Here is a 72089-nt window from a genome sequence, read left to right on the forward strand (position 1 = left end):
GATGCAGAAGAAGCAATATTTGTAATGTGCTTGTGCCAAGGGAGATTAGAAGTCAGGGTAATCCCCAAAAGAGATATATCATTTTGCCGAAATCTGAGTGTCACTAAAGAAAAGCATAAGAGCAGAAGAATCATTTTTGCGAGATATAAGACAAGACTGAGTTTTAGAAGGGTTGATCTATTAGTTGAATTATTAGAATCAAAATCTATTATTTAATTTTAATTTAATCTATTATCAAATAGATTTTGAAAATGTAAGAGAATCAATAATGCAAGCCACTTCAAGGTCATTGCATAATCAACCTCGAAGCTCTCTCGAGAATACAGGCAGGACAAATGTGGCTATCACATCGCATAAATCAATGGTTTGGCTCCACCTTGAATACTGCAATAAAAATTTGGAAATTATTTTTTTTTTAGGAAACGGATCTGTTTGTAAGAATAAGCGAAGTGAAACAAGATTAATCAGGAGCACAAATGGGTTTTCTTGCCATGATAGAATGGTTGTATAAATTGCAACATCTGGACACTAGGCATCTACGAGGAGACCTGAGTGAAGTGTTTAAGGATTTAAACAATCTCTCTCTCTTTTGCATTCTAAAAACTTAATTTCATTTGTTTACTAACTAGATATTTGTAGGAAGGGCTTGAATGTGATTTTTTCCCTCCTTGTTTTTTTTTTTTTTTTTTCTAGTACATAAGTAATATTGCTAAGATCAAGGGAACCAAAACCTTACATATTAAACCAGAAATGGTTTAATGTTATCATTACAGTAGTGGTTATTAATAATCACCCTGTTTCTAACTATTGACAAAACCATTATCTAGTACACCAATGTTTCACTGCCCCAATTTATACATTTTTGAAATGTCAAAAGCTTCATTGAAATTTACACTGGTGTTCAAAGAAAGTGCATTAAAATTGTAATTGTCGCCTAACCCCTAAAATTGTAATTGTCGTCCGAATAATGTAAGTATACAGCAATATTTCTTACAGATTGCATCAGATAAGATTGACATGCATAGGTGATGATGTAATATTCCACTAGCTGTTACTTTCAGCTCTATAAGCCCACTCTGCAAGGGTTGCAGTCATTCCTTGCTTGTGTCAGGATGGTGAGTTATGTGCAGTTGACGCCACAAAGAAAGAGTGCTCTTATTGATTTAAGTGAGGAAGGATGTTCTTCCCGTCATATTGCTTAAAGAGTGTTTTGTAATCAGTCGACAGCGAGTAGATTTCATTCCAAACTCAAGAATACTGGTTCTGCTGATAGCAAAAAAGAACTGGGCATTTTTCATTTTTTATATGACATTAATATATAGTTTGACTATCTCTAACTTACTTTACATTTTGTATCACAGAGTAGGTCACCTGCAGTTTATAAAAGGGTCCGTAAATGCCAATGGATACCTGGCTATATTGAAAAGAAAATTGCTACCAACCGTTAGAGACCATTTCAACCTGCCAAGTAACCGCATCTATTTTAGGATGACTCTGCTCTTTGTCTTCGAGTGAAAAGTGTAAGTAAGTAGGCACTTCTGTAGTTACGTTAGCGTCATTTCTGCATTGGAGGTTCAACAGTAATGTTTTTACATTTGTTATTTGTTGCATCGGGTAGAATCTGCAGTTGCCAGAAAGAAACGAGGACTAGGCCCTTCGTGAACTTCCAAAAACCATACTTCGTGTTTGGAACCACGAACTATCAGTTGATTAACTTCAGAAATTGATCTTGTCAATGTGCACTTACAGAACTTTTCACTGTGTTTTTCTGATAACATTTAGGCCATAATAGTCATGTTTACCAAACCTGTAATATTACTTAGCTTTGCCTTAACTATTAATAATTATCTTTTGCAAACAAAGGGTGACGCACTTTCTTTGAACATACGACATTAACATATATATATAGTTTGACAATCCAATCCAATCCAATCCAATCCAATCCAATCCAATCCAATCCAATCCTTACCTTACCTTACCTTACCTTACCTTACCTTACCTTACCTTACCTTACCTTACCTTACCTTACCTTACCTTACCTTACCTTACCTTACCTTACCTTACCTTACCTTACCTTACCTTACCTTACCTTACCTTACCTTACCTTACCTTACCTTACCTTACCTTACCTTACCTTACCTTACCTTACCTTACCTTACCTTACCTTACCTTACCTTACCTTACCTTACCTTACCTTACCTTACCTTACCTTACCTTACCTTACCTTACCTTACCTTACCTTACCTTACCTTACCTTACCTTACCTTACCTTACCTTACCTTACCTTACCTTACCTTACCTTACCTTACCTTACCTTACCTTACCTTACCTTACCTTACCTTACCTTACCTTACCTTACCTTACCTTACCTTACCTTACCTTACCTTACCTTACCTTACCTTACCTTACCTTACCTTACCTTACCTTACCTTACCTTACCTTACCTTACCTTACCTTACCTTACCTTACCTTACCTTACCTTACCTTACCTTACCTTACCTTACCTTACAAAAAAAATCTGCAACACTTCAGCCGCTCTTCGTAACAGCAACCCCTTGTTCCATTCATTAATCTTGTTATCCTTCCAGACCTGTATACAGTACTCAATATGGCCTGTCCATTGCCTTATACAAGGAAATAATCACCTCTTTATCCCTGCTAGAAAAATTCCTCTATATCATTGACAAGACACCATGAGCAACTCTTGCAGACCATGTGCACTGCTTAGAAAACTTCATATCTGTCTGCACAATTAACCCCAGGTCCTTTTCATTCTCTACCACTGAGTTGATACGTTACTCTGGAATTACTGTTTCCCATAAATAGAACTTTACATTTGTCAATATTAAACTTCACTTGCCACCTCTCAGCCCATCTGCTCAACTTTTCTAGATCCTGTTGTACTGTCATTCGTTTCATTAAGAACCCTGCCAACCTTCGTATCGTCTGCAAACAGGTATTCGGACATTAAGTAAATGGTATATCGGACATTAAGCCCAATATACCATTATCAATATCATTCATAAATACAGAAAACAAAAATGGACCCAACACCGAACCCTGGGGGACTCCACTAATAACATTCGTACACGAAAAGCACTGTCCATTGATTACCACTCTCTGTCTTCTTCCTCCACTCAACCAAACCATCCCTTTATCCATAGCAGCAATTTGCCTCCAATGCCACACTGCTCCAATTTGTTCAGCAGTCTTCTATGTGCAACAGTATCAAAAGCCTTTCTAAGATCCAAATATATGATATCAAGTTAATCCCCGCATCCAGTTCCTTTGTGACCATATCATTGTATCCAATCAAATTGGTCAGGCAAGTCTTCCCCTTAACAAATCTATGCTGTGTCCGACCTATAACTGAAGTCTTGTCTAGATGAAACCATTGCCTCCATTAATTTCCATGGAACAGAAGTTAAACTAACAGGTCGATAATTACTTGTGCCACCCTTTGATCCTCCTTTGTGAATTTGGGTCAAATTTGCACATCGCCAGTCCATGGGTACTTCCTCTGAGTCTAAGGAATCTCTCATAATTATGGCTAAGGGTTTGCTTACTTCCTTATCCACCACCTGTAATATAACTGGATAGATCGCATCCACCCCGGGTGCCTTTTTTTTGTTTATATTCAACAATTTCTCCTCCACTTTCCTCTCAATTATTACACAATCATCTAGCTCACTGCCAGAGTTTAATTCACCTCTTGCATTCCCCACCCTGAATAACTCCTCATGTGTGAATGTAGATGCAAAATACTCATTGTTTGTTAGCCACCTGAGCAGGACCATCAACAGTAGAACCGTCAATATCCAGTTGACCAATCTGATTCATCCCCTTCCTTCTAGAGTTTACATACGTAAAGAACTCTTTGCTGTTTTACTTTGCATCCTTTGCCAAAGATTTCTCATAATATGTCTTTGCCTGCCTAACTTCCTTTGTGACTTGGCTACAGACCAGCTTATATCTATTGTAAGCTTCCATGTCGCCTATTAATTTATATGTATCCCATGCATTTTTCTTCTTTGCCACTTGTCTTAATAGTTCATTTTAAATCCATTTAGGCCTAAATCTTGGCCAATATATCTTAGTTGGTATGTAACGCCTAGTAGGTTCCAAGATTAATTCTTTGAATGCTTCCCATTTTGAACTTGCTGTTGGTAACATCATCAGTTGGTCAAACCGTACAGAATTTAAATAGTCTCAGACCTCCATAGTCGCCTTTATGAAAGCAAAACCCCTTCCCTTTACCCCTGATGGTAGTTACCTCTTTGAGTAAATCCCACTTCAGTGCACTGTGATCACTGCCACCTAGTGGTTCCTTTATCTCCAGATTCTTAATGCATGAAGAATCACTACTCACAATCACATCAAGAGTTTTACTCCCTCTAGTTGCCTCCCGAACATGCTGATGTAGAAAACAATTATCCAATAAATCCACAAAAGCCTTGCTAGTGTGTGAGTGACCAAACCACAAATTCCAATTAATATCCCCCATTAGAAGACTCTGATTTACTGGCTCACTCTGTTTCTCTGTACAGTTTTTTTTATCGTACTCATCAGAGTCATTAGGCCTATACACACTCCTACTCTCAATTTTCATTTCCCAGTGCTTATGCCACACCAAACTGACTCGACCCTGCACTGTCGACTGGTTGTACCTCCCTGGATTTTTTGTTTCTTAACTAATAACACAACCCCTCCTCCCTTCCTGTCCTCCTGTACTCATTGTACTCCCCAAATTCCAGTTCTGCTTTCCTTATATCTGTGTGACACCACGTCTCTGATATCCCAACAAAATCTGCCTTTGGTGCTTTGAGCAATACCTAAAAGTCATCAAATTTATTGACCAAACTCCTAGCATTGGTGTACACGCAAGTATACATGCACCATTCCCTATTCTTAGCTACCCTAACCCATGTGTTTACTTGTACCCCAATGACTCCCAGTAGTGTCTGAAATCCCCTGCATCTTGTTTTCCAGGTTGCTGCTCATTCCAATAGAAGCAGTGCAAGAATCACTTTCACCTCTGCCAGCGGCTACTGTTAACCTATTAGTCCTTGTATCCCCACAATCTAGCAGTTTTCCGATCCACCTAACACTGTCTCGATAGCATCAACAAATATTCTTGCACCCTTTCTATTTAAGTGTATCCCATCCCCGTAGAAGCAGTCTGCAGAAAACAAGCACAGACCAGGCTGAGAAAAATTCTACCCCTTGTGCCTTGCACAATCTCTCTAGGTCCAAATTGATTGAAAAGGCTCTCATCATATACTCCCTTTTCTCTCGTGTCTAGACAGAATTGCAGACACTTTCAAATTCAACCGTAATTCACGACTTGTTTTCATCAGTGACTTGTACTTGTTAAGTAATTCTGTTGGTCTCCTACTCTTAATATCATTAACGCCAACGTGTACAACAGTATCACCTTTTGTGCACTTAAAGAGATGATATCTGCTCTACAACCTCATCAACCTTTGCCCCTGGCAAACATACCCATGTTTCCACCTATCCATTTTACCCAATATGTTTCCTGTTTCCCTGATAATAGAATCACCGACAACTACTAGTTCCTGTGAGACCAGTGCATTGTGCCTTGGTGGTTGCCGCCATGTTGCGTGATGTTCTAGTGCAAACTCTGGCGTTGATGTGGGCAGCTGAGAGATTGATGGGCTCCTCAATTTAGATCCTTCGAGGGCATCCACTCTGTCCTTCAAGCTCTCATATAGACCCATAACAACATTGAGTTCTCGCCTGATTTTCTTACACTCCTTACATCACACAAAGACATTCCCCTTGGCAATATCATGTCCTGTACCTGATTGCTCTACAAACATCAAGCAAGCAGTGCATTTTAAAAGGCTGTGATTCAGAGGGCATCTGCCCCTCTCAGTTCTCCTATTAGCTTGAGCATTTTGCTTTGCTGCTCTGGTCTGAGTCAAGATTTCGATTCAATTTCAGTACAAAATTATAACCCTAAACTTATATCCCAATGCAGTTATAACACTATATATATGTATTTAGTGTTTAATAATATATATATGTATCATTATACCTCCCAAAATGTAACCACAGTGGTTTTCAACCTATAAATCAGAACTGTTCAAGTATGGAGGAAATTTTTTTAAAAGACAGGATATTAAATTTATTTAATAAATGTTGGGAACAATATAAAATACCAATAGAATGGAAGGTAGCAAAAATTATTTCAATAATTAAAAAAGGAAATAGAAATGATAGAAAGAATTATAGAGGGATTAGCATACTAAAACAGTACATAAAATGTATAGCAAAATAATAAATAATAGAATTAAAATAATCTCTGATGAAATATCAATAAAACAGGCAGGATTCAGAAAAGGAAGATCATGTACAGATAATACATTTATATTAAAACAAATAATAGACAAATGAAAAAAGTTTAATTTAGAAATGCATTTAGCATTTATAGATTATGAAAAAGCATTTGATCGAGTAAACAGACGAAAACTATGGGATATATTGAAATAATATATCAAAAATAATACAAATATCAAGGAACAAAAATAGTAATAGATTCAGGTAATAAATTAACAGAAGAAAGTATAATAAATCAAGGAGTTAGAAAGGGATGTAGCTTGTCACCAACGCTGTTTAACATATATATATATATTGAGGATATGATATGTAAATGGAAAGAAGAAATTAATACAGGTATATATTTAATACAAAGAATAGGATTAATACACTGCTATTAGCAGATAATCAAGTAATTATTCAAGATAGGGAAGATAATTTACAAAGAGCAGTATTTAAATTAAATTACAAAGAGCAGTAATTAAATTAAATACTGCTCTTTGTAAATATCAGAAGAATATAAAGTTAAAATATCAACCATGAAAACTAGAACAATAGCTTCTAAAGGAAAAAATATGGTGAGAATAAAAATAGTTATGGACAATAAAATATTAGAACAAGTAGAACATTTTAAATATCTAGGATGTGATATATATGATGTCGAAGAAGATATGAACGAAAAATTGGCAAAATTTCAAAATGTATGTGGAACAATAAAAAGAACTCTGGCTAAGAAAACAAGGAAAGAAACGCAATTGAAATTTTACAATGGCAATACCAACACTTCTTTATGGTTCTGAAACATGGAAACCGAAACAAAGAGACATTAATAGAATACAAGCTGCAGAAATGAAAATTTTAAGATATATTAAAGGATGTACATAATTAGATAAAATGCCAAACGTAAATATTAGAAAGGAATTAAAGATTTACTCAATTAATGAAAAAAATATAGAATATAGAAAAAGATGGAAAGAACATGTAGAAAGAATGGAAGATAATTGATTCCATAAATTAGCTTATACATATAGAGCAAAAGGAAAAAGAGACAGAGGAAGACCAAAGAAAAGATGGGGAGACCTCTTTGAGATCGGAAAAGGCGGTCGCCTAATCCATGAACGAAGATAAGATATATCTATTTTTTTTTTTTTTTTTTCAGTATCGAGTATTATCTCCGAGTTTCGTTATATAACTTCCATATCAAGTTATGTATTAATTAATAATGTTACGTTTGTAAAATCTAAGTTGTTATATGTATTTAGTTAAAAAGGTACAATTTAATTGATAAATGCTTGAGTGGCCTACCATTTCTGTTCTGGAAAATCTACTTGCTCTACATCTGATTTAGCAAAAGTTTATCCTTCCAACAATGCGGCCCTCGGTTCTATATGCAACTCAAGTTCCGGCCCTCGGTCCTATATGCAGTACTCAAGATCAAGATGAGACTTAACTATTACCTGATACAATGGGACAATTTCTACCATTTCTCTTCGGGCACAATTTCTGTACATCATTCACCCTACCTGCCATTCTCCCTACCATGTTAAAAACAATGCAAATAATTTCTAAAATAATGTATATTGTTATTCGTTGTCAACAATGATGATCAGTTACAAACAATGTAAACAATTTCTAAAATAATGTATATTGTTATTCACTGTCAGCAATGATGATCAGTTACAAATACAGTACATACAATAAAATTACACAAAAACTTAGTTTTTGTCAGCATAAGTATAATTTTACTTTACAAATTACCAGGTGTTGAAAGGTTTTCCATAATTAAAGTAAAACATAACAAAGCTCAGTATTTATTTATTTTTTATTGGAGAATTGGGCTAAAATTGTATTCATATTTACAAGAAAACATTTTGCCAAAGCTTGCTTCATCAAAAATAAGAAATTACGCATAAACAATATAAGAAGAAGAGGAAACAAAACATTGACTTAAAACTGAATCAAAGAGGAATAACATTTGTTAACAATATTAACTAATGCATTTTGGATATGTGTTCTTGCTGCATTCTTAAACGATGCTCTTTGAATAATATCAACCAGGATGTCCTTCCCTGAAGTAGCAACTTCTATGCTAATTAACTTCACAATAGGTTTTACATATGAAATCAAACAAGACACTATTCTCAATATACGGTATATTCTGCACCTTAATACCAAAACTGAATCATTGTCAGAAGAAATTCCTACAGCTATCCCATTGCTGCTGTTATACAACTGAAAAAAGAATCCAGATTTACTCATGATCGTTGTTTTCCGATTGATTTGGTCTGCATCAAAAACGCGCTTTATATAATCGCAAAATAGACAAAATACAAATTAAATAAAAATTGAATAATAATAAAATAAAAGTACAAATTGAATAAAAATTCATGTTTTGTATAAAATGGAATTGGTTTTCTTAAAAAAATGCATTTATTATATAAAAGGGTAATTCGTGATGGAGTTCACGAAAATTGAAGCCCGCTTTCTGGCTACGCATCCACAGTGATGCCGGACGCAAAATGCACATGGAGCTAAATGCAGAACATGCATCCAGTACTACATTTTTAGACAAAATAATCAAGTACTCTACCTCATTTCGCATATCTGTTCCACAATAAATGCAAATTCCGTTGTGAGTTAATCATTAACATTAAAATCACATACTTAACATGTTTAAGACATTCTCGTAATCCTATGCCCGGTATCCACTGTAAATATCACAGTAAAGCAGACCGACCGAGGTGTGCTCTCTACGAAGTCTACAATTAAAATGGCTCTCACCAAACCACTCCCATCCTGCGAGCACTTTTTCAGAAATAGCGTGTTATTTGAACTGAAATTTAACGATTGGTTGTTTAATACTAGGCAATTTCTGAAAACGCTGCTCGCAGGATGGGAGCGGCTTGGTGAGAGCCATTTTAATTGTAGACTTCGTAGAGAGCACATCTGGGTCGGTCTCCTTTACTGTGATATTTACAGTGGATATTGGTTATAGGATTATGAGAATATCTTAAATATGTTAAGTAAGCGATTTTAATGATTCGCATAAAAGTAATAAAGAGAAAGATGCTGGTTTTTTTCAATTGTAGATTTTGAATAAAGCGAAAATAATCTCCTCCAAGTCGCTTTCGAAGCGAGCGACTTCCAATTGATGAATTCAACTATTGGTAATTTAATTCTTCTCTATTTTTGGAGTAGATGGAACTTCGACTGTGCAATTTTCAAACTGCTCATTCAACGGTGTGAAATTAGAAGGGAACAGATCGGTAGGGCTCTGCTATACTAAACCTCTTCTTCGAATAATGTAGTAAGTTACGTTGTATGTGATAAATTCATGTTATATATATATAGAAATACACCTTTGTATTTCTATAAAATTATAGTTTTAAAGCACTTTTGATAATGATTACCAGAAGCGGACTGGACATATGACTTATCTGGAAAATCCCATTGGGCCTGAGGACAGTGTAATTTTGGCAAGGTTGTGTCAGGGGCTCTCTCTTTCTCTTGGTCTTTCTGTGTTTATTCCCCTCGACCTATGGCTGTATTACTTTTCTTATGACAATTGTTCTAAATGAGATGATCGTCGGGCTAGGACAAAATCCTCTCGGCTATTAAATGCTGTTCTAGCACCCAATCGCTGCAGCATCGAATTCGCGTTGTGTTTAAAAGATCGAGTGAACACAGGATGTCAACTCGATCCCCCGCAATGACCCCTCCTGGGTTCGAACTGGTGTATTTGATTACCGGCAGAGAGAATGAGACATTGTGTAACACATAACAATATTTATTATCACAAAAGAAAACATGCATAAAGATTTACATTCCATCTAGTGGGTTTGTGTAGAAGTTAAAATTATGTGTATATATAAGCTTCTAGGTTTCTGTTCAGAACAAGGATATGGTATTTGCTTACAACATACTGGATTCTGGAATCACTGGAACTATTCCTTCAATAGACTTATTATTTGGTTCTAGATTTACAAGCTACAACAATTCAATTCACAAAACACTTCAACATAGAACAAAAACGGTTGGAACAGGAGAACCTTGGCCAAAGTACTTTTGATGTGCTCATCACCTTTAGGCAGTCTTACCTGTTCTAATGTGAACAGGTTCATCCCCTCTTGGTTCTTATCTCCCCAGCACTTTGCTGTAAGATTCTGCGTACCAACTACTCTGGGAGAAATTCCCATTTTATTATCAAATTCACAAAGGTTAAATATTTAGGAAGGAAGTATTGAAATGGTATCTGTTTGTGTCATATTCTAAGCTTACATTTGCACAAATGAGATAAGGGCTTACCAGTTAAATCTCTTGCTTCAGGACAGCCGGTGGGACCTCCTCTCCTCCGGTAGAAACTAGGGTGTGGTCTTCTGAGCCATGCTTCCTTTTTGTCTTGATTTCTCCTCGGCCGTTCTTTAGGCTGGAGCGATACACGACTGCAGAACCTTCCCTTCACATCGTTTTGACCCCGGACTTTCAACGGCTAGACGTTCCACCCTCCTGCCAGTCTCTCTGTTGGAAAAGCTAAAAGGTCTCTCCTTCTCCCCTTTCTTGGTGCCTCCCATCTCTTATATGCTAACATTATCTCGTTCTACGTCACAGTGATAGAATCATCGTGGAATGTCCATTTCGCAGGGACAACTGAACGTCCCCCCCACGCTGCAGCAATAAATCCCCTTCTAGTACCATCATGGGCGTGAAAGCGGAGATGTTCTGGCTTTGCTGAACTAGGGCGATGGGGAAAAGCATTATTGGTCTGTACACTCACTCTCCTTTGAGAATAAGTTTCCGCTCTCTTATTGTATTAAAACATAGGTTTCGAATGAATATAGTTTTATGATCTTATCCCACAGATTCCCGAGATATAATTTGCAACAATTGAATGGTTTATTTTGGGTAGACCGAAGAGTTTTAAAGAGGCGTCGTTTTTAATAAAGTTTAAAATATCCCAAGACACTGCTTTAGCTATTTATCAGAGAATAGATTCCGCCTGATTATTAAGAGATCCTGAAACTCTCGGTCTAACAGTTGTTAATGACAATAATGGCAGTGTGTTACTGCAACAGGATCTATAGAAAATTTGGTTAGATGTGCTGAGAAGTGGCAACTGTAGTTTAACATTGAAAAATGCTAAAAAAGTACTGCATATGGGTAGAAGTAACCCCAGAGAAACGTATCAACTGTGTAGCACTACACTTAAGGAGGTAGAAAATGCAAAAGACCTGGTCAGATATGAAGTTTTCTGAGCAATGCAGACAGGCTGCCAGGGCAGATCATGGGGTATTAATGACCCCATGACCAAAAATTTTTGGTTAGAGGGGGCATATGCCCACACTAACCAAAAATTTCAAATTAAGGAAAAAGAACACAGGAGGCAGTCAAAAAAAAACAAACTCAAAAGCCTGGGCACAAGGCCCCTTCCCTTACGATAATACTTGGATATGCCACTGGCTGCTAGTAATGTTTTTTTATTTTAATTTTTTAATAATGTTCAGCTGAAGAAAGCTTTTCGGTTTGTTCAACCAAGTTTCTGCTTTGGATATAGATTTGTTGGGAAGTAAACTGGCACATAATCTATGCAATTTGGGGTATTTCATCTTAGGAATCATACACAAGTACTTGATATACCACAATTTGAACAAAACATTTTGGAGCATTTTCAACATCTTGACCAAAATATTTTGAAGTATTTCATGTAGCCACAATTGGAAAGAAAATACTTTGGGAACTGTCAGATGAACTAAGTTTAAATGCACCCTTTGTTTGAAGGATGTAAGGCAAGAATTAACAGCTAGATGGTTGTACATTAATTGTTACCTTTTTCAGGTCTGATGCAGTTAAGAAATTTAGTACTCCCAATACAGCCATTGCAGATGGATCAGAGTTTTGATATAGAAGTAGTGGCATGTGATGCAAGAAAGCAAGTGTAATGAGCTTATGCAGCATCAGCCAAAAAAAAAAAAATAATCACACCGTTCCCTCCTAATGCCTCTCCAGTTCCTCAGGCGCCTCCGTAGCCAGGTGGGAAGAAGCAGCAGTGTGTAGAACACGCTTCTTGATTAGACCAGGGTTCGAGCCCGTCAGCACCAAATACGGAGGATACGGAAAGATCAGAGAATGACCACCGCATATCCCCGAGCAATATGGCCTTAGTTGCTAATGCTCCTAAAAACCAAACAACTAACTCCAGTTCCTCCTTAAATTTATTTAACCTCTCAACTTACACAGCGACAGATGGAAGTTTGTTCCAGCAATTAACCACCTGGCTAGCTAAAAGCTAATTTCCGCACGTCTATTCTACATCTGTCTTTTCTTAATTTGAATTTATGCCCCCTTAGGTTCGTAATCTGAACAAGTGGAAGGATCCTATCAGAATTCAGCATGCTCAACCCGTTCAAGTCCTTATACACCTCAATCAGATAACACCGAGCAGGTGTGTAGTCTCCAGCCACTGCAATTAGCAGAACTTATGCCTCTCTTTGTAAGAGGATCCCTTCATTCCCCTCACCAATCTTGTTGCCCTTCTCTGTACACACTCAAGCAAATCTACATCCTTTCTAAAATCAGGCCTCCACACCCGTACACAGTACTCAAGGCGAGGCATGACCATTACCTTATACAGAGGAACAATCACCTCCTTTTCCCTGCTAGCAAAATTCCAATATATCATTGACAAAACCCCATGCCCTGGCAGCCTGTCTGCATTCCTCAGAAAACTTCATATCTGACTGCACAATTACTCCCAGGTCTTTTTCATTTTCTACCACCTTAAGTGTAGTACCACACAGTTGGTACGTTTCTCTGGGGTTACTTCTACCCATATGTAGTACCTTGCATTTGTCAAGGTTAAACTTCAGTTGCCACTTCTTAGCCCATCTGCCCAAATTATGTAGATCCTGTTGCAGTAGCACACTGCCATTACTGTCATTAACAACATGGCCAACCTTTGTACCATCTGCAAACTTTGACACTAAGCCTGATATACCTTCATCAATATCACTGATAAATAAACAAAACAACAGTGGACCCAACACCGAACCCTGTGGGACTCCACTAATAACATTAGTCCACGAAGAGTAGCACCCATTGATTACCACCCTCTGTCTTCTCCCACTTAACCATCCTTTTATCTATTGTAGCAACTTACCCTTAATACCATTCTGCTCCAATATGTACAATAGTCTTCCGTGTGCAACAGTGTCAAAAGCTTTCCTGAAATCCAAATATGTGATATCAAAATTATTTTTTGCATCCAGTTCCTTTGTAACCACATCATAATATCCTATCAGATTTGTCAGACAAGACTTTTCCTTAACATACCCATGCTGTGTCTGAATTATTGCTGCAATCTTGTCTAGATGATCCTGCAATGCATCTTAACCAGTGACTCCATTATATTACCCGCAACAGAAGTTAAACTAACTGGTCTGTAATTACTTGCGTCACCCTTTGATCCCCCTTTGTGAAATGAGGATACATTTGCACAACTCCAGTCCGTGGGGACCTCCCCTGAGTCCAAGGATGCTCTCATAATTACGGCTAATTCTGGGCAATTCTGCCCAGACACGATAGGAGGGAGTATATGATGAAAACCTTGTCAATCAATTCGGCCTTGGAAAGATTGTGCAAGGCTCAAGGGGTAGAATTTTTTTCAGCCTGTACAGTACTTGTTAACAGGAGAGACTGCTTCTACAGGGATGGGATACACTTAAATAGAAAGGGTGCAAGAATATTTGCTGATGCTATCGAGGCAGTGTTAGGTGGGTCGGGAAACTGCTAGCTTGGGGGGGATACACGGACTAATAGATTAACAGTATCCACTGGCAGAGGTGAAAGTGATTCTTGCACTGCTTCTATTGGAATGAGCAGAAGCCTGAAAAACAAGATGCAGGATATTTCAGAGACTGCTGGGAGTCATTGCGGTACAAGTAAACACATGGGTTGTGTTAGGGTAGCTAAGAATAGAAACAGGTGCATGTATACTTGCATGTACACCAATGATAGCAGTTTGGTAAATAAATCTGATGAATTTGAAGTATTGCTCAAAGCATCAAAGCGGATATTGTTGGAATATCAGAGACGTGGTGTCACACAGATATAAGGAATGCAGAACTGAAATTTGGGGACTACAACGTCTACAGATAGGAATGGAGGAGGGGTTATGCTATTAGTTAAGAAACACATAAAATCCAAGGAAGTGAAGCCAGTCGACATCGCTGGACAGTGCAGTGTCGAGTCAGTTTGGTGTGACATAAGCAATGGGAGATCAAAATTGAGAGTAGGAGTGTGCTGTAGGCCTAATGATTCTGATGAGTATAATAAGAAACTGTACAGGGAAATTAAGTGTGAGAGTACATCAGAGAGTCTTATAATGGGGGATTTTAATTTCCCAGATATTGACTGGAATTTGTGGGTTGGTCACTCACACACTAGCAGGGCTTTTGTGGATTTATTGGATGATTGTTTTCTACATCAGCATGTTTGGGAGGCAACTAGAAGGAGTAATACTCTTGATTTGATTATCAGTAGTGATTCTTCATGTATTAAGAATCTGCAGATAAAGCAACCACTAGGTGGCAGTGATCACAGTGTGCTGAAGTGGGATTTACTCAAAGAGGTAACTACCATCAGGGGTAAAGGGAAGGGTTATTGCTTTCGTAATGACGACTATGATGGTCTGAGACAGTATTTAAATTTTATACAGTGGGACCAACTGAAGATGTTACCAAGAGCAAATTCAAAATGGGAAGCATTCAAAGAACTTATCTTGGAAGCTACTAGGCTTTACATACCAACTAAGAAATATTGTTCAAGGTTTAGGCCTAAATGGATGTCAGATGAACTAATGAGACTTACGACAGAGAAGAAAAATGCATGGGATACATATATATTCACATGTGACACAGAAGCCTATGATAGATACAAGTTGATCTGTAACCAAGTTACAAAGGAGGTTAGGCAGGCAAAGGCAGATTACGAGAAATCTTTGGCAAGGGATGCAAAGAAAAACAGTAAAGAGTTCTTTACTTATGTAAACTCTAGAAGGAGGGGATTAATCAGATTGGTCCACTTGATATCGATGGGTCAACTGTTGATGACCTTCTCAGGTAGCTAACAAACTAAATGAATATTTTGCATCGACATTCACACATGAGGAGTTATTCAGCGTGGGGAATGCCAGGGGTGTATTCAACTCTGGCAGTAAGCTAGAGAATCTTGTAATAACTGAGAGTAAAGTGGAAGAGAAATTGTTGAAGATAAACACAAGAAAGGCACCTGGGGTAGTAGTAGTAGTAGTGGCATGTGATGCAAGAAAGCAAGTGTATGAGCTTATGCAGCATCAGCCAAAGAAAAAAAAAAAAAAAAAAAATCACACCATTCCCTCCAAATGCCTGTCCAGTTCCTCCTTAAATTTATTTAACCTGTCAACTTCCACAACGACAGATGGAAGTTTGTTCCAGCAATTAACCACCCGCTACCGAAAGGCAAATTTCCACACATCTATTCTACATCTGTCTTTTCTTAATTTGACTTTATGCCCCCTTAGGCTCGTAATCTGAACAAGTGGAAGGATCCCATCAGAATTCAGCGTGCTCAACCCGTTCAAGGCCTTATATACCTCAATCAGATTACCGTGCAGGTGCCTAGTCTCCAGCCACAGAAATTTGCAGAACTTAAGCCTCTCTTGGTAAGAGGATCCCTTCATTCCCCTCACCAATCTTGTTGCCCTTCTCTGTACACGCTCAAGTAAATCTACATCCTTCCTAAAATGAGGCCTCCAGACCTGTACGCAGTACTCAAGGCGTGGCCTGACCATTGCCTTATACAGAGGGACAATTACCTCCTTCTCCCTGCTAGGAAAATTCCTATATATCATTGACAAAACCCCATGACCTGACCTGGCAGCCTGTCTGCATTGCTCAGAAAACTTCATATCTGACTGCACAATTACTCCCAGGTCTTTTTCATTTTCTACCACCTTAAGTGTAGTACCACACAGTTGGTACGTTTCTCTGGGGTTACTTCTACCCATATGCAGTACTTTGCATTTGTCAAGGTTAAACTTCAGTTGCCACTTCTTAGCCCATCTGCCTAAATTATCTAGCTCCTGTTGCAGTAGCACACTGCCATTACTGTCATTAACAACCCTGCCAACTTTGTATCATCTGCAAACTTCGACATTAAGCCTGATATACCTTCATCAATATCATTGATAAATATACAAAACAACAGTGGACCAAACACCGAACCCTGTGGGACTCCACTAATAACATTAGTCCACGAAGAGCACCCATTGAATACCACCCTCTGTCTTCTCCCACTTAACCATCCTTTTATCCATTGTAGCAACTTACCCTTAATACCATTCTGCTCCAATTTGTACAATAGTCTTCCGTGTGCAACAGTGTCAAAAGCTTTCCTGAAATCCAAGTATATGATATCAAAATTATTTTTTGCATCCAGTTCCTTTGTAACCACATCATAATATCCTATCAAATTTGTTAGACAAGACTTTCCCTTAATAAACCCATGCTGTGTCTGAATTATTGCTGCAGTCTTGTCTAGATGATCCTGCAATGCATCTTTAACCAGTGACTCCATTATTTTACCCAGAACAGAAGTTAAACTAACTAGTCTGTAATTAGTCGTGTCACCCTTCGATCCCCCTTTGTGAATTGGGGATCCTTTTGCACATCTCAGGTCCATGGGGACCGCCCCTGATTCCAAGAATGCTCTCATAATTATGGCTAATGGTTTGCTTTGTTGCTTTGCTGCCTCCTTTAATATAACTGGATAGATCCCATCCACCTCAGGTGCTTTTCTTATGTTTAACTTCAACAATTTCTCCTCCACTTTGCTTTCAGTTATTACAAAATCATTAAGCATCCTACTACAATTTGATAACTTTCTGCCATTTTCAAACCTTAATAATTCCTCATGTGTGAATGTAGATGCAAAATACTCATTCAGTTTGTTTGCTATCTGAGCAGGATCATCAACAGTCGAACCATCGATGTCAAGTGGACCAATCAGATTCATCCCCTTCCTTTTAGAGTTTATATAAGTAAAGAAATCCTTGCTGTTTTTCTTAGCATCTTTTGCCAAGGATTTCTCGTAATCTGCCTTCGCCTACCCAACCTCCTTTGTGACCTGATTACAGACTAGCTTATATCTGCCATAGGCTTCTGAGTCGCTTGATAATTTATATGCTTCCCATGCATTTTTCTTCTCTTTTACGAGTCTCATTAGTTCATTAGATACCCATTTAGGCCTAAACCTTGAACAATATTTCTTAATAGGTATGAAACTTTTAGTAGCATACATGATTAATTCCTTGAATGCTTCCCACTTAGAATTTGCTGTGGGTAACATTGTCAGTTGATCCCACTATACAGAATTTAAAAACTGTCGGAGACCACTGTACTCACCTTTACGGACGCAAAAACCCTTTCGTTTACCCCTGATGGTAATGAAATCTTTAAGTAAATCCCACATCAGTACAATGTGATCACTGCCACCTAGTGGTTCCTTTACCTGCAAATTCTTAATACACGAATGATCACTGCTGATAACCAGATCAAGAGTATTACTTTCTCTGGTTGCCTCTCGAACATGCTGCTACAGAAAACAATCATCCACTAAATCCACAAAAGTCTGACTAGTGTGTGAGTGCCCAGCCCACAAGTTCCAGTCAATATCTGGGAAGTTAAAATCCCCCATTATAAGACATTCCAATTTACTAGCCCACTCTATTCCTCTGTACAATTGTTCATTGTACTCATTCGAGTCATTAGGCCTTTAACACACTCCTACCCTTATTTTTGCTTTCGCAGTGCTTATGTTACACCAAACTGACTCAACAGTGCACTGTTCATCTATATCAACTGGATGCACTTCTTTTGATTTTATGTTTTTCTTAATTAACAGCATAACACCGCCTCCCTTTCTATCCTGTCTATCCTTTCTGTAGACATTGTACTCCCCAAATTCCAGTTCAGCATTCCTTATATCTGTGTGGCACCACGTCTCTGCTATCCCAACAATATCCGCTTTTGATGTCTTGTTATAGCCTTAGTAGCTAATGCGCCAATAAAACCAAAACCAAACCAAACCAAACCTTTGATGTCTTGTCCAACACTTCAAATTCATCAAATTTATTTACTATTCTTCTAGCATTGGTATACATGCAAGCATACATGCTCCTACTACTATTCCTAGTTACCCTAACACATCCCATATACCCACCTATTTCAGGATGACTGCCATCCGTCCCTGAAACCCCCAACGCTCTAGGTTGCTACTTATTCTAATAGAAGTTGTGCAAGAATCACCTTCACCTCTGCCTACGGCTACTGTTAAACTATTAGTCCTTGTATCCCCCCAAGCTATCAGTTTTCCAACCCACCTAACACTGCCTCGATAGCATCAGCAAATATTCTTGCACCCTTTCTATTTAATTGTATCCCATCCCTATAGAAGCAGTCTCTACTGTTAACAAGTACAGTCCAGGCTGAAAAAAATTCTACCCCTTGAGCCTTGCACATTCTTTCCAGGGCCGAATTGATCGACAAGGCTCTCATCATATACTCCCTTCTATCATGTCTGGGCAGAATTGCAGACACTTTCAAATTCAACCCTAATTCTCAGCTTTTGTTCAACAGTGACCTGTACTTGTTAAGTAATTCTGCCAGTCTCCTACTCTTAATATCATTAGTGCCAACGTGTACAACTATATCACCTTTTGTGCCCTTAAAAGATGATATACGCTCTACAACGTCATCAACCTTTGCCCCTGGCTGACATACCCTGGTCCTGTTCCACCTATCCTTTTTACAAAGCATGTTTCCCGTTTCCCTGACAATAGAGTCACCAACAACTACTAGTTCCTGAGGGACAAGCGCATTCTGCTTTGGGGGTTGCCGCTGTGTTGCGTGATGACCAAGTCCGAGCTCTGCCGTTGATGTGGGCAGCTGAGAGCTTGATGGGCCCCTCAATTTAGATCTTTCAAGGGCATCCACCCTGTCCTTCAAACTCTCATATAGGCCCATAACAACACTGAGTTGTCGCCTGATTTCCTTACACTCCTTACATCGCTCACACACAAAGACATCCCCCATGGCAATATCATGTTCTGTTCCAGAGAGTTCGGCAAACATTTCACACGTCGCACATTTTTTTAGGCTCTGATGCGTTGGAGAATCGCCCCCCTCAGTTCTTCCCCGAGTCACAGCACTCCTGCCACTTTGTGCCCGTTGCTTTGCTGCTCTAGTTTGGGGCATGATATTTTAAATTAATAAAATCAATAAATTAAATTAATTAAATGTCAATACTACGCTATCTAATAGAAACAGTGAAGCGTATTACTCTATAAATTATACGTTAGAGCTACCTAACTACCTCAATTAAAAATTTGAATTCCCAACCACTATAAACAATGGCTGCAAGATTCGAACGAAATAATGGTTTTACGTATATTAAGTATTACGTATATCTACAAAAACTGTTCATCTAAATTAAAATAAAAATAACCAGCGTAACTATAAGACTACGTATTAAGTACAATATAAAATAACAATTATGTAAATAAAAAGGCAAACACTTGTCGTTTTTTCAGAGCCTGCAAGTCACAGCTGTAATTTTTAAAGGGTGGATGGGATCTATCCAGTTATATTAAAGGAGGTAGCAAAGGAAGTAAGCAAACCCTTAGCCATAATTATGAGAGCTTCCTTGGACTCAGGGGAGGTACCCACAGACTGGAGATGTGCAAATGTGACCCCAATTCAGAAAGGAAGATCGAAGGCCAACACAAGTAATTATAGACCTGTGAGTTTAACTTCTGTTCCAGGAAAATTAGCGGAGGCACTGGTTAAAGAAGCACTACAGGATCATCTAGACAAGACTTCAGTTATAGCTCGGACACAGCATGGTTTTGTTAAGGGGAAGTCTTGCCTGACCAATTTGATTGGATAAGGGTTTGATTAGTTGCTTTGCCGCCTCCTTTAATATAACTGGATAGATCCCATCCACCCCAGGTGCTTTTCTTATGTTTAACTTCAACAACTTCTCCTCCACTTTGATCTCAGTTATTACAAAATCATTAAGCACCCTGCTACAATTTGATAATCTTCTGCCATTTACAAACCTTAACAACTCGTCATGTCTGAATCTAGATGCAAAATACTCATTCAGTTTGTTTGCTATCTGAGCAGGATCCACAACAGTTGAACCATCGATATCAAGTGGACCAGTCAGATTTATCCTCTTCCTTTTATTGTTTATATAAGTAAAGAAATTCTTGCTGTTTTTCTTAGAATCCTTTGCCAAAGATTTCTCGTAATCTGCCTTTGTCTGCCTAACCTCCTTTGTGACCTGATTACAGACTAACTTATATCTGCCATAGGCTTCTGAGTGGCTTGATAATTTATATGCATCCCATGCATTTTTCTTCTCTGTCACGAGTCTCATTAGTTCATTTGATAACCATTTAGGCCTAAATCTTGAACAATATTTCTTAATACATATGAAACTTTTAGTAGCTTCCACGATTAATTCCTTGAATGCTTCCCACTTAGAATTTACTGTTGGTAACATCGTCAGTTGATCCCACCGTACAGAATTTAAAAACTGTCTGAGACCACTGTACTCTCCTTTACGAAAACAAAAAACCGTTTCCTTTACCCCCGATGGTAATTATATATTTTAATTAAATCCCACATCACTACACTGTGATCACTGCCACCTCCTATTGGTTCCTTTATCTTCAAATTCTTAATACACAAATGATCACTGCTGATAACCAGATCAAAAGTATAACCCTCTCTAACATGCTGCTGCAGTAAACAATCATCCAATAAATCCACAAAACGTTTACTAGTGTGTGAGTGACCAATCTACAAGTTCCAGTCAATATCTGGGAAGTTAAAATCCCCCATTATAAGACATTCTGATTTTATAGCCCACTATTTCTCTGTACAATTGTTCCTTGTACTCATTCGAGTCATTAGGCCTATAACACACTCCTATTCTTTTTTTTCTTTCGCAGTGCTTATGTCAAACCAAACTGACTCAACAGTGCAGTGTTCCTCTATATCAACTGGATGCTCTTCCTTTGATTTTGTTTTTCTTAGACAACAATGATAAAAAAAATGAACAATTTGTATGGTGTTATAATGACTGTGTGTCAAGCATGTATGGTAAGAATGAAGAGAACTTTTACATGATAAACTTTAGAGTAATTTAGAATTTGATATGTTAATGTAATTTGTAACATACAAGTAGTGGAATTGCATCATTTCTTACGAAGCCAACTATTTTAGTAATAAATTGGCATTTAGTAATAAATTGCCATGATATTGCAATAGCTCGAATAATAAAGTTTTACCCTAGGAAAAGGCTATTTACTTATTCTCAGCGGATATCATCACCCACACAGCACTGTTTCGGAGGTTATTGGCTCCTCATCAGTAGGTGTGCAGGTACCCTGGTGTTGCAATGATGACAACCCAGTTGTGAAGTATAACTCCAAACTGGGTTGTCATCATTGGAGTAATTTAGATTACAGAATTTATAACAATTTAAGTAGTTTGCTACGTACAGAAATGATGTAATTGCACTAACTTGTACTTTAGTTTAAGTCCCTACATAACCTGAAGCTTTAGCCCTAAACTATTCTGTAATTTGTAATTAAAAAATTAATTTGTAATCTATCAAAATGGTGTAAGCTTATAGGGTGTCAGCCATAAAGAAACAAAATTACCTGCTTCATTTGGTCATCTGTTTTAATTAGCTTGTCTAATTCTCTCTTAAATTTTTTTCAACCGAAACGCTATCTCGTTCTACGACACAAAGTGGAAATTTATTCCAATAGTTACTATCTGACTCAAAGCAAATTTTTTGCACATCTATTCTCTAATGCATTAGCATTACCAAATGCACATGATGCAAGAAATCAAGCTTATATAGCATCAGCCAAAAGAAAAAACCCTTATTTCACCCATCCACTCACTCCAAGTGTTTGTCAAGTTCTGCCTTGAATCTATTTATGCTATCAACTTCTACGACAGATGGAAGTTTGTTCCACCAATCAGCCGTAAAAACTTCACCTGTTCATTACATTTTTCCAATTTAAATTCAATCTAGTGTAGCATCAAAGAAAGAGTAAAGATGCCATCAGTATTTTTTTTACTCAATCCGTTTAAAGCCTTAAACACTTCAAACAGGTCTCCTCATAGATGCCTAGTTTCCAGACATTGCAATTCAAACAACCTAATCTATCTTGGCAAGGAAACCCTTTTGTGCTATTGATCAATCTTGTTTCACTTCTCTCATTCTTTCTAACAAATCAAAGTTTCCTAAAAAAAATTATTTTCCAAACCTGTATGTAGTATTCCAGATGGAGCCAAACCATTGCCTTATACAATGTGATAGCCACATTTATACTACTGTATTGCTGAGAGAGCTTCATGCTAGGCTGTGCAATTACTCTACAGTGCTTTATATTGAGTCTCGTACATTCTCAAAATCTATTATCTTGAGTTTACTGTTACCAAAATCAGTACCTTACATATTTCCATTTTTCAGCATTTCTGATTAGTTTATAAATTTATTGTTGAAGTGGCATATATTAATGTTATTAACCACTGTACCCACCTTTGTATCGACATAGCTTTAGATATTAAACTAGAGATGGTTTAAATGTTCATATCATTACTCCATGAAGTGTAATGGTGATTAATAACCACTTAATCAAACCATTATCTACTGCAGTAGTTTGACCCAATGGCCCACTGCTCCAATGAAATGTACGACATCAAAATTAAGTTTGACTATCTCAGGGTAGCAAGTTCGAAAAAATGTCCCCTTAACATGTGTGCTCTAATTATCATTGTAAATGCTTTTGTTCAAGATGATCTTGCATTACTCCTTTATTAGAAATGAGTAGTTAAGAATAACTTTAACCAGATATTATATGCTATGACATAGTAAAACTAAAACATAAGTTATGTCAGTGAAAATATAACACTATAATGCAGTGTATCAAAACTTTTGATCTATAGACAATGGCTATATTTCTTCAATGCAACAATTCATGTACAACCATCTATCTGTTATTTCTTCCCCTACCCCCTTCAAACAATAGTTGAATTTTAAACACAGTTAATCTCACAATTCCAAAACAGTTTTGGTTCCTATTGTGGCTATACAAAGTACTTCAAAATGTGTTGATCAAGATATTCAAAACGAAGTACATTGAAATGTTAGTCCAAAATGTTTTGGTTCCAGTTGTAACTACACAAAGTACTTGTGAATGATTCCTAAGAAATATACCAAACTACAGAGATCACATTAGTTTTCTTCCCAACAAATCTATACCAAGAGTAGAAATATTGGTAGAAATACACGAGTAGAAATGTTTTCTTTAGCTTGGTAGAGAAAATTGACTAAACCATTTATTACTAAAAAAAATTGCAATACACATTTATCGTTACTGCCAATCATTTTTAGTTGTCTGGATTACAAAGTAATTATAAAATGTTTTATAATCCGTTTTCAAATTTTAAGTAACCAACAAAATACTATTCACAGTGTTTCCATTTTATTGCTAATGTTGTCCCATTGATTGCTAATTAATGAATGACAATACATGTTCTACCTTCCAATTGTGAGCAACCCCAGTGGCTCACATCTGGTATGGGCTTGGCACACCCAGGGTCCTGAGCTGGATATTATTATTATCAATTAACTATTTTGCGCAAGGAAACCTGATGCTTTTGCTGCACCAGCTGGAAAAAAAAAATTCCCGAGTTATCCAGAGAGAGTCAGAAGTAGAAGGGAATCACCAAGGAAGAGAAGAATTTCATTATTATTATTAGCCGTATGGTGCAAGGAAGCCTGAGTCTTATGCTGCAGAGGCGCCTCCGTAGCCAGGTGGGAAGGAGCAGCAGTACGTAGCACACGCTTCTTGATTAGACCGGGGTTCGAGCCCGTCACCACCAAATACGGAGCATGCGGAAAGGTCAGGGAATGACCACCGCACCAGAGCAATATGGCCTTAGTTGCTAAGGCTACAAATAACAACAATCTTATGGTGCACCAGCCAAAAAAAAATTCCTGAGGCACCCTGAGAGAGGGGGAGAGAGAGAAAGAGAGGAATCACCAAGAAAGAGAAGAATGATGATATCCAGCTCAGGACACTGGGTGTGCCAAGCCCATACTCACCAGATGTGAGCCCCTGGGGTCATTCTTCTCTTTCTTGGTGATTTCCTTCTACACTCTCTCTCTCTCTGGGTAATTCAGAATACAGGCATACCTCGGTTAACGTTACCTCTGATAACGAAGCTTCGATATAACGAAGTCCGCAATTTCAAGCCCCATTTAACATAAAAAAAAAATATTCCAGTTTAATCACCTCAAATCTAAACAAACTGAAGAAATTACGGAAACCTTTGGGGCTTCTCGTGGTTGGTTCAAGAAATTTAAAAAACGGGCCAGGATTCATAGTGTAAAATTAACAGGAGAAGTTTCCAGAAAAACTAAAGGAAATAATTGAACATGAAAATTTTCCACCAAATTTGGTGTTCAATGTTGACGAAAGCGGTTTGTTCTGGAAACGGCTACCAACAGAAAGCTTCATTTCTATTGAAGAAAAATCAGCTGCTGGGTTCAAAGCAGCCAAAGACCGTTTAATGTTACTCTTTGGATCAAATGCCTCTGGCGATTATAAATTAAAATTGTTATGAGTTTACCATTCAGAAAATCCGAGGGCGTTAAAAGGTAACATAAAAATGAATTTACCTGTAATATGGAAAGCAAATAGAAAAGCGTGGGTTACCAAGGAGTTATTTACTGATTGGGTTGTTAACCACTTTTGTCCTGAAGTAAAACGGTATTGTCAAAAAAACAACTTTGAAGAAAAAGCTCTTTTGTTGTTAGACAATGCTCCGGGACATCCTACTGATCTTAACACGTTGGACACATGCATTCCTGTCAAAGTTGTGTTTCTTCCAGCAAACACAACTTCCCTGATTCAACCATTGGATCAGGGAGTAACAGCATCATTTAAAGCTTATTATCTGCGTCGAACTTAAGCAATTTAACTGAACTAGAGGATAAAGAGGAAATGACAGCTAAAACCTTTTGGAAAAACTACACCATTAAAAACGCAATTGAAAACATTGATAGTTCTTGGAAAGAAGTCACTAAGAAATGCTTAAATGGAGTTTGGCGAAAAAGATGGCCAGAAGTTGTACTAGAAGAAGAAAACATCCAAGAAATTAGAAATGAAGATATCCAGATGGCTCAATCAATAGGTTTCGAAAATGTCGATGAAGAGGATGTTAGAAATTTATTGAATGCAGAAGATGATGGTTTTTCAGTGGAAGATTTAGAAAACCTTGTTAGCAACGAAGACAAAGATAATGAAGACGAAGTTAAAGAAGTTCCTGCCGAAAAAGTGTTAACAACCAAAGATTTAAAAAGGTGATTAAATGACATTGAAAATGTTTTAAATTTTTTTAGTGAAAATGATCCTGATTTAGGAAGAAGTTTTATTGTTAAGCGATCAGTGTTAAATGCAATAACTCCGTATAGGCAATTGTTAAATGAAAGAGAAAAAAAGCATAAGCAATCAACTTTAGACTCATATTTTAAAATGTGATTTCACTTTGTATGTAAGTTGACTGTTTATTTAATAAAACTTTTCTTTGTTCGAAAAAAAAGCTTTTCATTTTCTTTATGTAGGAACGTATCCCTATTCTGGCCATAGTATTTTTACCTCTGAAAACGAAGTTTTGCTTAACGAAGTAATTTCGTGGAACGCATCCTATTCGTTATTCGAGGTATGCCTGTATATATATATTTTTTGTTGGTTTAGCATAAGCCTCAGGCTGATGGACTAAGAAAATAACCAAATGGTACATAAGAGGAGCTAGAAGAAAACCTGGAACACAACAGCGGAGATGGACAGATGAAATTCCTGAGTTTGTGGGTAGTAAATGGATCGCCGTTGCACAAAACAGAAAGAACTGGAAAGTTGCTGGAGAGGCCTTCATCCCGCAGTGGATTGAAAATGGCTGATGATGATGCCGCCGCAGACTTCCTTGCACCATATTGCTAATAATAAATAGAATATGTATATTGAGCAATGAACATTCCTCAGAACTCTTGCATTGATTAAAATATTCATTCCACTTTTTATGGATTAATACGTTTTCCCAATTATCATTTCGGTAAAAATGCATTGGGTGAAGCAACATAGCCACCAAAACCAGAAACTGCATGACGTACATCATGCAGTTTCTGGCGCATTACTTTTTTTTTTTTTTCGTATTATGTAGACGTGTGTGTATCGTATATTGTGTAGAAGACATGCGAATGTCAGTTCAACTCCACTTAAGTAAACTGTGTTTGATACAAAGCTCTGTAAAAGGCCAGAAATACACAATGTTTTGTTATGTTTGTGCAATGTATGTGTTGTTATGTTTGTGCAGTGTATGTGTTGTTAAGTTGTATCTGGCCGTTTTGTCACCAGGAAGGCGATCATCTGGAAAGCCTGCTCAGTGTCCGTCTACACCACGAGGAGGTAGGCCACAACTGCACGTGTACTATATCGACTAAAAGTTTTTTTTTTTTTTTTGAGTAAAAGAAAAATCTTTTCTCAACCAAAAATTCCTTAAAATTTTTAAGTTGGTCAAATATTCGGTAAATATTTAGAGACTGGTGTCCCTCCAAAATGGCGGTGTTCTGTTCGCTTAAATAACGTAAGATGTTCGGTGTTCTGTTCATCAAATAACTTGAGATGTACCATAAACGAATCTGGGTCAAACAGAATTAATAAAAACAATGCCTCTGTTACATTAAGTGCACTATATTATCCTCAAATTACACAAGTGGACTGTATCATCATCACATCTGACTAATTGAAAATCGATGATAGTAGAACATTTGGTACAGCTGGTCTCGACTACATAAGTTGTCTGTGGGTTGCTCCAAAATGGCGGCATTCTGTTTGCTTAAATAACTTGAGATGATCTGCATTCTATTCTGTTCGTTAAATAACTTGAGATGTACCGTAAACCAATCTGGGCCCAACAGAATTAATAAAAACAATGCACAATGCCTCTGTTGCATTAAGTCCACTTAATTATCCCCAAATTACACAAGTGGACTGTATCATCATCCTTTATCGAATTAAGAAATAATGATCGATGATAGTAGAACATTTCAGATTCAATTTTTTTTTTTTTAAATTTTATCAATTGTTAAAATAAAATATTTTTTTAAAAATTTCAATCTTTTTTTTAAAATAACGCATAAACAAGATGAAACATTATAACGACTTAACAATTACAATAACTCAGTCAATGCGGAAAAACATTCGTTGATAATATTAAATTACGCATTTTGAAAATGTGGCCTTACTGCGTCCCTAAATGATTATCCTTGAATGACATCAATTAGAACGCCCGATCCTGCTCAAACAATTTCTGTTAAAATTATTTTGAGAGCTGGCTTTGCAAATGAAATAAAATAATCAAAGTAAACATGCAATTGAGTCATTGGGCTTAGCTCTGATTTTGTCTCCATGGGGTTTGCCTTATATACCTCAGCTTGGTGATGTTTCAAGTATGACGACAGTTGCATGTCACATGACGTTGCCACCATCACAGAGTAGTAATACTACTCTGTGGCCACCGTAATAATAATGCCTTATCACTACGTAATCAGTGGGCTAATCTGTTGATCTAAGTATGCCGGGGGGTTAAGGTCAAGAACTACAGTAATTCTAGGAGATAGAGCTTAAGCCCCTTGAGCAGTGCTGTTTCATTTCATAAAAGAATTTTTGTTTGTTCGTATCTTGTGTATTTTATCTCATAAGAGTTCTTTGAAGTTTTTAATAATGCCTGGAAAATGTTATGTTCGTGGAAATTATAAAGGTGGTCCGAAAGTACACATCTTTGGATTTCTGTTGAAGGGTACTGTTTTAACTAACAAATGGTTGAAAGCTATACCAAGGAAAGATTTTGTGCCATCTGAACTTTCAAAGTAAGTTTGCTAAAATAATTTTGTGGTACGTTAATAGCAGTTATCTTAAATAGGAGTATTTTAACAATAATGGAACGATAATATATAAGAATATGAAACAGATATTTTTGTCAGAATATAGAAGTAAATTTCAGCTTTTGTGGTTTCATTTATATATAAAATATTCCTTTCATATATTGGATACACTGAAGAAAAGTGCATGCATGCTTGTGTAAGAAATCAAAAAATCTCAATATTTGTGCGATAATATTAATTTTATTTATTGAAACTTTTAGTGTAGATAAATACACGAAATGTAATTATGCAACCTTCAATAAACTATAGGCCTTTGCACGCGGACTGAGTTATCCTTAGTTGTATAAGCTAATAACAATTGTCTATGAGATGCTAATAATAAGTAAGTAAAGTGAAATTCGGAAGAGAGCATAACATTTTATTTATATATTTCATATTGTTACAGGTATGTCAGATTCATTTCAAGCCATCCCAAATAGTTAGATTGACATCTAAATTTGATTGGGGAAAAAAGGGGAATCGCTGTAGATTTCAAGCATCCAAAACTAATTCACGGAGCTGTTCCATCACATTTTCCGAACTGTCCAAGCTATTTGTCATCACAGTCATTTACAAGAGAGTCCCGAAAAGAAGAAGCGAAGATCAAAATGCCTGGCACCAGCATTCCATGCTCTGGCGACCCATCAGAATGCCTGAAAAAAAAATCAATATATATATAATAATAATAAAATTAAATAAATAATAAATTAAAAATAAATATATAAAATAAAGAAATTAATTACTATATAAGGAAAAGGATAATAATAATAACAAATAAAATTCCTCCTTTCTCTGTCTGTCTTGGTTATGCCAAGACAGGGAGAGAGAAGGGGAAAAAAAAAAAAAAAAAGGAAAGAAAGTGCACAGCATTTATGAACAAGTAACTATAGACAAACCTCTCCTTTTCCTAAACACTAGCCTAGCAAAATTTTTAAAGGCCTAAAAAACATCCTTATTATCTAAGCATTTACTCTCATGCCCTCTGAAAAGGTATGGTATAGCGAGCATTAAATTCCTCCTATAGTCATCATAAATGGGACAGTCTAAGGCAGTGAACATGTACAAGGTTGGTCTGCTAACCTAAAATAAAACAATTTTTGATTTAGTGACCCATGTCCAGTCATTAAAAATGATGTGTCCATATGTGGATAAAACCACTTAACTTTGAAATTATACTTCAATTTCACATTGGGAATAAAAGTTCTAGTAATATCTCCAGTAACACTTGTTTCCCATTGATGTTGCCACATTTCCAATAACTATGTAATAATCATTTCTTTTTCATTTTTAACGTTTTTTCCCAAAAACTAACCCTTTTCTTTTTCATCAAGAAATGACAAAATGCTCCATAAACAACTACTAGATCTAATGGCAGTACCACTCCTATAACCTGTAAAGCATTTGTTAACGCAGTCTTAAATGCTCTAATTGAAGTCAACATCATTACTCTCTGTAAAGACGATTTTTGTCTAAACTTAATACTGTTAATATGTCTAAACCATAAAGATGCTGCATATACTACTACAGGCAGAAATACCGCCTTATAATATAAACCTAATACCCTTTTCCCAAGGCCCCATTAAGTTTTGGTAACTCTAATACCTGCCGATGTAAATTTCTTAATCTTACTACTGATATAATCAAGGTACTGAAACAATGTTAGCTTATCATCAAGTAAAATACCTAAGTATTTCACTTGTGATTTTAAAGGAATTTGTTTACAATTAATTTAGGTGGCCTTCCATAATCCAATTTGCTTTTTAGCAATATCATGACTATCTTGGTATCCGAAATCTTAAGTTTGTTTAAATATACCCACTTATTTAAATCTTGTACTACCTCTCCCATCATTTGTTCTAATATGACCCTAGATTTACCCTCAACACATAACCAAATCATTTACAATGTGGAATCTCTATCTCCAACCACTGTTTCAGCACCATATTCCAGAAGATCCATATTTTAAATGTCGTGAGCAAACCTGAATTCTCCTTCTACTTAAGTAACTTCTTAGAGTTTTATACAATAAATGAGGGAAGTGTATTCTACTCAGTGAGCATAAAATGCTCTCATACCACACCTTGTCAAAAGCACCTTCAAAGTCTACAAATTATGCTAGTACATATTTACTTTCTGATTGTTTACCATAATCAACCAAAGAATTTATAGCATCTTCAGTTGAGAAGCATTTCCTAAATCCATATTGGCATGTAAATTCCAGTTTAAATTTAACAAGCAAATACTCTAACCTTAACAGCAACAGTCTCTTAAAAATCTTGCCTAAATTTGCTAATAGTGATGTGGGCCTATAGCCTCTTGGATCACTAACTGATTTTCCTGGTTTATGTAAAAGTTTTAAATGGGCTATTTTCCAAAACCCTGGAAAACACCCTTCCAATAAACACTTATTGTACATAAACACTAAATTCTCAGGGAAACGTTCAATCATTTTAATTATACAATTAATTTCTATCAAATCCATACCTGGAGTTTTATTTATATTTAATTTTGAACATATTATCTCAAATATAACAAGAATTTTGTAACCTAATTCACTTTTGCTCATCAATTTGTTTGTTGTTATTTTGGTTTTTAGGAGCATTAGCAGCTAAGGCCATATTGCTCCAGGGATATGCGGTAATCATTCCCTAACCTTTCTGCATCCTCCGTATTTGGTGGTCATGGGCTCAAACCCCGGTCTAATCGAGAAGCGTGTGCTATGCACTGGTGCTCCTGCCCACCTAGCTACGGAGGCACTTGCTCATCAGTATCACAAACAAACAACTCATCAGTGATTTTCTTAACAGTTGACAACCGATCAAGTTTCTCCACTATCTGTCTTAACTGTATTGATCACATTATTAATATGTAATTTGTCTCTAGACGATTTATATGGCCCCGGGTGGCAAGCGTTCCGTGGCCAAGCGATTATAGTGCGTTTCATAAAGCGATCTTTTCAAAGAGCTTTTGCCCTTTAGAGATTTGTTTTTGTTCTGATTACCATTTTCCTCATTTTCTATTCGAGTAGCTATTTGACACTACAGGAAGTAGGCAAAGGCTCAGAAAGGAAAAACACCTTTCTGTTTCTTTTTCATATCTCGCACTAACACAACTAACAGCCGCTTGGTCAATTCATGGTACCGCTCCTGCCTCCCTGTGGCAGGGCCGGTATCCTGGGTGGTAAAGACAAGCCCCCAGGGCCAAAAGGAGCCATCGTGGATAAAAATATTCTTATCCACCATTAGAGCCTACAAGCTCAAGACCTGAAACTTACACTGACTGACACCAATCATGATTTAGGTAATGATAAGCCAAAGAGACAGAAGATCAATCAGATGGAGCAACCCTGCCCATCATTTTTAATTTTCCACTCGCTCACTTGTCAGCCTATGAGCAAACTGTCTTCCTTCGTTATACAAAAACACCTGGAAGGTATTGCTGGATCTCCTAAGACTGTTAAAAGACTCTAATCGGGAGACTAAGTGGAAACAACGAACCACAGGCATTCAGAGAAGCTTTTACAGCTTACAAACTTTGCTGGCATTCCAGTAAAAATATCTCCTCATGCAACCCTAAATTCATGTAAGGGTGTCATAGGCACCTCCATGGGCAGGAGTGGCAGTGCCCGGTCTAATCAAGAAGCACACGCTTCTTGATTAGACCGGAGTTCGAGCCCGTGACTACCAAATACGGAGGATGCGGAAAGGTCAGGGAATGACCACCGCATGTCCTAGGAGCAATATGGTATTAGTTGCTAATGCTGCTAAAAACCAAATAACAACAACAACAACAACAAGGGTGTCATATCCAGTTGGGACCTTTTAAATGTCACCAAGGAGGAAATAATCCAAGAACTGCAGGGACAAAATGTAATTCAAGCAAAACGTATAATGACTAAAAAAGATAACCAACTTATACCAACCAGAAATATTCTCGCCGTTAATACACCCAACTTGCCCTCCTCTGTAAAAGCAGGTTCTTTGCCGCATCTGCCCCTACGTTCCTAATCCTTTACGATGCTACAAATGCCAAAAATATGGCCACTCACAAACTGTATGCAGAAGAGTTCCTATCTGCCCTAACTGTGATTCCTCAGATCACATACAAAGTGACTGTACGACTACAAAACTGACCTGCCCAAATTGCAAAGGAGATCATCCTGCATATTCCAAGACATGTGAAAAATGGAAAACTGAGAAAACAATAGTAAAATACAAGGTTGACAACAAAGTACGTTTACCAAGAAGCGAGAAAACTAGTTGTACCTCCTATAAACAAAAATGTAACCTATGCCAATGCCGTCAAAAAGTATCAAACAGTCTCCACTCAAACCGATGTCACCATTCCCACTAATAAATCAATTTCTGATTGGGCTAAAAATATCCTCTCTGAACAACAACCAAGTATACGTAAGCAACAACCCAAACTCTTAGATCGGGCAAATAATACTCCTCTGACAATACCAGCAGTATCTCCTCCTTCAAAGAGTGCTACTACATCCCATATTACAAACTTAAATGTAATGAAAAATATCCAGGACACAGATGGCACATCAATACAGAAAGATCCTGTTTTACAAATCTATGCTGAAGAAGAAATGGACACTGGCCGGCCAGTTTTCTCCAAAAAAGAAAAACAAAAACTGGAAAGCAATAAGCCAGTCACTTTCAAAAAGCAGTCAGATACAGCTCCATCAATTAGACACAAATAATGCCTTGGATTTTACAATGGAACTGTAGAGGTTTTCGTTGCAATACAGATGACATCCATGATCTAATTAACCGATATTCTCCAGTTGCTCTTTGTCTTCAGGAAACTTACCTAACTTTGCAAATTTCTCCTTAGAAAAAAAAACTATTGCCTTTATCGAAGAGATCGTAATACAGCTAATGCTGCCCATGGTGGTGTGGCAATCCTAATAAATTCAAAAATCCCGACTAAACATATTCAACTCCAAACTGAAATAGAAGCTGTTGCTACTCGTATAACTCTCCATATTGCAATAACAGTAGTTTCAATCTACTTACAACCAAACCATACTTACTGTTTAAAAGATCTCGAAGACCTCTTTATACAGATACCTCCACCTCTCTGTATATTAGGGGACTTCAATGGGCACAACTCCTTATGGGGCTCTTGTTAATTAGATATATGGGGTCGACTCATTGAAATCTTTTTAGAGGCGCTGAATCTTGTCTTACTCAATACTGGTGCACACACTCACATTCAGCTCCCAACTGGACAAACTTCAGCAATAGATCTCTCCATTTGTTCTCCAGTACTGGCCCCAACCATAGAATGGTATGTTGTTAATGGTCCTATGGGCAGTGATCACTTCCCAATTGTATGCAACATATTAACAGCACAGACTAACATTCCCTGCAGGAAATGGAAATTTGGCCGAGCAAAGTGGGCAAAATTCCAGTCATCAATATCCTTCAATGAGGAAAAAAATCCGTCTCTATTGATGATGTGACAGATTACATCATGTCGCATCTCCTAAATGTGGCCAAAACACAATACCACTATCCAATCCCCCTGGCCAAAATCATAATTATTGGTGGAATGAGGATTGCACAATAGCAAAACAATAGCCTGGAATCTGTTTCAGCAATATCCAACCACAACCAATCTCATAAATTATAAAAAATTAAGGGCAAAAGCACGTTTCATACAAAGGCAAACCAAGAAAGAATCCTGGACCCGCTTTGCGTCCAGCATCAACAGAAACACTGACAGCAAAATAATTTGGAAAAAAATTAGACAGCTATCTGGTAAGTTTCCAACCATACCATCTCCAATCCTCTCCTGGAATGGGCTAGATCTATCTAGTCCTTTGGATATAGCAAATGCTTTGGGAAATACCTTTGCTGAAATATCAGCAGCATCTGAATATACTACGTCCAGTGAATTAAAAACAATAAAGAACAGCATACTATTAACTTCCAAATTACTCGCAGTCTACCGTATAACAAACCTCTGCAATATTCTGAAATTTTACATGCCATTAAAACAGCCCACAATGTTGCTGCCGGACCAGATGGGATCTATTATGTCATGTTGCCAACATCTTGATGACAAAGCCTCCTGCTCTTTTACAACTGCATTTTTTTTTTTTTTTTTTAGAAAATGTTTATCCAGCTTCTTGGCATCATTCTATTGTTTTGGTGTTCCTAAAGCCTGGAAAATATCCATCCAACCCCCTTAGCTATAGACCAATATCTCTCTCAAGCTGCCTCAGCAAAACCCTTGAAAAAGTTGTCCACAGTAGACTCGTCTGGATCATTGACGAGTCATCACGTCAACACGGTTTTCGAAAAAACAGGTCCTGCTTGGATCTCATGGTCAAAGGTGAATTTTTCATTCAGAATGCTTTCGTTAAGCACGAACATCTAGTATTGGCTTCAATAGATATAAAGAAGGCATTTCACACCACATGGCAGCATGGCATACTTAGTGATCTTTACGCTCTTGGTCTACGGGGCTACCTTCCAAATTTGTTCAGAATTTGACATTTAGATCGTTCCAAGTGAGTTACCAACATGCCCTCTCTGCAACTTTCATTCAGGAAGAAGGTGTTCCACAGGGATCAGTACTGAGTGCTACTCTTTTTGCTCTTAGAATCAATTAAATCACTAAACAGCTTCCAAACACAATTGAAACTTACCTTTATGCAGATGACCTTTCCATCTCCTGCCAATGCCAAAACATGAGATCTATTGAAAGACAGCTTCAGATATCACTAAATAAAATACAACCATGGGCCAGCCTCAACGGCTACCGACTCAGCAGAAAACAGTTGCAATCCATTTTTGTAGACAACGAAAAGTTCAAATTTCCAATGTCTCCATCCCAGTCGCTACTAACATCAGATTTCTAGGATTAATCGTTGACAACAAATTAAATTTCTTAGACCATATTAAAAATGTACATACTTCCTGTATAAAAAAGTTAAATATACTTAGAACTTTATCCTCCCTAACATCGCATCTCCCTACTTCGGTTATTCAGGGCATTAATCAGATCACGTCTCGATTATGGTGCTCCTGTCTATGGTTCTATAGTAAATTTCGCTCAATCACCATGGAGTCCTGCTATCCTACCGACTTGTGACACTTACCTCTGCCGATTGGGAAAGAATATTCTACAAGCATCAAATACCAGACAACTTCATGCAATTTACACTCATAGATATATTGATTTTTCCGCAGTTTATACAGATGGCTCTAAATCCAACTCAAAACGTTGGAGCAGCAGCAGTGTTTCCAAACACCACTTTTTCAGCATCCCTTCCACTTGAATTCAGCATCTTCTCGGCAGAATTATATGCAATTAAACTAGCCTTAGAAAAGATCTGTTCTGATTCTTCATTAAAATTTGTTATTTACACTGATTCCCTCAGTTCAATTATGGCATTATGTAACTCCTCAGATAAAGTTCACCCTGTTCTAAATGAAGTTAGAAGATTATTACTGCAGATTGAACAGAGCCACCAACTGGTCACCTTCTGCTGGATTCCAAAATTTCTGGTAATGAATTGGCCGATAAAGCTGCAAAAAATCCAACTACCTTAAATTTAACAAATGTCCCTGTTCCAGCATCAGACTATCCACAAATCATTCATGGTGCATGTCTAACAGAATGGACAGCACTCTGGCATTCTCAAACAAAAAATAAACTTTTTCAATTTAAACAGGATCCTTAAATTTGGCATTCCAGTATCCGTACATCAAGAAGAGAAGAAATAGTCATTTCAAGAGCAAGAATAAGTCACACTCATTTAACTCACAGGAGATGATCCACCCCAGTGTCCACATTGTTCTGTAAATCTGACTGTTAAACACATTCTCATTGAATGCCCATACTATAAGAAAGAGACACAAATACAACCCTGCTATCACTGGTTAACCTTCGGAAACCAATAACTCTAGAGAATGATTCCTGAATTTTTTAACTTTCTGAAAAAAATTGGATTTTTTAGTCATTTCTGATTTCAGCATTTTCTAACGTTACAAGCATTTCTCATATGTTATTACAATAATTGAATAGGCACATTATAGCGAAAGCAGCTTATGCACCATCAAACCCCCACAACAACCGCAACAACAGTTAATATAAAAGTCCCCAAGGATCTTTATTCCCTGTTGCAAATACAAAATTCTTCTATGAAGCCAATTTATGATCATATATCTCTTCATGATATTGTCTCCTTTTAATTCTATATAATTCCTTAAAAATTAATGAGTGAGTAGAATCTCTACAATTTTGAAAATTTCTTCCTAAGGGAGAAAACCTCCCTTCTTGAAACCATCAAAGCACTGGACCACTAGGGGGGACACTTTTTAGTCTCTCTTTTTCTTTTTGATGCAGGCAGCATATTCTCATGCAAATCCAGCAACAGTCAATCTATAGTGAATAGTGATCAACAAGTTTCCACTACCAACAATTTATCTGACCAAAAATTGTCATCAAATGAAATTTTTAGAGAATTCTTGAATTTATTCCAATTTATTCTTTTATAACTAAATCTTACATGTTCAGTAGCATTCATCAGTATGGAGATCACTAAGCAATACATGAAACAAAATGGCTCTATGATCACTATTCACTCCACCAAGCACCACATCCCAATGACAAATGCTCCTACTTGAAGAACTACCATGTGTGTTATCAAATGTGGAGGGTTCCCCCTCAACATTAACAACACACAAATTGTAATTTAAAATAACATTTTCATTCCTCTATAATCCACTGTGGAACTATGCCACAATTGAGATTTGGCATTTGAATGAATAGTGATCAACAAGTTTCCACTACCAACAATTTCCATAACTAAATCTAAATGCTGTAAAGTAGAGTCAAAATCTTGGAAGGGGGAGACAGTAAACTGAGACTAAATAAAATGATATCTCCAAAGTTGATATATGCACACAAGTAACATTTTGTGTGCACATGCTTGAAATAACAGTGACATTAAGACTCTTATTAAAGATAATAATAGCTGTTTTAGGTTTTCATTAGATGCATGTACAAAGGGTACTAGGAAAGTTTTGCAATACAGCTTTGTTTATTTAATTTTTTCAAAGTAATTTCCTCTACATTCAATACACCTCTCCATCCTCCGAAACCAATCTTTAAACCAGTTCTGCCAAGTTTCACTAGGGAGTAAAGCACACTCGTTGTCCCAAGCCCATAGAAGGTCCTCATCACTGGAAAACCGCCTCCCTTTTAGCTTCATTTTCACATGCGGGAACAGTGCAAAGTCGCAGGGAGCAAGGTCTGGACTGTAGGGAGGGTGCTCGAGAAGTTTCAGTCCTGTCGTGGTCAAATATTCGGTGCAGGCTTTGGCTCGGTCAGCTGGAGCATTTTCGTGATGGAGGTACCAGGTGTCCATTCTTGACTTTGGCCGCAGGTTCTTCATAGATCCAATGACTTTAGGCAGGCATTGTTCAGTATACCACTTAGCTGTGACTGTCTTCTGCGTGTCCAAAACGACACGTTCCACAATTCCACTCGATTTGAAAAATACAGCTATCATTTTCTTCTTTACAGATCGGGATTTTCTGACAATTACGGGTGTGTCGTCATCATCAAAGACCCAAACTTTGTTTTGAGCCTTGGTCGGCAGATCGTAATAGTACAGCCAAGTCTCGTCACCTGTCACGATGTTGTTCACATACCGAGATTGTCCCTTATCAAACTTTTTTAACATCTCCCGGCACCAAGTCACACGTCGTGTCATCTGCTCTTCAGTCAGTTGATGCGGCACCCAGAGAGAACAAAGTTTCTTCACGTGCAAATGATCTTGCAGAATCGAACGAATTGCTGGTGCATTTAGGCCCAAAGTATCCTCTATCTGTTGGTAGGTCACTCGCCTGTTTTCGTCAAGCATTTTCCTCACAGCAGTAACGTTTTCCTCCGTAACTGACGTTCGTGGCCTTCCCGGCCTCTCAGAATCCTCCAGAGTGAAATTTCCCCTTTGGAATTCTCTATACCACCTGAATATCGTTGTACGATGTGGACAATCATCATCTAGTGCAAGAGTCATTTCTTCTAAGCACTGGTCTATGGTTAAACCACGCACGAAATTATACCGTCCTTATCTCATTTCGTGACCACGATGCCATCGCAAGCACTTTACACTCTCACTACTAATGAATAACTGAGCCCATCGACTTGGCGCGGCGGCTACTATGCACGTATGAACCTGTCTCAACATGCAGCAACAAGCAGCTTCCTGTGATTCATTGTTGCGTCATATTGCAAAACTTTCCTAGTACCTTTGTACTGTCTTAGCTGTAATGGGGAATCCAGTAACGTTCTATAACCCACCAAAACATCCAATGTATGAATCTTGTAAGCACACAATATCTAAATTCAACTCAAAAGCCTTAACTCTTACCTTATTCATTACTGACCTTTGTGCATTTAATTTCATAAAGCTTATAAAACTATCTTCACAATGATTTATAATTACTCCATACTGATCATAATAGACCCACTATCCATTATTTACCCTCATACTTGCTGATGCGCTATTAAATTTCCAATAACCAACCAACCAACCCTCATTCTTGCTATTTCTGAAGCTCTAATGTATTCTGGACAATTATTGTCCTGTCCTGAATGTTGTTGTTATTTGGTTTTTAGGAGCATTAAGAACTAAGGCCATATTGCTCCGAGGATATGCGGTGGTCATTCCCTGACATTTCCGCATCCTCCATATTTGGTGGTCGCGGACTCAAACCCTGGTCAAATCAAGAAGCGTGTGCTACGCACTGCTGCTCCAGCCCACCGAGGCGCCTGTACTGAATGATCACAGTTTTTACCTTTCCTCTTACAATTAACACACACTTAGGACTCTTGTCCTTATGAAAACGGTCAACAAACACATGTCCTCCTTGGGCACAATGGCCACATGAAACAGTTTTATGTGAGCAATAATTGGCAGAATGTCCATATTCTAAATATTTAAAGCATTTAGTTATCACTGTAAACTTTCTAAATTTATATGACGAATACCCTATAAATAACCTATCACCCTGAAACATACTCTGATACATCTGAGGAGCAACCCCAAATACCCAATTTGTCAACTTACTTTTATTCCCAGTTTTAAATCTAAATGTTATCCCCACTTTCACTTCCTCCTCAAAAAATCCATAGTCTCTCAAGTCCTTAAAATACAAATCATCCACAATTTTTTCTTGTGTCACCTCTTTCCGCACATCATATACTAACAAACTTGGATTAGTCACTTTAATTCTGTCTTGCGTGATCCCCCTCTCATTCAAAGCTTCTGCTTCAATTATTTTACTTAAATCTTCCTAAATATTACTTAAATATTATCTGTTGCAATCAATAATCCTTTGTTCTTAAATTCCTCATCTTTACTTCTTTTATATCCTGTTTTAAAGTGTTAACAACAACATCTTTTACATCCTGACTGGTTGCAAATTTAGCATCACTTTGAGCTCTCAAAATAACTATGTTACTTTGACTAGGGTTCTTACTTTTCATACCCCTATCCTCTCTCTGCAATTCCTTTATCACATTGGTTTCATCCTCATAATGGGTCAAAGCCTGAGTATCCTTATTCTATCTGCATAAAATGGGGAGGATATTAGTAGAGCTGGGAAAAAAAACTAAAGAAATACAAGTTTTCCTCATGCTGCCCTCTCCTGAGTCCGTTGTGAAAAAGGCCAATAAAAATTCCTCCCACATCGACGGGCCTAGAACTCGGGTCTTTTCCACCTGTTTTGGGGAGGATAACAATTCTACCAACCGAAACCCATGAGAGCAGCACTAGAGATGTGTTCCCTTCAAATTCTTGACAATGAACGACCAGGTTAAAAAATACCAGAGCAGAAGCTCCTCCAAATCTCTTATTGGTTTCTCACAGAATTTTTAATAGCCAATTTAATTCAAGAATTCGAACAGATCACTTCTCACTCTGCTTTACTGATATTTAGAGGAATACAGTAATTTACATAAATACATGTTAATTAATCAGTTTTAAAGTATATGTATCATATAAAATAGGCTCCGTAGCCGAGTGGTCGGGAGCGGGAGTGCAGTAGCACACACACTCCTTGAGTACACCAGGGTTCAAGCCCCTCACAGCTAAATACGGTCGATCTGCCAACCTGCACTGGACAAGGGTGGCAGGTTATGGTCCATTTCCCTCAACGTGAATTGTTTAGGAGGCTTCTATCCTGCAGTGGGTTGATAATGGCTGCAGTATACCATTTTTTTTTTTTTATCTCATATAAAATGAAAAGTAAAGTTGGAGATACAATTTTCTTAATCACTTGTAAATTTTTCTTAGAAGGGCAAAAATGAGTGCACCCTAGAAATGACAGTGGTCTAGTGAGCTTAAAAATAAATTCCTATTCTCAACAATTCAAGATGTCAGAAACTTGTTTTTGAAGTGAGTGTATCTTCCTAAATTTTCAGATATTAAACTAGCTCTTCTCTGCCAGTCCATTCTGAAGAAATCAGTCGACTTCTTGAACCCCAAAATTTGTTATTTCCTTACTTTCAGAAGTTTAAGTGAACTTGAACAAGCACACTTGGAGTGACAATAATGTGGGTAACTAGACATTAATATCACAGTAGACATGTTGATAAAAATGCAGAAGATGCAGATATTATTTCAAAAAAAAACCAGCTCAGCCATTTGTACCCTCCAAGAATTTGTCCAGTTTTAGGCCCCCTCGTGTGTAGTCTCAGCAAGAGGAAGAAAACCGTTAACATTCAATCTATTCAAGGCTTTAAACACCTCAATCAGATCTCCCTGCAGGCACCTAGTCTTGAGACACTGAAATTTGCAGAATTGAAGCCATTCTAGGCACCTGTTTCAGCAGATCTACATCTTTAAGTAGGTGGAGCTTCTGATCTGGTACAGTATTTTTAAAATTAGTTATTCAGTGTTAAAGATTCAAAGGGAACGCACTATAACCCAGTATAATATCACTTTCCTCTTCTACATTAAAGCTACACAAGTGTACAGATTAGTAGTGTCAATTCTCATACTTGCAAACTCTGTTCTATTGCTTTGCTAGTTTTTTCTCACTAAAAATTGTAATTAATTAAAAATTTTTTTAAATGGAAACATTTAAAACATTAAATACAAAACAGGTGGATATATCGGATGTGTTAGGGTAATTAAGAATAAGAACAGGTGCATGTATAACCAATGCTAGAATTATAGTAAATAAATTTGAAGTGTTGGTCAAGAGTCACAGACATTCTCTCAGATATGCCAGACAAGCTGTACTTGCTACCTGGGAGTCTAAAACGCTGATGGAACTGATATTCGGGTGACACTCAAGTCAAGTGGACCCAATTTCGGCGAAGTCTGGACGGTCTGTGACAGCCAAATCCTCTGCTTGCACCTTCACGATGGTGGCACTGTTAGTAATCCTGGGTATAACCTCCATGCACAAGTACATGGTGGGTGACCACCCAGGTGTGAACCAACGTAAGCAGGGGTCGAGGTGTGGCGCCCACACCACATGGAGGAACGCCGCCCCTCTATGTTACCAGGCAGTACTAGGTGGAAGATGACTCTCATCAACCGGTGAAATACCACCACTTTGCTTATTGGAGGCTTGAAGTGGTGGAACCCATGTTTAGTCTCTAGAGCCAAGTTCCGGTCAACCCTTCCCTATCTCTTCCATCATGCAGTATGATTGATGACTTTTGAGGTTATGATGAACGCCGTGGCGAGATCCAATATTCCTTACATTTCGAGGGTACAGCTCTAAAACGGTTTTCGCAGGCCGGCCGCTAGTTAGTACACCGGACCGGACCTATTGGTAACTCTCTAGGAGGCTTCCGGATCAGCTAGTGTATAATCTTGCTACCTCTACTCTGCCAGATAGTGACTGGAGGGAGTCCGAGTAGTGTGTATGCGGGGAGCATTGTCGAGGCCACGTTATGTCAAGGATCTGGGTATATTCTTACCACATGTATGCCATATCCAAAAATTTCATTACTTCATACAGCATGTCCCACCCACTTTTTCTTACTATTGAATACACCATGAATTGTCAAACTAATAGAGCAAGCTTATCTGCGAAAAGATCTAAACCTCCCAAGGACTTCCTAATTCATTTCACAAATATACGTGGTCTCAATTCTAATCTCAACGATGTCCATTTCCACTTGCAGTCTGCCAAACCTCATGTACCTTTTCTGACAGAATCTCAGTTATCGGTTGATTCAACTACTGCTCATCTCAGATGCCCAAATTATTCGCTGTATGATTCCTTTCGCCTCAAAGGTGGTACTTGTGCATATGTTCGTTCTGATATTCCCTGTCAGAGACTTGGCAATTTGGAATCTCCTCTCTTTGATCTTCTCTGGCTTAAAATCTCTCTACCTCATTGTGTCAAATTCATCTGTTGTCTCTACCGTTCTCCCAACTCGACTAATCACTTGGAGCTCTTTGACTTCCTCTCGTTGCAACTTGACTTTCTCCAGTCCAACTCTCCTAACAGTGAGGTAATTTTCCTTGGTGATTTTAATGTTCACAACCCCAGCTGGCTTCCGTTTTCTAGTCACACCGACCCAGCAGGTCAAGATGCTGAGGCTTTTGCAATTACTAATGACCTAGCACAGATTGTTCATTTACCTACAAGAATACCGGACAATCCTAATCATACAGCCAATACGCTTGATCTTTTTCTCACAAACAACCCTTCTAAGTACACGGTCGAAGTGAGAGCTCCTTTAGGCACTTCAGATCACAACTTGGTGATTGTCTCTTCTCCAATGGAACCTTTATCTCATGGCTATTCCCAACCTCATGTTGTTTGGCATTACAAGAATGCAAAATGGGATGACCTGCAAGACTTTTTTTCTTCTTTTCCTTGGTCAGATTACTGTTTCAAAACTTCTGATGTCAATGTTTGCTCAGATCGTGTCAGTGAAATTATTCTTGCAGGAATGGAATCCTTTATCCCACACTCCACTTTAAAATCTCGTCCTTTATCTAAACCTTGGTTTTCCAATAAATGTGCTAAGGCTGTCCAAGAGAAGAATGTTGCATATCGTAATTGGCTTGTTTCTAATTCTTCAGTTTCATTTTCTGCCTACACCAAAGCTCGCAACAATTGTAAAGCAGTTATTAATCAGTCCAAACTAGAGTTTGAACAGGCTAAGAGTAGAAAACTTGCTTCTTGCCCTAATGGTAGCCGAGCATTCTGGTCTCTTGCCAAAGCTATTGGCCGCAACTTTTGCCCATCTCTGCTCCCACCTCTGTCCAAACCAGATGGTTCTGTTGTCACTTCAGCCAAGGATAAAGCTGACCTGCTAGCATCCCATTTTTCTTCCAGCTCATGTATTTATGATCTTGGTAAAACACCTCCCACCATTCCCAACACACTCCATTCAATGCCTCCTGTGGTCTTCCGTCAAAAGGATATCAGAAGGATTTTGATGAATCTCGATGCTAAGAAAGCTCCAGGTCCTGATGGTATTTCTCCACTTGTTCTCAAAACCTGTGCTCCTGAACTTACTCCTATTCTTTGCCGACTTTTTTCACTTTCTTATTCTAAAGGTGTGTTTTTCCTTCTGCTTGGAAATTTGCTCATATCCAGCCAGTTCCTAAAAAGGGTGACAAATCCCTCCCATCCAATTATCGTCCCATTGCAATTACTTCTACTCTTTCTAAAGTAATGGAGAAATCAATTAACCGCCAACTCTTAAACTACCTAGAAACCTTCGTCTGATCAACGATCACCAGTATGGATTCCGTCAGTGTCGATCCACTGGTGATATTCTGGCTTATGTTACCCATTTATGGACTAATTCAATGGAATGGTTCGGTGAAACACAAGTAGTTGCTCTTGACATCTCAAAGGCTTTTGATCGTGTTTGGCATAAAGGTCTTCTAAACAAGCTTCCATCTTATGGTTTGCCAACTGTTTTTAGTAATTGGTTATCCAGTTTTCTCTCTGATCGCTCACTGAGGGTGATGGTTGATGGCTCTCTGTCTTCTAACTTCTCCACTAATGCCGGTGTCCCTCAAGGTTCAGTTCTTTCCCCCACTCTTTTCCTCTTGTATATCAATGACCTTCTTCCATTGACTGGAAATCCTATCCATAGTTTTGCCGATGATAGCACATTGCATTCAACTTTCCATTTTGAGAAACCTTGTCCTGCTCAATCAGCTTCAACTTCTCGAAAATCTGCTACCAATTCCTTAAATGCCGATCTTCAGGTAATTCTCCAGTGAGGCAAAGACAACTTAGTTGATTTCAACCCTTCTAAAACTCAGTCTTGTCTTATATCTCGCAAAAAGGATTCTTCTGCTCCTATGCTTATCTTTAGTGACACTCCAATTTCTAGGCAAAAGGATATATCTCTTTTGGGGATTACCCTGACTTCAAATCTCTCTTGGCACAGGCACATTACAAATATTGCTTCCTCTGCATCTAAAAAACTTGGTTTTCTCTTTCGCTCTCGGCGTTACTTTTCTTCCAAACAGCTGCTCACTCTGTATAAATCGCAAATCCGCCCTGCCATGGAATATTGTTCCCACATCTGGGGTGGTTCTCCCAAAACCTCTCTCAGGCTTCTTGATTCCATTCAGAAGAGGGCAGTTAGGTTAATTAATGATTCATCTCTAACAGAGTCTCTCCACTCGCTGTCTCATAGACGCACTGTTTCTGCTGCATGCCTCTTCTACAGATACTTCCATGGGCGCTGTTCTTCTGAATTAGCGTCTATAATTCCCGCTCTCTCTTTCAAAACAGTCCGAACACGTGCCGCCACCAGCCAACATCCATTTACCGTCCAACTTCAAACCCACAGAACCAACTTTTCATCTTCCTCATTTATTCATTCAACTGCCATTTTCTGGAACAACCTTCCTTCATACGTATTTCCTGAAAATTACAATCTACAGAAGTTCAAGTCCAATGTCAACAAATATCTTCTTTCGTCTTCTCAGTCTCCAACCCAAGCACGGTACTAAGTACTATAGGTTCTAATACCTCTCGTGTTTGGGGTTCACATAAAAAAAAAAAAAAAAAAAAAGATATTGTTGGGATATCAGAGACGTTGTGTCACACAGATATTAGGAATGCAGAATTGAAATTTGGGGAGTACAATGTGCACAGATAGGATAGGAAGGGAGGAGGGGTTATGCTGTTAATTAAGAAAAACAAACTCAAAAGAAGTGCATCCAGTTGATATAGATGGACAGTGCACTTTTGAATCAGTTTGGTGTGACATAAGCACTGCGAAAGCAAAAATAAGAGTAGGAGTGTGATATAGGCCTAATGACTCGAATGTCTTATAATGGAGGATTTTAACTTCCCATACTGGAATTTGTGGACTGGTCACTCGCACACTAGTAAGACTTTTGTGGATTTATTGGATGATTGTTTTCTGCAGCAGCATGTTTGAGATGCAACCAGGGAGAGTAATATAATACTCTTTATCTGGTTATCAGCAGTGATCATTTGTGTATTAGAATTTGCAGATAAAGGAGCCACTAGGTGGCAGTGACCACGGTGTACTGATGTGGAATTCACTTAAAGATATAATTACCATCAGGGGTAAAGGAAGGGGTTTTTGCTTCCATAAAGTTGACTACAGTGGTCTCAGACAGTTTTTAAATTCTGTACAGTGGTACCAACTGATGATGATGTTACCAACAGCGAATTCTAACTGGGAAACATTCAAGGAATTAATCGTGGAAGCTACTAAACATTTCACGCCTATTAAGAAATATTGTTCAAGGTTTAGGCCTAGTGGCAGAGAAGAAAAATGGTGGGATTCATATAAATTATCAGGCGACACAGAAGCCTAGGGCAGATATAAGCTAGTCTGTAATCAAGTCACAAAGGAGGTTAGGCAGGCGAACGCAGATTGCGATAAATCTTTGGCAAAGGACACTAAGAAAAACAGCAAGGATTTCTTTACTTACATAATCTCTAAAAGGAAGGGGATGAATCAGATTGGGCCACTTGAGATTGATGTTTCAACTGTTGATGATCCTGCTCAGATTGCAAACAAACTTGCATGAGTATTTTGCATCTACATTCACACATGAAGAGTTATTCAGCGATGGGAATGCCAGAGGTGTATTCAATTTTGGCAGTAAGCTAGATAAGCTTGTCCCTCTGTACAAGGCAATGGTCAGGCCACACCTTGAGTACTGCATACAGGTCTGGAAGCCTCATTTTAGGAAGGATGTCGATTTGCTTGAGTGTGTATAGAGAAGAGCAACAAGATTCAAATTGAGGAAAGACAGCTGTAGAATAGATGTGCGGAAATTTGCCTTTAGCAAGTGGGTGGTTAAGTGCTGGAAAAAACTTCCATCAGTCATTGTGGAAGTTGATAGGTTAAATAAATTTAAGGAGGAACTGGACAAACAATTAGAGGGAATGGTTGTGTGAATTTTTTTTTTTTTTGGCTGATGCTACATAAGCTCATACGCTTGCTTTCTTGCATCACATGCCACGATTACTATTACTATGTTATTAATTTTCTTTTGTTTGGTTGTGAATGGCATCCCATCATTTCTCATCTTACAATAATTATTAAGAAAAATGTTTGCACAAGTCCATACAATTTTTTGTCATGATTCCTGAGAGATATGTGGATTACAAATATTTTCTATCTGAAATGTCTCACTGGAAAAAATAATATTAACCATCAGTTTCCAAGCTAGAAATCTATAAATTTTCACATTGAAAAATGTTCTGATTCTGCTCACCCAGCAATAAAAGTATGAGATACAACTGAAACAGACAGTTACTGAGAGTATTTTAAAACTCCCCTACTACTCTTCGGATTAAACTACCGTCCAAAGAAGTAACCATCTCTTTGTACTGCACCAAGAATTCTTTAGGGTTATCACATTGTAGCATCTTTAAAAGTGAATAACAGTATCCAGCAGGTATTTGATTGCTGGAACAGACTTCCATCTGTTGTTGTTGTGGAAGTTGATAGCTTAAATAAATTTAAGGCTGAACAAGACAAACATTTGGATTGACCAGATGGATGAAATGGAAAGGGAATTTTATTTATTTTTTTTGGCCAATGCTGTATAAGCTTGCATTCTTGCATCATATGCCTCAACTAATGCATGTTAAAATAGATAGATCTGGGAACACATTACGATTACCTTCATCAGTTGAAATACAAAGAAGAAAAAATATTAATTGTATCATCATTCTTTACAATTTTGTTATCATCTGTGTCAAGATCATGAATGGTAAGTTTCTTTGCAACGGATATTAATGGAACTTGCAATAATGTTGCAATAATAACATTTAGACAAGACTTCAGTTATAGCTCAGACACAGCATGGTTTTGTTAAGGGGAAGTCTTGCCTGACCAACTTGATTGGATACTATGATGCAGTCACAAAAGAACTGGATGCAGGGAATAACTTTGATATTATATACTTGGATCTTAGAAAGGCTTTTGATACTGTTGCACATGGAAGACTGCTACACAAATTGGAGCAGTGTGACATTGGAGGCAAATTGCTGCTATGGATAAAGGGGTGGTTGAGGGGGAGAAGACAGAGAGTGGTAATCAATGGACACTGCTCATCGTGGACTGATGTTATTAGTGGAGTCCCTCAGGGCTCAGTGTTGGGTCCATTATTGTTTTCTGTATTTATAAATGATATTGATGATGGTATATCGGGATTAATGTCCAAGTTTGCAGACGATACAAAGGTTGGCAGGGTTGTCAAGGACACTACTGACACTATGCTTCTGCAACAGGATCTGGAAAGGTTGAGCAGATGGGCTGAGAGGTGGCAAATGAAGTTTAACATTGACAAATGTAAAGTACTACACATGGGAAACAGCAACCCCAGAGCAACGTATCAACTCTATGGTACAACACTGACAGTGGTAGAGAATGAAAGGGACTTGGGGGTGGTTGTGCAGGCAGATATGAAGTTCTCTGAGCAGTGCAGACGGGCTGCAAGAGTAGCTCATGGAGTATTGTCAATGATATACAGGAATTTTTCCAGCAGGGATAAGGAGGTGATTATTCCATTGTATAAGGCGATGGTCAGGCCACACCTAGAGTACTGTATACAGGTCTGGAGGCCTCATTTCAAGAAGGATGTAGAGCTGCTGGAACGAGTACAGAGAAGGGCAACAAGATTAGTGAATGGAACAAAGGGGTGCTCTTACGAAGAAAGGCTTAAGTTTTGCAAATTACAGTGTCTGGAGACTAGGCACCAGCGAGGTGATCTGATAGAGGTGAATAGAGCCTTGAATGGTTTAAGCATGCTCAATGCTGATGGGATTCTTCCTCTAGCTCAGAATAATCACCTGAGAGGGCATAAATTCAAATTGAGGAAAGACAGATGTAGGATAGACGTGCGGAAATTTGCCTTTAGCCAGCGGGTGGTTGGTTGGTGGAACAGACTTCCATCCCTTGTGGTGGAGGTTGATAGCCTAAATAAGTTTAAGGCTCAGCTGGACAGGTATTTTGAACGAACAGAGGGGTGAAGTGGAAGTGGTTTTTTTTTTTTTTTTTTGGCTGATGCTGCATAAGCTTGCTTTCTTGCATCAAATGCCTCTACTAATGCTAATGTTAACAACTGTATTTTTTGTTATTTGTCTGATGGAAATAACTGATTTAAAAACATCTGATTGACAAACCTTGCTTCCAAAACCTGTTTGAAATTGAGGCCAACAATTAAGCCATATGCAGCCCTGAAACATGGTATTCTATTAATTCTATATTTCTCAATGATATTGATGGTCTCAATGTATATCAGGCTTAATGTTCAAGTTTGCAGACTATATGAAGGTTGGCAGGGTTGTTAATGACAGTATGCTACTGCAACAGTATCTAGAAAATTTGAGCAGATGAGCTGTGAGATGGCAACCGAAGTTTAACATTGACAAATGCAAAGTACTGCATATGGGTAGCAGTAACCCCAGAGTAACATACCAAAATAAATTAGTAACAAAACTTAGTAAGTAAAACAAAATTAGCAAACTTGAACAAATCATTAGTGAAGGTTTACACCCTCACTAATGCAATACTACACGTAGGGTAGTGGGGAAAGAAAACTACCTGGGGTAATTGTGCTGTCATATATGAAATTTTCTGAGCAGTGCAGACAGGCTGTCAGAGCAGCTCATTAGGTCTTGTCAATGATATACAGGAATTCTGCAAGCAGGGAAAAGGAGGTGATTATCCTTTGTATAAGGCAATAGTGGGGCCACACCTTGAATGCTGCATACAGGTCTGGAGGCCTCATTTAAGGAAGGATGAAGGGTTGCTAGAACAAGTACAGAGAAGGTCAACAAGATTGGTGAGGTGGAAAAAGGGGTGCTTCTACCAAGAAAGTTTCAAGTTCTGCAAATTGCAGAATCTGGAGACTAGGTACCTGCAAGGTGATCTGATTGAGATGTATAAGGCTTTGAATGGTTTCAGCAAGCTCAATTCTAATGGGAGTCTTCCTCTTGCTTAGATTTCAAGGTTGAGGGGGTATAAACTGAAATTGAGTAGTTGATTCCTGGTATAAACTTCCATCTGTTATAGTGAAAGTTGACAGCTAAATAAATTCAAGAAAGAAATGGACAAACGTTTGGAGCAAATGGATGGTGAAATGTTTTTTTTTTTTTTTTTTTTTGGCTGATGCTGTATAAGCTTGCCTTCTTGCATCATATGCCTCTACTAATGCTAAAAAGACCTGTTTTTTCCAGTCTCTGTACAATATATTGAAATAACTTTTCTACCATCATTTTGTAGGCTACTACAATGCACATTACATCCTTAAACATGCTGTTTTTGTAATTTATTTTTTATTTTTTTTATTTCATGCTGCTTATATTTTAATACGTAACCCCCCCAATAAACACAAAAACTTTCAATTCACTATTCATGTGGCACCTTTTGAATGAATATTGAAAGAAAAATTACATGCAAATCTTCTACCAAAATATCCCATTGTTTGTTGGTACCAGTTTGCGAAATTTAAATCAAAATTTTTGAAAGAGTATTTTTGTTCACATATATATTTTTTTTTTACCAAGCTGTCTTCAATGCATTTTCTCAAGCACTTCTCTAATGGCGGTGTTCTAGAACCTAAAGATTATTTTTCTGCTGATATTGTGGATAATTGTTAAAGATAATGGAAACTGCATCTTGTAGAAGCCTAGGATTTCTGAAAAGGAGCTGAACACCATCTCTCCCGTTTTTTCATCTATCATATTTGTTTCCCATTACACATCAGTTTCTTGAAAATGCAATGACAAACATCAGCCAAAACTTAAACATTACTAAGTTTTAAAATTTATAAAAATTAATACTAATATGGCTGATATTAATTAATACTAATGGCTGATGCTGTATCAGCTTACTGTCTTGCATCATCTGCTAGATAGTATTAATATTAAATTGTAGGCTGTTTAGTCATGCAGTTTTTTTTTTTTTTTACAGCAGCATATTAAAGAGGCAAACAAGAGGAAGCAATACACATGATCTGATTATGAGCAGTGGCTCTTTATGCATGAAGAATCTCTTCATAAAGAATCCAACTGCAAATTCTAAATGGGAAGAATTCAGTGAGGTAATCATAAAAACTACTAAGCTTTTTATACTATTTATTGAGATACTACTCTGAATTATCAGAGGAGACATAAACCTACAGTGAGTATAGATCTTTGAAGGGTTTAAGAAATGGGAGTGGACTAACATTGAAACTGCCAAGAAATAACTCTGAATACCCCTGAAACTGACGTAACGTGACAGGAAAGCCTGCAAAGGATCATTCACTCAGAAGGCTGGATGACTTTGGCACGGCATGAGCAGGGCCCCAATGAGACAAATATCAGCACCAGAACAGTATGCTGCATGATATGGGCTATCACGGTCTTTCAACAATGCACAAGTTACTAATCACCCTCACTAATGCCATCTTGTTTGTTGTGAAGCCTATTGCTATTGGACAGTAGACCGATGGAAAGCTGTGCTTTGGAGTGATGACTCACAGTACATGCCTAGATGTGTCGTAGATATCCAGATAAAACTACCTGCTGGACTGTAACATACTAACAATGAAGTTTGGATGAGGCAGTTTAATGGCCTGGGGTTATTTCATAGTTTGGCCTGTTGTTTTGACAAAACCATGAATGCTGAGGTCTATCAACACATCCTAAACAATGTGTTACGTATGTTGTGGCAGGACCATATTTGTATCAGGACAATACTCCATGTCATACAGCTTGCTTTGTGATGGATTGGGTTGAGAATATGAGCATCAAAAAGTTGGATTGACAAGGCCAGAGCCATGACTTTAATCCTTTAATCAATATCTAGGATGAACTAGATTGTTGACTGTTTGTGAAGAGAGACTGCCCAAAAGAGAGAGCAGAACTGGTTGCTGCTTTAAAGGCTGAATGGCAGAAAATATGAGAGGACATTTACATAAACTGGCAGAGAGTGTTCCATGAAGACTAGCAGCCAAAATAAAAGCTAAAGGTTTCACCATAGGTTATTAGTTATCCTGCAAATAAAGTATTTGTATATATGAGTAGTTCAAATATTGATGGTAGGACAGAGCACACTAATGTTGCAGTTAATAACATAATTTAAAAACAGCATATTTTAAAACTTAAAAGATTGAGATATCATATCATGGTAAGGACGACCAAGAGCAATGACTGCAATCATAAATGTTGATGAAACATCATATGTGAAAGAAATCAGTAAAGAAACGTAGCAGCTATAATATTGCTGCTTATAAGTGCAGAAAATTAAAACTGAACAAATAACATTATTGGAATAGGTAAAATTAGCTTCTCATTACTTTAGTTTTTAGATCTTTACTTGCTTTTCTGAATTGACCAGTATCATCACGTGTATTTTATTGTTTTTATACTTTTTCCTCCCTTTAACTAAACTTTTATACTTTTTTCCTCCTTTAACTACAGGTCAGTTACAATGACCTGTAACTAAACCAGTGATTGAGAAAGCAATCACAGGTTGGGTTGATGCACAAGCAATAGTAGGAATTTGTGACACCAAGCTGTAGGATTATGAATTTATTCATTAGAAAGCTTCAATCACATTTCTGCAGGCGAGTGTACAAAACAAATCATAGTACAGCCACTCCCCGGCTTACATAATACTTGACTTACAGAAATTCAACTTTACAACAGTTTTTGTCGGCTGGGTCAAACTTAAAAAAAAAATTGTCGAAACATATTTTGCATCCTATAGAAATAAATGGAGGTTTCATGAAAAAATTGTAATGTGCACCCAATAACACATTTTTTTTTTTTTTTGGGTAATTCATTCAAACACCTTGGAAGGTAAAATTTTCGCTGTTTAACTAAGCTATTTATCTCTCTAAAAGGTCATTTTTATAATGGAAATTGCACTACACTTTCATTGTTATCATGTCTTCCGTTATAAGAATCAATTTTGAACACCTTTGTGATATTTTTCTAAAACATTTCTGTAGGTCATTACCATAAAAACAATTTGCGCTTTCTGGTTTATTGAGCTTTTCTGTTAGTGCAATCTATTATAAATGGGTAGTAAACTCGATCTTATTGCATTTGCATAATACTGATAACTGGAATTCTGTGGGTTTTTACATTACAGTATTATGGTGAAATGAGTTCCCCCTTCACTGAAATCTTTAATCATATAAAAAACAAATAAATTTTCAGAATCTTCTCTTCATTCTTATTTACTTATTACAGTGGTGAAGGGAAAGGGACCAACGTAAATTGGAAGTGCCTGCAGTGCTAGGAAATGAAGATGATTAATTAAGAAGTACAAAGCAGGACAAAGTTTGCCATCTATTGCACTGAATTAGGTCTCGCTGCTTCAACATTGAATACTATTTTAAGGGACAGTGCATGTATAAAAGAACATGTTAAAGGATCACCACATTCAAGATTAATAGTGATCAAAAAACAGCATTCAAGTGCTATTATTGAAGATGGAAAAGCTATTATTAATATGAATGGAAAATCAGATTCAGAAGCAAGTGTCCCTGAGTCCAATGGTCATTCAAGCAAAAGCAAGAAGTATTTATGAAAATATTACGGATAAGTACAGTGAACCCTAAGCCAAGTTCTTGGTAAGCAATGAGTGGTTTAATTGGTTCAAGCATCAAGCTGGTCTCCAAAACATTTAAGTATACGGTGAAGTCGTCAGTGCCAATCTGCAGCAGCAGATAAATTTTGTGATGTGTTTGGAAAGACCCCTTCTAAATGTCCACAGCCCTCAACTTCCACAGCGGCATGCTTATCAGCTAGAGAGTTAATTCTGGCAACAATGGCTGATATTATGCCTGTCCTCTCTTTTTATAATTTTAAAATTTTTGTAAACTTTTTTAATTTTTCCTGTGCACGAGATAAAAAAATGTAACAAATAATTCTATTTACACGTTCATCGAACATTTCTTCTTTGCTTCAATCAAATTTGTGAGTGCGGCATAAGCATTTAGGGAAATTCCGACTTGCGTAGAATTCTGCGGAATGCAACCCTTACATAAGTCAGGGAGTGGCTGTACTTGTGAAATGCCAGCTACCATTTATTAAATATTGCCTTTCGTACATTAAATATTGACTTAGTACATGTACGAGAGCGTTAACATACTTTACCTCATAACTTCATGCAATTCAGAAATTAGCCAAGTTAAACTTCAGCAGGAGAAGAATACCCATGGATCTGTGCGACTGCAAATGGCCGGAACTATGAAGATTTGCAACTTGTTGTTATTGAATCACTTTTTCTTTTTTTTTAAAAAGAAAAAAAAAACTGATAAAAAAAAAAATTGATTAAATTTTATTAATTCTTAAAAATTGATAATTATGAATAAAAATATATACTGTTTGTATAAGAAACTGCAGAATTTAGATCCAAAAATTGATAAACGCCGAATATTTTGAATGAGAGAGAATGCCAGCTTATTATTCAGGGAAAGCATGTGGTTACATGTGACCTTAACTTTCTGTCTGCACATTAAAACTTCCACTTTAAAGGGAAATATTCAGACTGAATACAGAAATAAATTCATGTAAAACAAAAAAAGAAAAATAATTTAGTGTGTTATCTGTCTAGTGCAGGGGTCAGAAACCTGTGGCTCTTTGAGCATGTAACTGCAGCTCTAACTTTTAGCTCACATGAAGCACAATTTGAAATGAAGTTAAGAGGACTTAAAGATAAGGACATGGAGTGCAAGACTATAATGCCTTAAAACTGAAATTGTGGATTTGGAGAGGCAAAAGGCTGCTCTTGCAATTCTACACAAATGCACGGCAATAGACGAGTTGAAAAAGCAAGAGCAAATTGTGTGCAATGCGTGTAGTAACTTACCGGATACATATATAAATTTGAAAATATTTGCATTTGAACTCTTCTCAGTTTTTGGTTCAACAAATATCTGCAGGCAAATATTTTCGAACATGAACTATATTAAAAGTAAAACAGAAACCGTCCGAACAGTGAGAGTCTCTCAGCATGTTTAAAGATGAAAATTACAGCATACTCGCCTGATGTTGAGAGACTCGCTCAAGAAGTTCAGGAGGAAAAGTCACATTAATTTGTACCTAATTGGATGTTTGTTTTGTTTTTTCAGTATTAATAAATAATATTTAAAAAAATATATTTTTTTAATAAAACACCTTCCCACTATTCCATTTCTTCCATTCCAAAACTACCCCTCTCTTCTCCCAGCTTGAGCTGTGAGGTGTGGCTCTTCACTCAAAAAACGGTTGCCGCACCTGGTCTAGTGCATTTAAGTCTAATATGTATCAGCGAGAATGGCCCATCAGGCAAAAGGAACAATAAAGCCTAAACTATCTTGTAAAATGTGTGCATCTTAAGTTAAATCACAAGAGCATTACAGTCTACAAAACATGGATGGAAGGTATGTACAATGCAAATAGTGACACGCTATGTCTTGCTTGGAGCCTTATTATCCAAAAACCTTAGATATTAAATCCTTTCTGGTTTAATATCTAAGGTTTTGTTGATACTAAGGTGGGTATAATGATTAATAACATTAATATGCCATTTCAACAATAAATTTATAAACTAATTAGAAATGCTGAAAAATGAATTGAAGCATGGATATTTGTAAGATTCTGATTTGGGGTGCAGTAATCTCAAACTTTTTTTTTTTTTTTATGTAAACCCCAAACACCAGAGGTGTTAGAACCTATAGTACTTAGTACCGTGCTTGGGTTGGAGGTTGAGAAGACGAAAGAAGATATTTGTTGACATTGGACTTTAACTTCGGTAGACTGTAATTTTCAGGAAATACACATGAAGGAAGGTTGTTCCAGAAAACGGCAGTTGAATGAATAAACGAGGAAGATGAAAAGTTGGTTCTGTGAGTTTGAAGTTGGACAGTAAATGGATGTTGGTTGGTGGCGGCACGTGTTTGGACTGTTTTGAAAGAGAGAGCAGGAATTATAGAAGCTAATTCAGAAGAACAGTGCCCAAGTAAGAAGAGGTATCTGAGACGGCGAGTGCAGAGACTCTGTTAGAGATGAGTCATTAATTAACCTAACTGCCCTCTTCTGAATGGAATCAAGAAGCCTGAGAGAGGTTTTGGGGGCACCACCCCAGATGTGGGAACAATATTCCATGGCAGGGCGGATTTGCGATTTATACAGAGTGAGCAGCTGTTTGGAAGAAAAGTAACACCGAGAGCGAAAGAGAAAACCAAGTTTTTTAGATGCAGAAGAAGCAATATTTGTAATGTGCTTGTGCCAAGGGAGATTAGAAGTCAGGGTAATCCCCAAAAGAGATATATCATTTTGCCGAAATCTGAGTGTCACTAAGCATAAGAGCAGAAGAATCATTTTTGCAAGATATAAGACAAGACTGAGTTTTAGAAGGGTTGATCTATTAGTTGAATTATTAGAATCAAAATCTATTATTTAATTTTAATTTAATCTATTATCAAACTAATAAGATTTTGAAAATGTAAGAGAATCAATAATGCAAGCCACTTCAAGGTCATTACATAATCAACCATGAAGCTCTCTCGAGAATACAGGCAGGACAAATGTGGCTATCACATCGCATAAATCAATGGTTTGGCTCCACCTTGAATACTGCAATAAAAATTTGGAAATTATTTTTTTTTTTTTAGGAAACGGATCTGTTTGTAAGAATAAGAGAAGTGAAACAAGATTAATCAGGAGCACAAATGGGTTTTCTTGCCATGATAGAATGGTTGTATAAATTGCAACATCTCGACACTAGGCATCTACGAGGAGACCTGACTGAAGTGTTTAAGGATTTAAACAATCTCTCTCTCTTTTGCATTCTAAAAACTTAATTTCATTTGTTTACTAACTAGATATTTGTAGGAAGGGCTTGAATGTGATTTTTTCCCTCCTTTTTTTTTTTTTTTTTCTTGTACATAAATAATATTGCTAAGATCAAGGGAACCAAAACCTTACATATTATACCAGAAATGGTTTAATGTTATCATTACAGTAGTGGTTATTAATAATCACCCTGTTTCTAACTATTGACAAAACTATTATCCACTACACCAAGGTTTCACTGCCCCAATTTATAAATTTTTGAAATGTCAAAAGCTTCATTGAAATTTACACTGGTGTTCAAAGAAAGTGCATTAAAATTGTAATTGTTGCCTAACCCCTAAAATTGTAATTGTCGTCCAAATCATGTAAGTATACGGCAATATTTCTTACAGATTGCATCAGATAAGATTGACATGCATAGGTGATGATGTAATATTCCACTAGCTGTTACTTTCGGCTATATAAGCACACTCTGCAAGGGTTGCAGTCATTCCTTGCTTGTGCCAGGATGGTGAGTTATGTGCAGTTGACGCCACAAAGAAAGAGTGCTCTTATTGATTTAAGTGAGGAAGGATGTTCTTCCCATCATACTGCTTATAGAGTGTTTTTGTAATCATTCGACAGTGAGTAGATTTCTTTCCAAACTCTAAAATACTGGTTCTGCTGATAAGGAAAAATGAACCAGACGTTTTTCATTTTTTATATGACATTAATATATAGTTTGACTATCTCTAACTTACTTTACAATTCGTATTCGTATCACAGAGTAGGTCACCTGCAGTTTATAAAAGGTTCCATAAATGCCAATGGATACCTGGCTATATTGAAAAGAAAATTACTACTAACCATTAGAGAGCATTTCAACCTGCCAAGTAACCGCATCTATTTTAGGATGACTCTGCTCTTTATCTTTGAGTGAAAAGTGTAAGTAAGTAGGCACTTCTGTAGTTACGTTAGCGTCATTTCTGCATTGGAGGTTCAACAGTAATGTGTTTACATTTGTTGCAGGTGAAGAATGGTCCATTACAACTCTTAACTGACCAGGAAAAAGGCGAGAACTGTTGGCATCGGGTGGAATCTGCAGCTGCCAGAAAGAAACCATATTTATAATTTGAATAATGTAAGTAAACGATAATATTTCTTACAGGAACTTTAGAAATAATTACTTCAGAGCAATTACCTTACCTTACCTTACCTCACCTCACCTCACCTCACCTCACCTCACTTCACTTCACTTCACTTCACTTCTCCAAAGTAGTAATCTGCAAAACTTCAGCCTCTTCGACCTGGGGGTTCCATTTACTAATCTTGTTTACCTTCTCTATACTCATACCAACAGCTTTACATCCTTCTTAAAATGACGCCTCCAGATAACTTCATATCCATCTGCACAATTACCCCCAGGTCCTTTTCATTCTCTACCACTGCCAGTGTAGTACCACAGAGTTGATACATTGTTGTTTCCCATATGTAGTACTTTACATTTGTCAATGTTAAACTTCATTTGCCACCTCTCAACCAATCTGCTCCACTTTTCTAGATCCTGTTGCAGCAGCATACTGCCATTAACAACCCTGCCAACTTTCATATCGTCTGCAAACTTGGACATTAAGCCTAACACACCATCATCAATATCATTTATAAACACAGAAAACAACAGTGGACCCAACACTGCACCCTGAGGGACTCCACTAATAACATTAGTACACAAAGAGCAGTGTCCATTAATTACCATTCTCTGTCTTCTGCCACTCAACCATCCCTTTATCCATATAATATCAAAGTTATTCCCAATATATAATATCAAAGTTATTCCCTGCATCCAGTTCTTTTGTGACTACATCATAGTATCCAATCAAATTGGTCAGGCAAGACCTTCCCTTAACAAAACCATGCTGTGTCTGAGCTATAACTGAATTCTTGTCAAGATGATCCTGCAGTGCTTCCATTAAGTTTCCTGGAACAGAAGTTGAACTTACAGGTCTATAATTACTTGTGTCAGCCTTTGACCCTCCTTTGTGAATTGGGGTTACATTTGCACATCTCCAGTCTGTGGGTACCTCCCCTGAGTCCAAGGAAGCTCTCATAATTATGGCTAACAGATTGCTTACTTCCTTAATTGCCTCCTTTAATATAACTGGATAGATCCCATCCACCCCAGGTGCCTTTCTTGTATTTATCTTCAACAATTTCTCCTCCACTTTATTCTCAATTATTACAAGATCATCTAGCTCACTGCCAGTGTTTACTCCATCTATGGCATTCCCCTTCCTGAATAACTTCTCATGTGTGAATGTAGATGCAAAATATTGATTTAGTTTGTTAGCTACCTGAGCAGGATCATGAACAGTTGAACCATCGATATCAAGTGAACCAATCTGATTCATCCCCTTCCTTCTAGAGTTTACATAAGTAAAGAACTCCTTGCTGTTTCTCTTTGCATCCCTTGCCAAAGATTTCTCTTAATCTGCCTTCGCCTGCCTAACCTCCTTTGTAACTTGGTTACAGATCAACTTATATCTATCATAGGCTTCTGTGTCACGTGTTAATTTATATGTATCCCATGCATTTTTCTTTTCTGCCATATGTCTCATTAGTTTATCTGACATCCATTTAGGCCTGAAACTTGAACAATATTTCTTAGTTGGTATGTAAAGCCTAGTAGCTTCCAAGATGATTTCTTTGAATGCTTCCCATTTTGAGTTTGCTGTTGGTAACATCATCAGTTGGTCCCACTGTATAGAATTTAAATACTGTCTCAGACCATTGTAGTCGCCTTTACAAAAGCAATAACCCTTCCCTTTACCCCTGATGGTAGTTGCCTCCTTAAGTAAATCCCACTTCAGCACATTGTGATCACTGCCACCTAGTGGTTCCTGTATCTGCAGATTCTTAATGCATGAAGAATCACTACTGATAATCAAATCAAGAGTATTGCTCCCTCTATTTGCTTCCCGAACATGCTGATTTAGAAAACAATCATCCAATAAATCCACAAAAGCCTTGCTAGTGTGAGAGTGACCAACCCACAAATTCCAGTCAATATCTGGGAAATTAAAATCCCCCATTATAAGACTCTCTGATTTACTAGCCCACTCTATTTCCCTGTACAGTTTCTTATTATACTCATCAGAGTCATTAGGTCTATAGGACACTCCTACTCTCAATTTTGATCTCCCAATGCTTATGTCACACCAAACTGACTCGACACTGCACTGTCCAGCGAAGTCGACTGGCTTCACTTCCTTGGAATTTTTTTTGTGTTTCTTAACTAATAGCATAACCCCTCATCCTTTCCTATCCTGTCTATCCCCTCTGTAGCTGTTGTACTCCCCAAATTCCAGTTCTGCATTACTTATATCTGTGTGACACCACTTCTCTGATATCCCAACAATATCCGCCTTTCATGCTTTGAGCAATACCTCAAATTCATCAAATTTATTTACCAAACTCCCAGCATTGGTGTGCACGCAAGTATACATGCACCTGTTCTTTTTCTTAGCTACCCTAACACAACCCATGTGTTTACTTGTATCCCAATGACTCCCAGCAGTCTCTGAAATATCCTGCATCTTATTTTCCAAGCTGCTGCTCATTCCAATAGAAGCAGTGCCAGAATCACTTTCACCTCTGCCAGTGGCTACTGTTAATCTATTAGTCCGTGTATCCCCCCAAGCTAGCAGTTTCCCGACCCACCTAACACTGCCTGGATAGCATCAGCAAATATTCTTGCACCCTTTCTATTTAAGTGTATCCCATCCCTGTAGAAGCGGTCTCTCCTGTTAACAAGTTCAGACCAGGCTGAAAAAAATTCTACCCCTTGAGCCTTGCACAATCATTCCAGGGCCGAATTGATCGACAGGGCTCTCACCATATACTCCCTCCTATTGTGTCTGGGCAGAATTGCAGACACTTTCAAATTCAAATCTAATTCACGGCTTTTTTTCAACAGTGACCTGTACTTGTTAAGTAATTCCGCCGGTCTCCTACTCTGCATAGATTCCCCCAGGTGTCTTTCTTATATTTAACTTCAACAATTTCTCCTCGACTTTGCTCTGTTATTACAAAATCAACTAGTTCACTGCCAGAGTTTAGTTCACCTCTGGCATATCCCTCTCTGAATAACTCCTCATGTGTAAATATAGATGGAAAATACTCATTTAGTTTTTTACCACCTGAGCAGGATCATCAACAGTTGAACCATCAATATCCAGTGGACCAATCTGATTCATCCCCTTCCTTCTAGAGTTTACATAGGTAAAGAACTCTTTGCTGTTTTTCTTTACATTCTTTGCCAAAGATTTCTTATAATATGCCTTTGCCTGCCTAACCTCCTTTGTGACTTGGTTAGAGACCAGCTATATCTATCGTAGGCTTTCATGTTGCCTATTAATTTATATGTATCCCATGCATTTTTCTTGTGTGCCACATGTCTCATTAGTTCATCTGATATCCATTTAGGCCTAAACCTTGACCAATATTTCTTTGTTGGTATGTAAAGCCTAGTAGCTTCCAAGATTAATTCATTAATTCGATCAGCCATAATTGTCGTGTTTACCAAAACTGATGAATAAATGTCAAATATTACTTAGCTTTGCCTTAACTTAAGTGTAGTCATTAATGTAACATACCATCGCAAAAAAAGGGTTAGAGACGTGATGCATTTGCTCTGAACACAAGTGTATATGACATTAATATATATAGTTTGACTATTACCTTACCTTACCTCACCTCACCTTACCCAAAAAAAAATCTGCAAAACCTCACCCTCTCTTCGTAACAACAACCCATTGTTCCATTCACTAATCTTGTTGCCCTTCCAGACCTGTATACAGTACTCAAGGTGTGGCCTGACCATTGCCTTATACAAGGAAATAATCACCTCTTTATCCCTGCTAGAAAAATTCCTCTATATCATTGACAAGACACCATGAGCAACTCTTGCAAACCATGTGCACTGCTCAGAAAACTTCATATCTGCCTGCACAATTAACCCCAGGTCCTTTTCATTCTCTACCACTGAGTTGATACGTTACTCTGGAGTTACTGTTTCTCATATGTAGTACTTTACATTTGTCAATATTAATCTTCACTTGCCACCTCTTATCCCATCAGCTCCTGTTGTAGCAGCGTACTGTCATTCGTGTCATTAAGAACTCTGCCAACTTTCGTATTGTCTGCAAACATGGACATTAAGCCCGATATACCATCATCAATATCATTTATAAATACAGAAAACAAAAATGGACCGAACACTGAACCCTTGGGGGACTCCACTAATAACATTAGTACATGAAAAGCAGTGTCCATTGATTACCACTCTGTGTCTTCTTCCAACACTCAACCATCCCTTTATCCATAGCAGCAATTTGTCTCCAATGCCACCCTGCTCCAATTTGTTCAGCAGTCTTCCATGTGCAACAGTATCAAAAGCCTTTCTAATATCCAAATATATGATATCAAAGTTATTCCCCGTATCCAGTTCCTTTGTGACCATATCATAGTGTCCAATCAAATTGGTCAGGCAAGTCTTCCCCTTAACAAATCTGCAAAGCCTAGTAGCTTCCAAGATTAATTCTTTGAATGCTTCCCATTTTGAACTTGCTGTTGGTAACATCATCATTTCGTCCCACCGTACAGAATTTAAATAGTCTCAGACCTCCGTAGTCGCCTTTACGAAAGCAAAACCCCTTCCCTTTACCCCTGATGGTAGTTACCTCTTTGAGTAAATCCCACTTCAGTGCACTGTGATCACTGCCACCTAGTGGTTCCTTTATCTCCAGATTCTTAATGCATGAAGAATCACTACCCATAATCAGATCAAGAGTTTTACTCCCTCTAGTTGCCTCCTGAACATGCTGATGTAGAAAACAATTATCCAATAAATCCACAAAAGCTTTGCTAGTGTGTGAGTGACCAACCCACAAATTCCAATTAATATACGGGAAATTAAAATCCCCCTTTAGAAGACTCTGATTTACTGGCCCACTCTGTTTCTCTGTATAGTTTTTTTATCGTACTCATCAGAGTCATTAGGCCTATACACACTCTTACTCCCAATTTTGATTTCCCAGTGCTTAGGCCACACCAAACTGACTCGACACTGCACTATCCAGCAAAGTCGACTGGCTTCACTTCCTTGGATTTTATGTGTTTCTTAACTAATAGCATAACCCCTTATCTTTTCCTATCCTGTCTATCCCCTCTGTAGCTGTTGTACTCCCCAAATTCCAGTTCTGCTTTCCTTATATCTGTGTGACACCACGTCTCTGATATCCCAACAAAATCTGCCCTTTATGCTTTGACGAACACCTCAAAGTCATCAAATTTATTGACCAAACTCCTAGCATTGGTGTACACATAACTATACATGCACCATTCTCTATTCTTAGCTACCCTAACCCATGTGTTTACTTGTACCGTAATGACTCCCAGTAGTGTCTGAAATCCCCTGCATCTTGTTTTCCAGTCTGCTGCTCATTCCAATAGAAGCAGTGCAAGAATCACTTTCACCTCTGCCAGCGGCTACTGTTAACCCATTAGTCCTTGTATCCCCACAATCTAGCAGTTTTCCGACCCACCCAACACTGCCTCGATAGCATCAGCAAATATTCTAGCACCCTTTCTATTTAAGTGTATCCCATCCCTGTAGAAGCAGTCTCTCCTGTAAACAAGCACAGACCAGGCTGAGAAAAATTCTACCCCTTGAGCCTTGCACAATTTCTCTAGGGCCAAATTGATTGAAAAGGCTCTCATCATATACTCCCTTCTCTCGTGTCTAGGCAGAATTGCAGACACTTTCAAATTCAACCCTAATTCACGACTTGTTTTCATCAGTGACTACTTGTTAAGTAATTCTGTCGGTCTCCTACTCTTAATATCATTAGCGCCAATGTGTACAACAATATCACCTTTTGTGCACTTAAAGAGATGATATCTGCTCTACAACATCATCAACCTTTGCCCCTGGCTGACATACCCCGGTCCTGTTCCACCTATCCATTTTACCCAATATGTTTCCTGTTTCCCTGATAATAGAATCACCGACAACTACTAGTTCCTGTGGGAACATTTTGCCTTGGTGGTTGCCGCCATGTTGCATGATGTTCAAGTGCAAACTCTGGCGTTGATGTGAGCAGCTGAGAGCTTGATGGGCTCCTCAATTTAGATCCTTCGAGGGCGTCCACCCTGTCCTGCAAGCTCTCATATAAACCCATAAACACATTGAGTTGTTGCCTGATTTTCTTACACTCCTTACATCGCACAAACAAATTCCCCTTGGCAATATCATGTCGTGTACCTGATTGTCTATAAACATCGAGCAAGCAGTGCATTTTAAAAGGCTGTGATTCAGAGGGTTGATTGATTGATTGATTTTGATTTTTGTGGCGCAAAAACAGCAAGGTTAGATTCAGAGGGCAACTGCCCCTCTCAGTTCTCCTATTAGCTTGAGCGTTTTGCTTTGCTGCTCTGAGTCAAGATTTCGATTCAATTTCAGTACAAAATTATAACCCTAAACTTATATCCCAGTGCAGTTATATCACTATATATATGTATTTAGTGTTTAATAATATATATATATATATATATATATTATTATACCTCCCAAAATGTTACCACAGTGGTTTTCAACCTTTTTTTAATAACGGCACTCCTAAGTAATTTATCTTATTTTGCGGCATCCCTACTCAATTTTCTGCCTGTTATATTCGATTATCTCTCTGTGTACATATATATATAATATTAAAAAATATGTATGTTATATGATATTTATTATAATAATATAATTATAAAAAGTACAATTCATAATACAAATTATATATATATATAGTATATAATTTTATTCTTTATATAGAGGTACTAAGTAAACATCAATTATAGATCACCACAAAATTAAAAAGATTCTGTACACCTTTTTATAATGAAATAAAGATAAAAATTAAAAAATAATAATAGGTTTAAGTAACTTAAACCCAAATTATGTGGCACCCCCTGGAATGTTGTTGCTATACCCTAAGGTGCCGCAGCACTCTGGTTGAAAACCACTGTGTTACCACCTTGTTGCGGTGAGGAGACTTGAGTATCCCGATGACCCAGAAATCTATGATGGTGGTAGCTAGACTACTGGTAGTTCCACCTTAGCCAGACAGGTCAAAGGGTAGGGATCAGATGAATAGTAACATACTGGTCCTCCAGGTTGGAGGTGGTGTGGGATGCTGATTCGCTCCCCATGTAAAAAAAAAATAAAAACTCATAAAGCTCAAAGAGGAAAACCAGACGGACAAAGAGATGCGACTCGGACTGGAAAAAGGAAACGAAAAGGAGTAAAGTACATTTTAAATATTGTAACATGAAACATAAGAGGAGGATTAGGGTATAAAGAAGTCGAACTACTTAAACATTTAAAACAGAAGAAAGTAAATATAGGAGTAATAACAGAAAGAAAGAAAAAATTAAAAGGTACAAAAGATTATGATTCTTGTACAATGATATACAGTTGAGTAGATCAAAAGGAAAGAGCCAGTGGAGGGGTGAATTCCAAGTGATTTCCAGCAGCAATATTAATAGATCGGAAATGGAAAACCAAAATACAGAGATACACATTTATAAATAATAGAATAATAACAGTAAGATTTAAATTAGACAGAGGTTATTTATGTATAATTGGAATTTATGCTCCAGAAGATGGAAATGAGGAAGAAACAGATAAATTTTATTTAGAGTTACAAAAAGAAATAGATATGAATATAAAAAAGGACCGTGTAGTTATTTTAGGAGATTATAATACTCGGGTATGGAATAAGCCAGTAAAAAATATTATGGGATATTATGGAGAAAATAAAGTAAACGGATATAAATTAAGAGATTTTGCAACATTTAATTATTTAAAGATAACAAATACATTTTTTAGAAAACATGATACACATAAATATACATGGTCGGCAAGAGGTACACGATCAATCACAGACTATGTAATAGTTAATAAAAAATTAGCAAAACAATATCCAGATTCTAGGGTGTTAGAGTATATGATATTAATTCAGATCATTTTTTAATGGCTTCAAAAATGGTTATGGGCTAAATGGAAGAAGAGAAAAGCTATTAAACAGGGAAAGGAGTTGGGTCATAAAGTATATCTACTTCAAGAAGAAAGTATACAAAATTTATATGAAGAAAGGATTAAAGACGAAATAAGTAAAACATCAGAGAGAGAACAAATAGAAGAAGAATGGAATAATATACGAAATATAATTCAAAAGATAGCAAAAGAGACACTAGGACAATTCAGGCAAAACTATAAGAAGAGGGGGGTAAAGATATGGAATGAAGAAATAGCTAAAGCAGTACATGATAAACAAGATAAATATCTTAAATATAGACAAAACAGGACATGTGAGAATAAAAAAATATATAAACAAGAACACAATAAAATTAAAGATATAATAAGGAAGGCTAAAGCAGAGTCATGGGAGAGATTTATAAGCACAATAGAACGTGATGTTCATGGAAGACAAAATTTGGCATATAAAATGATGAAACACTTGAATATCACAGAGAAAGACACTTCAAGAATAAATATAATAAAGGAAGAACAATGGAAAAAACATTATGAGGAATTGTGGAAAGACCCAACATATCAAACAGAAGAGATACAGTTAGACACAGGTAGTGGCATATATCTGATAATGAAGGAAGAATTCGAAAAGGCATTGAAAGCTACAAAAAATAAGAAAGCAGTAGTAATGGACGGTATAAATCAGAACTGATCAAGTATGGAAGAAGTTTTTTTAAAAGACACAATATTAAATTTATTTAATAAATGTTGGGAACAATATAAAAACCAGAAGAATGGAAGGTAGCAAAAATTATTTCAATATTTAAAAAAGGAAATAGAAACGATACAAAGAATTATAGAGGGATTAGCATACTAAAACAGTACATAAAATGTATAGCAAAATAATAAATAATAGAATTAAAATAATTTCTGATGAAATATTAATAGAACAGGCAGGATTCAGAAAAGGAAGATCATGTACAGATAATATATTTATATTAAAACAAATAATAGACAAATGAAAAGAGTTTAATTTAGAAACGCATTTAGCATTTATAGATTATGAAAAAGCATTTGATCGAGTAAACAGACGAAAACTATGGGATATATTGAGTAATAAAGGATATGCAAAGCATCTTACAAAAATAATACAAATATCAAGGAACAAAAATAGTAATAGATTCAGGTAATAAATTAACAGAAGAAAGTATAATAAATCAAGGAGTTAGAAAGGGATGTAGCTTGTCACCAACGCTGTTTAACATATATATTGAGGATATGATATGTAAATGGAAAGAAGAATACAGGTATATATTTATATTTAATAGAAATACAGGTATATATTTAATACAAAGAATAGGATTAATACACTGTTATTTCCAGATAATCAAGTAATTATTCAAGATAGTGAAGATAATTTACAAAGAGCAATATTTAAATTAAATTACAAAGAGCAGTATTTAAATTAAATACTGCTCTTTGTAAATATCAGAAGAATATAAAGTTAAAATATCAACCATGAAAACTAGAACAATAGCTTCAAAAGGAAAAAATATGGTGAGAACAAAAATAGTTATAGACAATAAAATATTAGAACAAGTAGAACATTTTAAATATCTAGGATGTGATATATATGATGTCGAAGAAGATATTAACGAAAAATTGGCAAAATTTCAAAATATATGTCGAACAATAAAAAGAATTCTGGCTAAGAAAACAACGAAAGAAACACAATTGAAATTTTACAATGGCAAAACCAACACTTCTTTATGGTTCTGAAACATGGATACTGAAACAAGACATTAATAGAATACAAGCTGCAGAAATGAAATTTTTAAGATACGTTAAAGGATGTACAAAATTGGATAAAATACCAAATGTAAATATGAGAAAGGAATTAAAGATTTACTCAATGGAAAAATTATAGAATATAGACAAAGATGGAAAGAACATGTAGAAAGAATGGATTCCCAAAATTAGCTTATACATATGGAGCAAAAGGAAAAAGAGACATAGGAAGACCTCTTTGAGATCGGAACAGGCGGATCGCCTAAAGGAAGATAAGATACGTATATGTTTTTTTTTTTTTCAGTATCGAGTATTATCTCCGAGTTTCGTTATATAATTTCCATATCGAGTTAAGTGTTAATTAATAATGTTACGTTTGTAAAATCTAAGTTGTTATATGTATTTAGTTAAAAAGGTACAATTTAATTGATAAATTCTTAGTAGGCCTACCACTTCTGTTCTCGCAAATCTACTTGCTCTACATCTGATTTAGCAAAAGTTTGTCCTTCCTAAAATGCGGCCCTCAGTCCTATATGCAGTACTCAAGATCAAGATGAGACCTGGTACAATGGGATAATTGCTACCATTTCCCTTCGGGCACAATTTCTGTACATCATTCACCTTACCTGCCATTCTCCCTACCATGTTAAAAACAATGTAAATAATTTGTAAAATAATGTATATTGTTATTCGTTGTCAACAATGATGATCAGTTACAAACAATGTAAACACTTTCTAAAATAATGTATATTGTTATTCTTTGTCAAGAATGATGATCAGTTACAAATACAGTACATACAATAAAATTACACTATTAAAAAAACTATTAGTTTTTGCCAGCATAAGTATAATTTCACTTTACAAATTACCAGGTGTTGAAAGGTTTTCCACAATTAAAGTAAAACATAACAAAGCTCATTATTTATTTATTTTTTATTGGAGAATTGGGCTAAAATTTACAAGAAAACATTTTGTCAAAGATCGCTTAACAAAAATAAGAAATTACGCATAGACAATATACGAAGAAGAGGAAACAAAACATAGACTTAAAACTGAATCAAAGCGGAATAACATTTCTTAACAATATTAACTAATGCATTTTGGATGTGTTCTTGCTGCATTCTTAAACGACGCTCCTTGAATAATATCAACCAGGATGTCCCACCCTGAAGTAGCAATTTCTATGCTAATTAACCTCACAATAGATTTTACATATGAATTCAAACTAGACACTATTCTCAATATACGGTATATTCTGCACCTTAATACCAAAACAATCATTGTCAGAAGAAATTCCTACAGCCATCCCATTGCTGCTGTTATACAAGTGCAAAGAATCCAGATTGACTCATGATCGTTGTTTTCCGATTGATTTGGTCTGCATCAAAAACGTATATAATCGCAAAATAGATAAAATACAAATTAAATAAAAATTGAATAATAATAAAATAAAAGTACAAATTGAATAAAAAATCATTTTTTGTATAAAATGGAATTGGTTTTCTTAAAAAAATGCATTTATTATATATAAAAATTTATTTATTATATATAAATAATAAATATATATATATTTATTATTTATATATATATATTATATAATTAATAAATGCATTTATTATTTATATATAAAAGGGGAATTCGTGATGGAGTTCACGAAAATTGAAGCCCACTTTCTGGCTACGCAACTACAGTGATGCCGGACGCAAAATGCACATGGAGCTAAATGCAGAACATGCATCCAGTACTACATTTTTAGACAAAATAATCAAGTACGCTACCTCATTTCGCATATATGTTCTACAATAAATGCAAATTCCGTTGTGAGTTAATCTTTAACATTAAAATCGCTTACTTAACATGTTTAAGACATTCTCGTAATCCTATGCCCGGTATCCACTGCACTGTAAATATCACAGTAAAGCAGACCGACCGAGATGTGCTCTCTACGAAGTCTACAATTAAAATGGCTCTCACCAAGCCACTCCCATCCTGCGAGCACCTTTTTCAGAAATAGCGTGTTATTTGAATTGAAATTTAACGATTGGTTGTTTAATACTAAGCAATTTCGTGTTATTTGAACTGAAATTTAACGATTGGTTGTTTAATACTAGGCAATTTCGTGTTATTTGAACTGAAATTTAACGATTGGTTGTTTAATACTAGGCAATTTCTGAAAACGCTGCTCGCAGGATGGGAGCGGCTTGATGACAGCCATTTTAATTGTAGACTTCCTAGAGGGCACATCTTGGTCGGTCTGCTTTACTGTGATATTTACAGTGGATATTGGTTATGGGATTACGAGAATATCTGAAATATGTTAAGTAAGCGATTTTAATGATTCACTTAAAAGTAACAAAGAGAAAGATGCTGGTTTTTTTCAAATACAAATTGAATAATAATAAAATAAAAGTACAAATTGAATAAAAATTCATTTTTTGTATAAAATGGAATTGGTTTTCTTAAAAAAATGCATTTATTATATATAAAAATTTTATTATATATAAATAATAAATATATATATATTTATTATTTATAAATATATATATATTTATATATATAAATTCATTCATTCACCACCAATACCGCCCCGTGCTATTCGGAATTGGGAACCCGAAGGTTTGTGCGGACGGTGCAACCGGGCACGGGGTGGAGACGCGAACGCGTTCCCAAGATGGCGTCGCCATGAGGTGCACGTCAATGTCCGGCTGAAATTTTCTGAAATGAAATATTGAACAACTCTGAGCGGTGGATCACTCGGCTCACGGGTCGATGAAGAACGCAGCCAGCTGCGAGACTTGGTGTGAATTGCAGGACACATTGAGCACTGATTTTTCGAACGCACATTGCGGCCTCGGGTACCTCCCGGGGCCTCGCCTGTCTGAGGGTCGGATGACTAAATCCGAAGGATTGTCTGCGGCGGCGAGTTCGCCAGCGCTCTCCTACGTGGCCGTCTCCGGGTGCAGAAGTCGCCCGGTCGGCTCAAGTAGAAGGTGGCCGACGATAAAAACGACCTCCGAAACGCGCTGCCCTGCGCGAAAAGGCGGATTTTAAGCAGCGAACAATTCGCTGGCCTAGTGCTAGGGCGGTGCGGAGATCGAGTGCCACCGGTTGCGGACTTGCAACCGACGAAACATTTTTTTTTAACAAAAATGTCGACCTCAGATCAGACGAGACGACCCGCTGAATTTAAGCATATAAATAAGCGGAGGAAAAGAAACCAACAGGGATTCCCTAGTAACAGCGAGCGAACGGGGAAGAGCCCAGCGCCGAATTCCGCGTCCCTTGTGGGCGTCTGGAAAATGTGGCGTTTAGGAGAGAGCGTTCCGTCGGTTGACGGCGTCGCAAGTCCCCCTGAACGGGGCTGTGACCCAGAGCGGGTGCGAGGCCCATAGCTGATGCCGTCTCCGTCGGTTGCGATCTCCTTGGAGTCGGGTTGCTTGGGAGTGCAGCCCTAAGTGGGTGGTAAACTCCACCTAAGGCTAAATACGAATAGCAAACAAGTACCGTGAGGGAAAGTTGCAAAGAACTTTGAAGAGAGAGTTCAAGAGTACGTGAAACCGCTCAGAGGCAAACGGGTGGGCCCTCGAAAGCCGAAAGCGGGGGGATTCAGTCAGTGGAAGGGTGGCTGGTGCCCGTCTGAATGACGGACCGCGCCAGGCCGGACGAGGATCAGAGTCCTCCCGGTCGCTGACGCACTTCCCTCTGCTAGTAGGACGCCGCAACCGGTTGGGTTCCAGAAAGGAAATTGTCAGCCATAAGGGCGGGCGATGGAAGGTGGCGCTTTGGTGTCGCCGGTTGTTATCCGGCCTGCCTGGGGCGTGACGCCCGACCACGGTCGGGCGTCATATATTTATGTATAAATAATAAATGCATTTTATATATGCAAATAATATATATGCAATTATATTTGCAAATTATATATGCAAATAATTTTATAAATGCCTTTTATATATAAATAATAAATGCATTTATTATTTATATATAAAAGGGGAATTCGTGATGGAGTTCACGAAAATTGAAAGGGGAATTCGTGATGGAGTTCACGAAAATTGAAGCCCACTTTCTGGCTACGCAGCTACAGTAATGCCGGACGCAAAATGCACATGGAGCTAAATGCAGAACATGCATCCAGTACTACATATTTAGACAAAATAATCAAGTACTCTACCTCATTTCGCATATATGTTCCACAATAAATGCAAATTCCGTTGTGAGTTAATCTTTAACATTAAAATCGCTTACTTAACATGTTTAAGACATTCTCGTAATCCTATATCCACTGTAAATATCACAGTAAAGCAGACCGACCGAGATGTGCTCTCTACGAAGTTTACAATTAAAATGGGTCTCACCGAGCCACTTACATTCTGCGAGCAGCGTTTTCAGAAATAGAACTGAAATTTAACGATTGGTTGTTTAATTTCTAGTTGTTTAATTGCAATTGGTTGGCAATTTCTGAAAACGCTGCTCGCAGGATGCGAGCTGCTTGATGACAGCCA

At 37.3% G+C, this 72089-nt stretch overlaps 1 long non-coding RNA gene and 1 other non-coding gene across 2 annotated transcripts; both read left to right on the plus strand.

The window, feature by feature from the left end:
- Nucleotides 1-9326: 9326 nt before the first annotated feature.
- LOC150079901 (uncharacterized) lies at nt 9327-56611 on the plus strand. Its single transcript, XR_016547545.1, has 4 exons — nt 9327-9365; nt 9541-9649; nt 50887-51016; nt 56567-56611. It is a non-coding gene; the product is annotated as an uncharacterized LOC150079901 (long non-coding RNA).
- Nucleotides 56612-70324: 13713 nt separating this feature from the next.
- On the plus strand, nt 70325-70478 carry LOC150079902 (5.8S ribosomal RNA). Its single transcript, XR_016547599.1, has one exon. It is a non-coding gene; the product is annotated as a 5.8S ribosomal RNA (ribosomal RNA).
- Nucleotides 70479-72089: the final 1611 nt, after the last annotated feature.

Source organism: Mastigoproctus giganteus, chromosome 10 (genome assembly GCF_048544385.1).
Source record: "Mastigoproctus giganteus isolate SK-2022 chromosome 10, ASM4854438v1, whole genome shotgun sequence".
NCBI lineage: Eukaryota > Metazoa > Arthropoda > Arachnida > Uropygi > Thelyphonidae > Mastigoproctus > Mastigoproctus giganteus.